The sequence below is a fragment of the Humulus lupulus genome, chromosome 4, assembly GCF_963169125.1.
Source record: "Humulus lupulus chromosome 4, drHumLupu1.1, whole genome shotgun sequence".
Classification (NCBI taxonomy): Eukaryota; Viridiplantae; Streptophyta; class Magnoliopsida; order Rosales; family Cannabaceae; genus Humulus; species Humulus lupulus.
This window is the reverse complement of record NC_084796.1, coordinates 35610030-35682118: the sequence shown is the minus strand read 5'-3', so window position 1 is coordinate 35682118 and position 72089 is coordinate 35610030. Positions and strand designations below refer to the sequence as shown.

At 37.7% G+C, this 72089-nt stretch overlaps 2 protein-coding genes across 2 annotated transcripts; both read left to right on the top strand.

The window, feature by feature from the left end:
* The first annotated feature begins 18474 nt into the window (after positions 1-18474).
* On the top strand, positions 18475-18948 carry LOC133832075 (uncharacterized). The gene has a single exon (XM_062262463.1). The coding sequence runs from the start codon at positions 18475-18477 to the stop codon at positions 18946-18948; it is 474 nt and encodes a 157-aa protein (XP_062118447.1).
* Positions 18949-36483: 17535 nt separating this feature from the next.
* LOC133828923 (uncharacterized) lies at positions 36484-38381 on the top strand. The gene is made up of 2 exons (XM_062258961.1): positions 36484-36903; positions 38312-38381. Exons 1-2 carry the CDS (start codon positions 36507-36509, stop codon positions 38338-38340), a joined length of 426 nt encoding a protein of 141 aa, XP_062114945.1. The 5' UTR covers positions 36484-36506; the 3' UTR covers positions 38341-38381.
* The last annotated feature ends 33708 nt before the right edge of the window (positions 38382-72089 follow it).

The window sequence follows — 72089 nt, the reverse complement described above, 5'->3', positions numbered from 1 at the left end:
AAATTGAGTTTTAATTAGGGCATAAAACCCCAACTAACTCCCACTTACACTAATTGAATCTAATGCCTTAATTTTACTAATTCCATTTTCTTGATATGCTTATCAAATGTAGCTTCTGGTAGTTTCTTTGTAAATGGATCTACAAGATTGCCTTCAAATGTAATCTTCATATAAATGACTTCGTCAAGCTTCCCATTAATAAAACCTGTCTTGACGTCCATTTTCCAGATCTCATAGTCGAGAGTGACTGCTATGGATAGGAGGATGAGAATAGACTTGGTCATGGCTACCAGATTAAAAGTTTCCTCATAGTCCACACCTTCTCTTTGGGTATAACCCTTTGCCACTAATCGAGCTTTATAAGTTTCAATCTTTCCACCAACACCTCATTTCTTCTTGTAGATCCACTTGCACCCAATGGCCCTAAAGTGACTAGGTGCTTCCACAAGATCCCAGACGGAATTTGAGTACATGGACACCATTTCCTGTTTCATGGCTTCGAGCCATAGTTCCTTTTAAGGGCTAGCCATTGCCTGTTTGAAAGACAACGGATCATCATCACCAGTGTCACCAAAAACCATCTTGGTTTCACCATCCAAACCATAGGGAACTGGGTTCTTAGAAAGCCTCCCACTATGACGAGGCTCTGTGACTTTTGGTCAGGAACAGTGGTATTTTCTTCATTAAAATCGACCTGCATCAGTTGGACATGAAGAGTGGGAATTTCATCATCAACTTTCATTGATGACGATAGAACATTGGTTGGAGTCAATTCTTCAACCATCTCCTCTAAAACTACTTTGTTGCACGATTTGAAGTTTTGGACATAGTCATTTTCCAGAAAAGCAGCATTCGTAGAAGTAAACACTTTCTTTTCTAAATGACTATACAAAAGTCCACCCCAAGTGCCTTTAGGATAGCCAACAAACATGCAAACTTTGGTTCGCAGTAATAGCTTTCCTTCCTTTTTCCTCATGACGTGGACGGAACACCCCCAAATTCTATAATGACGTAAACTAGGCTCATGACCATTCCAGCATTCCAAAGGTGTTTTGGAGATTGATTTGGACAGTACGACATTTATAATGAAGTTAGCAGAGTTGAGTAACTAAGCATGCATCTAACCATTTCCAATAAAGTTCTATTCCGGCGTTCCGCTACACCATTTTGTTGCGGAGTACCCGGGGCAGTAAGTTGTGATAAAATCCCAAGATCAGTTAAATGATCTTGGAACTGCATTTCCAAATATTCTCCACCCCTATCAGAATGCAAGATCTATAATGTTTTACCTAATTGGTTCTGAGCCATAGCTAGGAATTCTTTAAACTTTAAAAATGTTTATGATTTCCTATGCATTAGGTAAAGACATGAGTATCTAGAGTAATTGTTAATGAAAGTGACGAAATACTCAAAAACCACCCCTGGCTTGTACATTCAAAGGTCCACAAACATCTGAATGATCAAGTCCAAGTGGTTCTTTGGTCCTATCACCCTTTGCTGAGAATGGACACTTGGTCAGTTTGCCTTCTAAACAAGATTCACAATAGGTAATTCACCTAAGGTGAGTTCCCTTAAAGGCACGTCCTTTGTAAGTCTTTGAATTCTATCACAGCCAATATGACCTAGTCTCAAATTCCATAAATAAGTCATGTTATCATTATCTGTCTTTTTGACGTTCATTGGTCCTGTGTATACCTACTTTAAATAAATCATTATTAAGTGCGAGGGGTTCATTAGGTCACATAATATACAGCTCATTTTCCAAACATGCAATACACAATAGTGATCCATTGAAAGAAATAAATATATTAGAACTTTGTAAAAGTCATAACAAATTGTTCTAATTGCAACATGGAAACTGAAATTAAATTTCTACTAAAATTCAGAATAAAAAATACATCTTTCAAAATTAAATATTTATTTTCAAACTTTAGGCAAGCTCTTCCTCTAGCTTGGACTGCAACGAACACTCCATTCCCAACTCTAAGCTTTAAGCCGCCTTCGTCCACTTCCTCCCACGATTCAAGAAGTTGTAAAGAGTTATAAACATGGTTAGTAGATCAAGAATCAATAATCCAAACAGATTTATCATTCTCTAAGACACATGTTTCTAATAAATGAACTATTTACATTACCTTTTTTTTTTCGCTGCTAGAAACTTGGGGCAATCTTGTTTCCAATGCCCCTTCTCATTGCAATGAAAGCACTTACCTTTACCTTTCTTGTTTTTCTTTGTCTTCCCCTTAGGCATCTATGCACTTGGTTGTGCACTCGTCTTTGCTGCCTTTGCAAGCCTGGGGTTGGTGTTTTGTCCATCTTTCCTCTTGTTTCCAACTTTCGAAGATGAAGATAGGTTAGCTTCAGCCTTAGCTGGTCAGCAGCAACAATAGTAGTCTTCTTTTCTCCTCCCTTACTTGGTCCACCCATGCTTGACTCGAATGTCTGAAGCTCGTTCATGAGTTGCGTCGGACCATAGTTGAGTAGATCAGGAATGTGCGGAAACGGTGCCATCCAAGTATTGGCATATTTCTTGGTGGCTTCAAAATGAGTCTGCACAGACTTTGCCCCGAACATGTCTTGGAGCTGATCCATGATTTCGTAGGTGCTCTCGACATTCTCCATCTTTGGCTTGAGAGTGTGGACCATACTAGTCAACATGTAGTGTTGCCTTATTATTAGCCGCCTGCCAACGCTTATATTTGTCTCTTACATACTTGGTAGCTCCTTCAGATGGAACTTCTAGGGATTCCTCATTCTTGAAGAACTTGGAGTTGTCACCAATCAACACTATGTTGATATTCTGCTTCCACTTAAGGAAGTTTTCTCTAGTGAGTTTCTCCATCGAAATTTGAGAAAAGATGGGAGTAGACACATCCATAATTAAAACTACCAGTTATCAATAAAACAAATTCAATCACTTTTGCTCAATAAAACTTCTATTCACTCAAATTTCAAGAAATAGCACAACATATACAATAAATATGTAAGATATGGAAAAAATACCAAAATAATCATATGTCTATTTCTCTAGATTTTTAACTATTCTATGATATTGTTGTCCTGGTTGGCGAGAGTCAAAAAAATATCATTAGTTAAATAGAGTTGTAAACTCATTTAATAATAGATATCATTATTAACAACCTACTATTCGATCAAAATAAGAAAACAAAATTTCTTATTTTATGAGCTAGACCCACGATTTCGATAATCATAGATTTAGTCATAGTAGTCATTGTAGGGGCGAGTCTAGTAGAATTTGACCTATAATTATTTATCTTTTGAAATCTAACCTTGTCAAAATAACTAATGAACACCCACCGTAGGGACGGATCGAAGTGTCTCGAAGCCCCATTAAGCTATTGACCTTGTTAAACTAACGGTGGAGATCGAATATGATTATAAAAATAAGCTCATTATTTAATTAAAAAATAGTATTTTTATTATTAATTTTTCAAAAATTAATGACCATGGTTCTCCAAAAAATTATAAAATTAATTTTTTTAAAAAACCAAAGTCCTATAATTTTCTATAAATTCTAAAGTGTTACATTGAAACAAATTCAATTAACTTAGAATTAATTTGTTGCTAATCAATATTTAGGTGTAACTATTATAATGAACCTACACAATTAAGTCAAACTCAGGAAAATTAGCCTTAACATTTGGGCTTGTATGAATGAGGGTTATGTCCAGTATGTCGTTCCCACTACTAAGGCCCTCAAACTTTCATACAAGATCCAAAAGACAAGAATTTAAACCTTCGTTTTATTAATAGTTATTAATTGATTAGGCCCACTATAGTCATGCAAAGCAAAAGGGTCTTCACAAGTGGAACCACCCATAAAAGAGGAATTTAAAGTTTACATGTTCTAATGGGCTCAAATAAAACATATCATTTTATGAATGTTTTATTTAGCAAAATCCATATATTAACGAAACATATGGGCAACTATATGCATCTAAGCTCAATTGCAAAAATATCACATATAGTGCAAACAGACATTTATAATTGGATGGGTCTAATCATGTTACTATATGAGAAGGTCTATGAATTTATACAAAAATACCACAATTTATTTCATTTGCAAAAATACAACAATTAATTTCTAGAATTTATTCAAAATTCGAGTTAATTAAATTTTTGCAGAATTTAAGTCAATTTAAATTAAATTTACCAATAATTAACAAAATTTAATTTATCAACAATCAACTTAGTTGATGTCAATTTGAAAAATATTAATTTAATTTAAATATGATTTATCAACAATTAACAAAAAGTTAATTTAAATCCTATTTATTAAAAAAATATTTTATTAATTGGTTTGAAAATGTGATATTTTTAAAATTTAACCAATTTTAAATTTTAAAACAAATATTTTTAATTCTTTTTCAAAATATATCTAGTGTTGTTACAACTATAGCAAATACCTTAACCATTTATTAAAAATAAAAAAATGTATAAATAGTTATAACAAAACTAAAATATCTTGAAACAATTAAACAAGTTCAAATATCTTAAAATATCTAGTCAACAAATTTTCAAATTTCAAATAATTTAAATATTAAAATCCTTAGAATAATCAGAAATTAATAATTTCAAATAAAAGATATAAAAAATAACAAGTATTTAAAAAATATATCTTTAATAACTAATAACTTAATTATAATATTTTAATATATTAAAATATTAAAAATTAGTTAACCTATTTTTAAATTTGAATTAGAATCTTTGTAGAAAATATCTAATTTTTAAATATCAAACAACAAAAATATATTATTTTAACAAATATTTTTAAATGATAAAATAAATCTAATATTTTTTGGTTTGTTATAAAAAATCAATTTCAAATTTTTATTATCTTTAATTTTTTTTTAAAAATAAAAAAATAATATTTTTTTGATGAACAGTACCCTTGAGTGCAGCTGCTAGGGAGACGCGTGCGCAACTGCTAGAGTGACGCATGCAGGAGCGCACGGGGCAGGGGAGACGCGCGCAGAAGAGGAGACACGTGCAGGTGCGCACATCAGCCAAAAAATTTTCAATTTTTTTTGTGTAATTTTTTCAACCCAAAATGTTTTCTAAATAATTTTTACAATGTTTCACACCAAATAAAGCATTTATAAAAATTAATTGCATAGAAAACATAACAAAATAACCCAAATTTGCTAATAATCACATAAAAATCAATATGCTTCATAAAAAACATGAAATCCATCCAATTACTCAACACATCAAATAATTCAATTTTTACCATGTTCATGCATGAAAATAAAGATTATCAAACGCTCTAAGGCCAATTGTTGGGAATACTTTTACATGATCTTATTTATTTTCATGTAAATCATATATTAAATAAATTAATATAAGAAAACATAGAACATGTTTCTATAATTGAATTTAAACAGAGATAATGATAAGAACACTTACATTATGTGCAGCGGAATGAATAAGTCATTCCTTCAGTTTCTCTAACACTTGAATCCTTTCTGCCGCAGAGTATCACCAAGAAACTGAACCGATCTTCAAATTTCTTCACAGTCTTCCAAAGTATCCTTAGAATCACCTAGACTAGAGTGGGCAATTCTCAACACATGAGATAGATACAAAGAGAAGAAGAGAAGATAATATTGAGGCTTCGAAAATGACTTTTGTTGTAGAGAGAGTCTAAAACCATAAAGCATCAAAAATAGATCTTCTGATCATCTCCAGATCTTCACATTTCAACTCTCACTTAGCACTCCTTTTATAGGCTCAATCAGGTTACTTATTTAAATTAAAAAATCAATAAAATAATAGGTAATATTAGGCATTAGGTCGAAATTCTCATGGGCTAAAGGCCCATGAAATTTCTCATTTAATTATAAGCACATTAGACTTAAATTCAAGGTCCGTATTATTTTCTATTGATTAATTAATTAAATAAATATTTAAATCCATCATCAAATAAATTATTTATAATTTGAACCTTGATTTAAAATTATTTATTAATTTAGACACCAATTTGTCTTAATAAATCCGCCCTAAAATCTCTTTTGTTCTCTAAATTGCATAACTATGTGAAACTATCCAAAATTGACCTGGTCAACTTTGTTAATTCTAATTGATAATTAAATCAATTAATTAAGACTATCTAGATGATTTTATCCAAGGTATTGTGGGGACCATAGGCCTATGAAACCAAGCTCCAATAAGTTATCATAAATTTAATAAATAAATTTATTAACTTATTAATTTCTCGTGACTTCACTAAAGACTCAAAATTGCACTCTTGAATTCATAGAACACTCTATAAGCAATATAGATGCATTATTAGTTATCCATTGTTACAACCATAATTATCACTCAATCCTCTATAGACGGTCTACAATGAGATGAGACTAAAATATTATTTAACCCCTCATTGTATTTTATCCTTAAAACACTTAGTTCCTTGTAAATGATATTTGAGTAAACTAATATTAATTATTGAAATGAGATCTCTATCATTTAGTACCTTGAACCAAACTAAAAGGAAACTATCGTTTTACTTCTTCATCAAAAGCTATAGATGTTCATATCTATGATTAACAATCTCACTCCATTATACTACCGAGTTCCCAAGATGTAAGTATGGGCTAGTCCGTAGGGTAAGTTGGTAACGAACAAGTCAAAGAACTCAAATAATACAATAAGTTAGAATACTAACCACTCAGAATTGAGATTGAATTGACCAATGGTCAACTATATATTATGACTATAATAGATAATAACTGTATGTTTACTTATCCTATCTATTGTCAATATCGGTCCAGTCCGATGTAACAAATACATACGATCTTATCTACTTTGCTAATGTTCTAGAAAGAACATAACACTACAATGTGTAAATAGATTATATCGTAGATGGGCAAGTTAGTGTAAATTGTCTGTACTGAATAATCTTAGGAGTAACTTATTTTTTTAACATATAATCATATTTATATTCCATTATGATTACGTCATTATAAATATGATTAGTTATATGCTCAGAATTTAATAGAAGTTTATATTAAATAAATAATCATGAAAATAAAACATGTGATTAAAGTGATTGATCAAGTAAAAAATGATTTCTATTCTTTTATTCATAATAAAGTGAGATTACAAATAAATTGAGTTTTAATTAGGGCAGAAAACCCCAACAATGTGTTGATGTATAATGTGGCATATGCTTTTAGGAAATCCGAGTTCCACGCTTACTTCGACAAAATCAAATCAAAAGACGCAACTATTGCTCAATACTTAGAAGGCATTGATTTTGATAAGTTGTCCCAAGCATACTTTCTTGGAAATAGGTATATCATTGTGAATTGTAATTTAATGCATTAAATCTTTTAAATGTACATTATTGTTAATTGTTAATTTTCCTGAATACTAGGTACAATATAATGACAAGCAATTACGTCAAAAGTTTCAAAAACAAAATCCAGGATGTAATGACCCAACTACTCTAGACTTTGGACCATTAATGACTACTATACATAGACACTAATTTTTAATAAAACTTACAAGTGAAATAATCATAACTTCATTAAAACTTGAAAAAAAACAAGTGTTAAACTACATAAAATTTCAAGTAGGATATGGGATCCCATTGTTTTTAAAATGAAAAACATAACATAACTTTAAATAAATGGATTACAAAATAAAGTGCAGAAAATACATATGAAACATAATTTTTAAAAGACTAAAAAGCGACTTCATCCTCGAACCGAACACTCAATCCATCCATTTCCATTCTGCCTCAATACACAACCCCCAAGCTGCCAAGAACCCTTCCGCCACCATAGCTACTTTCCTGCACATATAAACATAAAGGAATGAGCCTAATGCCCAGCAAGGAAAATCTAACACATAGATCATATACATAAAATTAATATCAACATATACTAAAACATATCATAAACATATGTCACATATACTATAATGGCCATTATTACTTGGGGCTCGTAAACTAAACAAGTCATATGCCCATTAGATTTGCGGGGCTTGCTAGCTAAGCAAGTCATATGCCCATAAATTTATTGGGGCTTGTTAGTTATACAAGTCATATGCCCAAGTCTACAATCATACATATTATAACATATAACATAACACATAACACATAACACATAAATCATAAGATAACATTTAACATAACATAAAAATACTACAATTATTACTATTGCTACTACTATCTAACTAGCTAAGTAAAGTTCTTGGACTCTACAATTCTCCCCTACTAAAAAGAAATTTTTCCTCGAAATTTACTTACCAAATAACTCAGGATACCGGCCTTGCATGTCCTCCTCCAACTCCCACGTTGCCTCTCGTTCAGAACTATTACTCCATAGGACTTTGACTATAGGAATGCTCTTGGACCGTAACTGCTTCACCCCCTATCTAGGATGCTAACCGGTCGTTCCTCGTAACTCAAGTCTTTCTGGAGTGCTATCGTATCGTACTTGAGGATGTGAGATGGGTCTGACACATACTTGTGTAGCATCGAGATGTGGAACACGTTGTGACTATCTGCTAGTGCTGGCGGTAGGGCTAGTCTATACGCAATTGCTACCACTTTGTCCAATATCTCAAAAGGACCTATAAATCGGGGACTAAGCTTGCCTTTCTTTCCAAACCGCTTTACACCTTTCATAGGAGATATCTTCAAGAAGACTTGATCTCCGACTTTGAATTCCACATCGCGTCGCTTAGCATCCGCATAGCTTTTCTGACTGCTTTAAGCAGCAAGCATACGCTGTCTAATGACCACTACTGCTTCTTGAGCTTGTCTAACAGCTTCGGAACCTAGAAGCTGCCTTTCTCCTACCTCGTCCCAGTGCAACGGTGATCAGAACCTCCTTCCATATAGCAACTCATAAGGTGCCATCTCGATCGTTGATTGGTAGCTATTGTTATAGGAAAACTCTATCAGCGGCAAGTACTTATTCCATGATCCTCTGAAATCAAGTACACATGCGCGTAGCATATCTTCTAAAATCTGAATCGTACGCTCAGACTGCCCATCTGTCTGAGGATGAAAAGTTGTACTAAGACTTAACTTAGTACCCATAGCTTGTGGCAAACTCCCCCAAAATCTCGATGTAAACACCAATCCTCTACCCGACACTATTGTCTTGGGGATTCCATGCAACCGTACTATCTCTTGGACATAGATGTCTGCATATTGGTCTACCGTGAATGAAGTCTTAATAGGTAGGAAATGAGCCGACTTGGTTAGTCTATCTATTACTATCCAAGTGGAATCATGCTGCTTATTCGTTCTTGGCAAACCTGTCACGAAGCCCATAGCTATATCGTCCCACTTCCATTCTGGTATGCTAAGTGGCTGCAATAAGCCTACAGGCCGCTGATGTTCTGCTTTCACATGCTGGCATATAGGACACTTAGATACAAACTCTGCTATGTCCTTTTTCATCCCTGGCCACCAATAGATTGCCTTGATGTCATGAGTCACCTTGGTCGACCCTAGGTGAACTGAGTACATGGTACTGTGCGCTTCTTCTAGAATCGTCTTCTTAATCCTTTGATTATTTGGCACGCATACCTGATCCTTATATCTCAATAAACCTTGACTAGATATTGAGAAATTTGTGGTCTTGCCTTCTCGGACTGCATCCATAAGTGCTGCTAGTGTGCCGTCATGTCCCTGACCAATTCGTATGTCTTCTAGCAGATTCAATTGGATAGACAAGTTAGCTAGCTTACCGACAACTACTCTATTCCGGCACTGATCAGCTCCTGCTGTAGCGGCTTTTCTATTCCGGCTAAAGCTGCTAAACTTCCATAACTTTTCCTACTAAGCGCATCGGCAACTACGTTTGCTTTTCCTAGGTGGTATAGGATTTCGCAGTCATAATCCTTCACTAATTTTAACCACCTGCGCTGCCTCATGTTGAGCTCCTTCTGAGTAAAGAAGTACTTTAAACTTTTGTGGTCCGTATAAATCTCGCACCGTTCTCCGTAAAGATAATGGCGCTAGATTTTCAACGCAAAGACCACCGCTGCCAACTCCATATCGTGAGTTGGATAGCACTACTCGTACTCCTTCAACTGTTGTGAGGTGTAGGCTATCACCTTATCATTTTGCATCAGCACGCAACCCAACCCTTGCTTTGATGCATCGCAGTAGACTACAAACTTCTCGTTGGGTGTCAGTACACAGAGTACTGGTGCTGAGCAAAGCTTATCTTTAAGCAACTGGAAGCTTTCTTCACATCTATCATTCTAGTTGAATCTTTGTTGTTTCCGGGTCAGGTTGGTGAGCAGAGTGGCTATCTTAGAAAAGCCCTCTACGAACCTCCTATAATAACCTGCTAACCCTAGAAAGCTTCTTACTTCAGATGCGTTCTTTGGTCTTGGCCAATCCTTCACGGCCTCTACCTTTGATGGGTCTACTGCAACTCCGTCTTTTGATATAATGTGCCCGAGGAACGCCACTTTTAAAAGCCAAAATTCGCATTTCTTGAACTTGGCGTAGAGTTGATGCTCCTTCAGTCGTGAAAAAATCAACCTCAAATGTTCCTCGTGCTCTACTTCATCCTTAAAGTATACTAAGATGTCGTCGATGAACACTACGATGAATTTATCTAAGTAGTCCTTGAAGACCCTATTCATCAAGTCCATAAACGCGGCTAGTGCGTGTGTAAGACCAAAGAACATAACCAATAACTCGTAATGTCCATAACGAGTTCTAAAGGTTGTTTTAGAAATATCTTCTCCCTTTACCTTGAGCTGATGATATCCGGACCGTAAATCAATCTTCGAGAATACAGTCGTGCCTCGGAGTTGATCAAACAAGTCATCGATCTGGGGTAGCGGGTACTTGTTCTTAATCGTTACCTTGTTCAGCTCGCGATAGTCTATACACATCTGCATGCTTCCGTCCTTTTTCTTCATGAATAGCACCGGTGCTCCCCATAGTGAATGGCTTGGCCTAATAAAACCCAAGTCTAGGAGTTCTTGTAGCTGCGTCTTTAACTCCTTGAGTTACGTAGGTGCCATCCGGTATGGTGCCTTGGAAATAGGCTCGGTGCCCGGTACTAATTCTATCGTGAAGTCAATTTCCCGAGTCGGCGGCAATCCTGGCAAGTCATCAGGAAATACCTCTGGGAATTCTCTTACAATACGGACGTCTCCAACCTTGAGTGGTGTTTACTTTACCATATATGTGATGCTGGCTAAAAATGCTTGACATCCTTTTGCCATCATTCTTTGAGCTTTGAGAGATGATACTAACTGGGTGCGTAATCCTGAAGCTTGTCCCATAAAGCATAGTTTCTGGCCGTCAGGAGTCTCGAACATCACCTTCTTGCATTTGCAGTCGATGGTTGCGCCATGTCGTGCTAGCCAGTCTATGCCTAGTATTACGTCAAAGTCCTTGATCACCAGTTCTATCAGGTCTCTTTCTAGTTCTACGTCCTCAATCTTGATCGATACGCCTTGCACTATCCGTGATGATAGAACTACTTTGCCCGAAGGCAACTCGGTTACAAACCTAGTTCTAAATCTTTCACAAGGTTTGTCTAGTTTTTCTATCATTCCTAACGAGATATACGAATGAGTGGCTCCCAAATCAAATAATACAGAGCATATGTTATTGAGGATAGAAACCTGACCTGTGACCACCTTATTTCTAGCATCAGCCTCTCCTTGGGTTAAGGTAAAAACCCTAGCAGGAACCATCTTGTCGTCTTTCTTCCCTTCTGGCTTGAGCTGAGGACAATCTCTTTTCTCGTGTCCTTCCTGACCACTGTTAAAACATTCCTTGGTGTTTGTGCGGCATTCTCTAGGATGTTTCTTTTGACACTTAGCACATGGCGGGTATTCCACATAACCCGACCTATTTCCTCCATTATTTGTTTGTGCCCTCTTATCACTGTCAGATTGCTTGTTATCAGGATGCCTTCTCTTCTGACCGTTACTGTTGTTGTCGGACTGATGGTTGCTATTATGGTTGTTATTCCGACTGGTCTGAGGTTTACCTTGCTGTTTAGGTTCGGGTTTACTAGCCTCTTCTTTACTTACATTAGCTTGCAGTCTCTCTACTTCTATTGCCATCTCTAGAATGTCGGCATACGTAGTATTCCCTGGGTTTGCTATCTTAACCCCCAGCTCGATCTTTGGTCGAAGTCCTCTAACGAACTTGGACACCCTCAGATAGTCGGTTGGAACCATTTCTGTAACGACCCAAATTCGCTAATAAGGCTTAAGGACCTTGATTAGTGTGCCTGGAGGGCATAATGGGAATTATGTGTGGTTTTAATGATTAAGATGCATGATTATGATTTAAAGTATGTTATATGATTATTTGAATATTTGAGATGCATGAATATGTGTATTAGTATGCATGTAGGCCCTAATTAGGTTAGAAGGGCATAATCGTAATTTTGGCCACTATGGGCATAACTGTATTGATATACGTGATAATTGTTGAGACCACATTATTATGTGCATATATCTGTGATCTGTGACTCGAGACGATCCTAGTGAGCAAGGTAGCGAAAAAGTCATGGCGAGGATTTATACCCGGCTCGGGGAGAGCTCAGGGGTATAAACGGGAATTTAGTGAATATACTGGGGTCTATTTTGATATTGAGGAATATTGTTGGTGATTAGTTAGGTATCAGGGGTTAAGCGGGAAATATTAGAGACACTCAAGGAGTTAGTGGGAATTGGGTAAAATGACCAGAATGCCCTTAAGTGGATTAAAGGGTTTAGATTTAATAGGGAGGGCATAATAGTCATTTGGCTTACAGGAGTTAAGTATTACCAAGGCTTTATGTTAGTGGGAATTATAGAGAAGTGTAGAAGTCTGAAAAAGAAGGAAAAGAAAGGGAAAAGAAAGGGAGAAAACAGAGAGAGTTTTCTAAGTCGGTTTATATTTCCTTCATCTGTTTCTTGAGAATTTCTGGAGTAAAGCTCAGAGGAGAGCTGGGATAAACTAAGCATCAAGGATCCTAATCTAGGATTGAGAAATTGGCAGAGGTTTAGCAAGAGTTCATCAGCACTTGAGGTAAGACTTTAGAGTTCTTCAGTTTCTGTTTCTGGTTTTTGAGCTATGGTGTTTAAGTTGAATTGGATGGAACTTTAGGGAAATTCAGGCCTAAGGCTGAGGAGGAGCAAGCCAAGGAAGTCTAGAGGCACCTTGTGGTCGAAATTCCACCAGAGGTATAAATTCTAAACTCCAACTTTGTTGTTCAGCTGGTTTCTGCTAAGTTTTAGTGATTAGGAGTGGCTATGGTGGATTTTGAGTTTGGGGATGCATGTGCTTGAGTTCTAGGTATTTAGGGTGCTTGGGATGAGTGGATTATGGTCATAAGGTTGTTTTTGAGTTTGGTAAAGGTTTGGAAGAGTTTTGGTTGAGGTTGGTTCGAGGAAAACGCAGGAAGGGAAAACTGATGCTGGTCTGTCTGTGACTAGCGCTACAGCGCTAGCCTTTGGGCGCTATAGCGCTAGGCCAAGTTTGCTGATGGGGTTTTGCTTCTGTTTGTAGCGCTGTAGTGCCCTCCCATGAGCGTTGTAGCGCTACCCTGCCTTCTAAAGGGGATTTTAGGGTTATTTGCAAGGGCTTTTGACCTAGGGTCTGGGGTTTGATTCCACCACCTTGTTTGGTGGAACTAGAACTTTCGGGGGGCTCGAGATTGGCCTCGAGGCTAGGTTTTGAACTTGAGGATTGATAATGACTTTGGCCCATGATCGTGTTTAGGTGAGTGCTAGGGCTCGAGGGGGATCGTGCTCAAGGATTCGAGGGATCAAAGCTAGTAATTGAAAGGTAAGAGAACTGCACCCAGTTATATGTTTGTGATGGGACTAAGTGCTCCCAATACTTGCATCGTGTCAATGATGGTATCACGCCATGGGACATGTAAAATCGGCCTAAGAGTGCCGTACATTATATTCGCGCACAGGGCGCGGCTTGGCCACTGGTAGCCAAGGACAGCTTAATATTCACTGAGCTCGGTTTAAGCGGGCTGGAGTCAGTGGGATAATGGAGGGAGCAGCCTGAGAGCGCTAGCCCTAGTTATCATTTATGCAATGATGTATAATATGAATTGATATGAAATGATTATGCTGAATGACTATATGATTGAGATTATGTGATGCAATGTGAGATATTGATATGTCTGTTGATTGCTTATGCTCTGTTGTTGTGTTTTCTTGCTGGGCCTTGGCTCATGGGTGCTACGTGGTGCAGGTAAAGGCAAAGGCAGATTGGACCAAGCCTAAGATGGAGAGCTCCGAGGTGGAATGTACATAGCCAGCTGTTCGACCGCCATGGTCGAGGAGTGGGTCAGGACAGGGATTGCCTAACTGTCTGTTTTGCCTTAATATGGGCTAATATTGTATATAAACCTTGTGTCTTTTGTAATCGGTCTTTAAACTTAATATTTTTGGGATCCCATGTAAACAGATGATGCTTCTTAATGAAAATGTGGCTTTTGAAACCAAAGCACTTTTAACCCTAGTTCCTTTATAGTTTCTGTAACACGATTTTAATTAAATGACTTGATTAGCAAGTCTGACACTTTATAAACACACAGTGTAACGGTCTTGGCTATCCAGGGCATTACAATTTCTGGAGCGAACTTGGCTAGGCGGTCGAACTGTCGAGCATACTCTGCCACTAATAAACTACCTTTCTTCAAGTTTGCGAACTCCTCGACTCTCGAAAAGAGTACAGGCGAATTGTATTACTTCTTGTGGAACAACTCCACAAATCGAGTCCATGTCATGGTGGCAACATCATGCGATTGCTGGACCAAGTCCCACCATATCCTGGCATCCTTCTTGAGCAATGACGAGACACAGGATATACGGTCTGCATTACTGAGATTCATGTGCGTCAGAATTGGCTCCACATTCCTTAGCCACTCTTCTGCCTCAAAGGGGTCTGTAGTCCCTTCGAAGTTTGGAGCGTGCTTCTTGCGGAACCTCTCATAAACTGGCTCCATGTCTTGTACTGGATACGGCGCGTAGTTCTCCACTGGCCATCCCCCATATGGACCAACTTGTTGGGGTGCTGAGGCCATTTGCTGTGGTTGTGGCTGCGGTGGAGGCTGAGGCTGAGTCTGGGGCTGAGCCTGTTGTCGCTGTTGCTGCAAAAGTTCCTCGACTTGTTGTCGCAGTCTGGCAATCTTCGCAGTGTTGTTAGCTAGCGGTGCCGGCGCATTGCGGCTGGCAGTAGCACGCACTCCCCTTCTGCGAATTGGAGGGGCTTCATTGTTCACTGGAGCAGCGTTGGAGGTGTTTCAATTGGTGCGTGCAGATATTCGGAGCTACATTGCAGCAGAGTTCTAACAGTTGAAAGAAACATGTTAGAACTTTACCTAATAGGCTCTAAGGCAACACTTATTCTAAACAGACATAACTCAGACCTATTGATTATGACTTCTTATGAAAATTATATAAGTCTTCTTTATTTTTTTATTTTTTTTTAGAATGGGTTTCTATACTTAGAAAAACATGCCATCTTTATTATTTCTAAGTCTGTTTCTAATCATCCTATATGACTAAATTCTCAGGCTCGAAACTTATCTTTGTTCCAAAGTTAACCATATTGAGGGAGGGCTGGGATCAGTAAATCGTTCCCACTACTATGGCCCCCTAACTCTCAATATAGAAACTTGGTTCATTGATTTGTATCCACCCTCACCAAACTTAGTCATTATTAATTTTATTTATTATTTATTATGATTGCGAAAAAAATCAAACTCATACATGATAACAAAATAACATGATATTAATTTGGAAAAGAGTTTTCACTTATTACAACCATAAAACAAACAATGAAACTAACTATTCTAAAAATCAGGATCTTCTACATCCGATCCTTCATCTAGCATATCATCATCTAGCTCTTCATAATCTTCATTATCATGTGCCTCAAAATGTCCTCGCGGAAGGTTCGTAAAAATCCTATGTTTTTGCTCATTTGTAAACTGAAATACTGATTTTGAAGTGAACCTAATTAAGAGAAAGTAATATCTCATTGCTGCTGGCAGTTCATCTTCATCATCCATTGTTTCCCATATCTCCTCTAAGGCTGCAATTACGGGATGAAAATCTCTAAATAGTCTAATTACTAAAACGTATTGTTATGTTGCTCTCATCATGATTTGCTTAGACTCTTGAAGGTGACCTATTTCTCTGTGGAACAAAAGCAGTCTCCGAGTGATTTTCTCTAGTGTTCCTATGGTGTTTCTCGGTTCTCTTATTCTCTTTAAAGCCTTAATGGCTCGGATATCCTCATAGGTTAATGCTCCGTTCATACTTAACTGAAAACATAAATGATAAAATCGTTAGCTATACATATAAGCATAATAACTATAATTTAAATACTTACTTGGCAGTCAGATTCGGAGCTTTGAGTGTGTGTATCGAGGAGAACTTCATGCGGATGAACCGTTTGCTCTGATACCAACTGTAATGACCCAACTACTCTAGACTTTGGACCATTAATGACTACTATACATAGACACTAATTTTAATAAAACTTACATGTGAAATAATCATAACTTTATTAAAACTTGAAAAAAAAAAACAAGTGTTAAACTACATAAAATTTAAAGTAGGATATGGGATCCCATTGTTTTTAAAATGAAAAACATAACATAACTTTAAATAAATGGATTACAAAATAAAGTGCGGAAAATACATATAAAGCATAATTTTTAAAAGACTAAAAAGCGACTTGATCCTCGAACCAAACACTCAATCCATCCATTTCCATTTTGCCTCAATACACAACCCCCAAGCTGCCAAGAACCCTTCTGCCACCATAGCTACTTTCCTGCACATATAAACATAAAGGAATGAGCCTAATGCCCAGCAAGGAAACTCTAACACATAGATCATATACATAAAATTAATATCAATATATACTAAAACATATCATAAACATATGTCACATATACTATAATGGCCATTATTACTTGGGGCTCGTAAACTAAACAAGTCATATGCCCATAAATTTATTGGGGCTTGTTAGTTATACAAGTCATATGCCCAAGTCTACAATCATACATATTATAACATATAACATAACACATAACACATAAATCATAAGATACCATTTAACATAATATATAAAATCCTATCCTATTTTCCTTACTAAATATACTGGGATATGAGAACAGGTTTGGGACTTTGGAAACACTCCTAAAAACCATCAAAGGAAGGTGAGTATACTAAAGAAAAAGGGATGAAAATAATGAAAGAACTATACCATCGAAAATATACTTACCAAGAATCTTATGTTCAAGATCTTAGATTTCCTAACCAAGAATAAAGAATAAAGTTAGGATTTTGAGTAGAAAGCTATAAGAATAACACAGAAATGAACTGGAATAATGAATACCTCAAATGCTTCTATAATCGAACTACACCTCGAACCAAAAAATACTATGAACCTTACTTCCCGAGTGTTTATTAAGCTTATAAAGTTAAAGCTTATGTTCCCAACCCAAGTGTTTAAGCACACAAAAATAACCTAGCAGCTTGCAGCCTCTGAAATTAGCTTGATGAATGAATAAATGGCTTGGTATTGGTCCTATTGATAGAGTTCAAGAATGAAAAGATCTTCATTTAACTTTAATAAAATAATGGATTTTTAATTGAAAAATATTTGAATTATCGTTCGGCAGAGGCTGAAGACTCGGTCAGAAAGATGCTGGACTTATCAAGAGGTTAAAGATTAAATTAAGCTCGGTTTCAAAAACATTCAAAAATCATTCAAAGGAGTCGATATATCACCCCTAGTAGGCGATATATCGCCTGGGCTAATATGCCAGAGGCTCGTCGAGTTGGTCGTGCGAAGTTACGTGTTTTTCGTATCCCCGTATTGCGATATATCGCCCCCTATAGCTGCGATATATCGGCATACGCTGAATATTTAAACACGAAATTGCACATTTTCAGCCTAATTTAAATTGAGTAAACAGCCTTGACTAAGTCCTCTAACAATTTCAAAGCTGCTGGCAGACCCTAGGATATTCAAATATTAATCTTAATAAACTTATTCCTCAAAAATACTTAATTATCATTAAACATACATATGACAAGCGTTACTATCTTATTGGGTCTATCTAAACCTTATAATATAATAAATATCACCATCAATATCAGTCATATTAATCAACTTAGGTTAAAATTAATATTCTTAAACTATAGGTTAAACTTAGAAAATTTACAAGTGTTACTACGAGTGTCCAATTAAATCCCGGTCTGAACCAAAATCCACAGTCATAAAAATACTACAATTATTACTATTGCTACTACTATCTAACTAGCTAAGTAAAGTTCTTGGACTCTACACAGGATGCAAGGAGCTGTCTGATAACTACATTCGTCAAATATTCTCCCTTCACACTTCAGCCCTAGTTCTGTGATAGGAGAGGAATAAGCGAGAAGACTACTACAACTCTTGCACCAACATACGAGAGTGATTTGGTTGCTATGGTTGAGAAAGCTCAATTATTGATCCCTTATGCAATAGGGAGGCATGAGTTCCATGTGTTAGATGGTGAGTTAAATGGTGAAGTCGACCTCCTGAATAAGACATGCACATGTGGTCTGTTTCAGCTCATTGGCATTCCTTGTGTTCATGCACTTTCTAGATCCCTTAAAAGAGGGGTCACCTTTTATTTTCTGTGTTCAGATTACCATAAATTTGAGACATGGATGTCCTCTTATACAAAAACTATATACCCTTGTGGTAATGCGGAAGAGTGGATTGTTCCACATGACATCAAGACAATGAAAGTGAGAACACCTGCACACAAATATCTTGTTGGTCGTCCAAAGAAGAAACAAGGTAGGCCAAAGAAGAATCGTCTTCCTTCTAATGGAGAAAAACTGGTTGTAGAATGCAAATGCATCACATGTGGAGGTCGAGGCCATAATAGGGCAACTTGTAAAGTTCGAGTTTGAAATTTATGAGCATTTTGTTAGACTTTGAAATTTATGAGGACTTTGTTAGAATTTTATAAATTTAGATCCTTAACATGTATCGATTTACCATGGAAACTTCATCGAAATGACAACGAATTATTTTTTAAAATAGTGCTTAAGTGTTGTATCAAAATAAATGTTCTAAAAGTTAGAAAAAGTCAAGGCTACACATTCTCATAAAAAATATCTATGCATAATTTATCCCTAAAGTGCTGGATGTGGTCGTCAATCGCATATGACAGGGGAATGTCTCCAAGAATATACTCCAAGTGCTTGATGGAGAATACACCTCAATCTCCGCTGAAATCAATAGATTGCACTTATGAGTTTATTGAAAACTAAAGCAAAACAAGGTTATGAAACACTAAAGTTAGTACACCTAATACCTTGATCTAGACTGTGGGACATTATCCTTCGACAAGCGCCTTCGATTAAAGTCTTGAACGATAATCTTCGGTCTAGCTATTTTCAACTTAAGGCGTCGTTTAAACATTCCATAAGCATTGAGTAAAGATGGAAGCATCTTAACCCAAGGCTCCGTCAAACCATTCAACTGATCGTGGCTAACGTTTGAGTGGTCTAAGTCAAAAACAGTAATCATCCAATTGTCAAATTTATCTTACAAAGGATCCAATGACTCCCTTTAATGCACCAGTGGAAGTAGATCTCGTTGCATTCACCCCAAGGCTTCTTATATTTTTGCTTATCTCCTTTCGTGAATTGAAGGACGTCTTCATCCCATCAATATGTTTTGGAGCTCTTCTTGAATTCGACATATCTGGCAGGAATATACTGTGTAAATGATGAATCAATGATCGCGACATTCATAGGGCACATATTCGGCAACTCTATAAGACGTCTCTGTAGCAGATAATTTGTAGCGTCAAGGTGTTGCAAATAATAGATTATCGTTGAAATAGAGCTTTGTTAAAATGAGATGAATGTGTTAACAATGAATATAAAAGACTTACAGTTTCTGCCAACCATTCTTTTTCCACTCTCAACTTCAGAAACCAAACAGGGGTGCCCTCACAACATATCTTGATCCAACTCCTTTAAAGGATTGATCTCCACTGGGTACAATCTACTTCATTTTAAAAAAAATGTAACTCATAGATTAGTATTACCTAGGACTGTCTGCAATGGTTGATGAGGTGTGGCTTCTCCAACAAGAGGCTCATAACATGTGGGGAGGATGTCATATTCTACGTCCTCTGACCAAGTAGGTGCAGGATTAGGTATACCACCAAGTGTTGCCAGCTTCTCCAATATAACTTCCTAATTCTTAAGCACGGTACCTAGAGTGGCCTCAATCTCGTCCATTGCACCAAATAGTCTGGTCATCTAACCCAACATAGCCTCATAAGCCCCAGGAGAAGGAACAGAACTAGGTGCACTAGTATTAGGAGCAGCCTCCGTCGCAGCATCCTCCATAAATATGCCACTGCTATTTCAGCCACCGCAGTAGCCTCTACCTCATGATCGAAGGGTCTTCCTTCCTCAGGCATAGGCTGGATCATATCCTGTAGGATTGCATACCTAGGAGCATCCCCTTCTATCCTCACATATATAGTTGCGAAGAATTCTCGCTCGTCTAGAGGCTTGAGAATAAAAATGCATGATAATTGTAATGAAAACAAAACAAGAAAGTTAAAAACTCCTGAAGTTGATTGATATAAGGCAAAAAAAATTGGATTTTTTTATTTTAAAATAACTTACATGTTTCCTCGCAAGTATATCCTTCACTGCGTATGCTTCGGCTGGCCTGTGCTCTCCCATTGTAACATCCTAGGGAACTTGAATCCACGGGCTTGGTGTATTCCTTCTACAAATCGAGAATGGTATCGTAAGCTCAGTATTGCAAGGCTGGCAAATATCCCTTGGAGGTGTACTTTGGCTCCACCTAAACACCCTTAGAAGATTCCCCCTCAGTGGTCTTCTTCACCTTCTTGGCTGGTAATGTAGCACCAATTGCTTTCATTTCTCTACTGAATTGTTTCACAATTGTATCGAATGAAAGAGATCCCCATGGATACTTGTAAAAATACTCTAAATCCTCCACCATGAACAATGAATCTCGCCAAATAACATTATTGTACTCGACGACCAATAGTATCCCCAGCATAAAATAAACCAACTTGAACTTGAACAAATCATCAGGTACATCACACATGGTAAATTCTCCTTCCAACATAAAAAACCTAACGTCCTTCTCAGGTTCCACAACAAAATATGTATCGAGTAGGTGGGAGGACCTCAAGTGAGGTAGAATGTCAGGGGCAAGTTGTGGACAGGAGCAACTCAGCCCAGTCATAATGACAAACTCGTGCACCCCAACCTTACATAAGTTTGGGCTCATCAAGAAGTGTAACTCAACGTCATGTAGAGACTTGACCTTCCACAAAAGTATAGTGTGCACCATTGCCCCAAAGAACGAAAAGGCAGGGGCTGTGAACAATGTTCCAAAAACAGACTCCTTCACCCTCTCCAACAATCCATGCTCTGCAAACCTTTTCTTCAGTTTAGTTAGCCTCTCAGAACCCATGTAGGTGATACGACTGACATAACGATCCTCTATGGGGATCTCAAGAACCAGGATACATTTGGGTGGCATCTGCAAAATATCCAAAAAAAAAGAGAGAGAATTAAGTCAAATTACAAAAAAAACAACAATTCATCGATATTGCATCATTAGGCATCGATATAGCATATTAGCAATAAACAAATTTCAATATTTAAGCATTTGCATCGAAATACCATCGATTTGGCATCATTACTGATGTTACCAACTATCGATAGTCCGTCGAAATAACATCGATTAGGCATTGAATAGTATTTAAAAAGATAAAAAAATTGATGTCATCAAATCCGCATTGAAATGGCATCGATTTAGCATTGATACATCATCATCCAAACATATGGCATCGAACAAGCATTGCCATACAATGGAAATAGCATAGATTTTATTATATATAGCAAAAGAAAACTGAAACTAAGGAAACATCGATAAACCATCGAACTAGAATTGAATTGGCATCGAATAACATTTAAACAAATATAAATTTGATACCATCAATTCCACATCGAAATGGCATCTATTTAGCATCGATACATCATCATCCAAACATATGTCATCGAATAAGCATCGACATGGCATCCAAAGAACATCTAGTTTATTATATTGAGCAAAAGAAAATTGAAACTACGCATGTAACACCCTCACTTATTTTAGTTAATACTATATCTGAGGTGTTACTTTTTAAAACTATATCATAATTACTTTCAGCGAAAGTCTGGATATTTTTTTAGAAAACTTATTTCGCATTATTTACATTAAACACAAAGTGTGTCTCAAACATATTATACATAAGTATTAAATAACCCAATTTGTTTTCAAAACATAACTTCACACTTTATTACAAACATACACACTAATAAACTAAAATAACCCACAAAATTTCGATATGTTCATATGTACAAATCAGGGTGAGGACCATGGTTCAGTTCTCCTTTATCATTCACTCATTTCTTTCTCTACCTGCAACACAAGATAACTGTGAGCCTAAAGCTTAGTAAGTAAAGTAATGCATGCAATGCTAATGATTACCCAATGTCAATGGGCATACACAACTTCTTTTTAAATTTTGGGCCCCTTAATATTATGCACACTATTTGATTAGGCCAATGCCTGCAGGGCTTGTTACACATATAATATAAAAACCCATGGGTACTCCTCCGGCTAGCCATCACCATAGTAGAGCACATTAAAAACTTTATTCCATCGTTGCCCTGTCGGGCTCAAGAGTTAAGGCGGGCACACACTGTGGTGTCAATACATATAACAATAACTCATATGGAGGAGAAATAAAAACGGGAATATGGAAAACATTATAATTGGTTCACTAAAACCTAGCCCAAATTATTGGGCTGCCACTAACTATAGGCCTCCGTTTACACTTACTTACACTATCATTTTCATTTTCAAAACAGTGGCACTAAACTTAAACTTCTTATTACAACTTACTTTTATGTTGCATAAAAATTGCTAAAGCATCACATAATTAATCATCATAATATCAAGCATGGTCTTATATCATACAATAATTCACCATATCACTATTATGCCATGCATACAAATTTATGATGAAGTGCCAATGTATGTTAATACCACTTACTCACAAAATATTCATATAATGCATACTTTCACATAACATGTAATTCTTGTGTTGCAGTTGAGTACTTCACTTACCTTGTGTCCAAAATATATTTCACCGTGTAACAAGTGGTGTCTTAGGTGTTGATGTACTTATCATGACAATGGCATGAATTTTACATCACTTCAAACATATGATTTTTCTTAGGATCTCTAATGACATATATAAAAACTTAGCTCATTGTTTTAATCCTTTAGAAAAATCTCAAAATCCTCATAATATCATAATCATGACCATGATAAATTTTAACACTTAATTAGGTTACTATCATCCAATTTGTAGAAATCCAATTTCATACCATAATGATGGCAGCAAGACATTGAACTATCATTTAAAAATATCTGTAGAACATCATATCAAATTTCATATCCAAATCATGTCTAAAATGCATTAAACCACATAGATCGAGTGTTAGATTTATCTTAGACACATGGAGAAATTTTGACAGATCTTCCCCTTAATTTTACCTATCCCTAAATATCAAAATAAATCAGTAATCAACATCAACTAACCTGCCATAACCACATATCCCAAATACCAACATAATTCATCACAAAGTTATCATATACCGATTTTGATAAATTCTAATTTCCAAGATCATCACCCAAATTAAATGAGTCTCCACATCTATTCAAACATTTATAAACATATCTATCGTCTTATAAACTCAATCAAATAACCAAAAATCAGTTTGTACTCCAAGAACCACAAAAACCTCATAAAACACAAAATTTCACTTAACGATCAACTTTTCGGCAAAAACAAACTCTTCTAGCTTTTCTAAACCTCAAACAACTTCGAAACTCCCAAGAAATATCTTACAAAAAATAAAAACACCATAGATAAGCTCTCAGCAAAATTAAAAAACGTGGTTTAACTTCCAAGTACAATAATTTACCTTAAAAAGGCCAACACTAAGCTTAATCCACTTCTTTGGCTTTGATTTAACTTGAATCTCCTTAGAATCTCTTCAAGCCAGCCAAGAAATGTTTTTGATTTTCTTTTCTCTCTGGTTTTCAGAGTCTTGGTCATGGAAAGTGATAAGGTTGATGATAATCCTTTATTTTCAATGATTTGGCCTTATTGTATCAAAATTTGACACATTTCACCTTATCATTTCACTTTTTGACTTATGAAAACCTTATTTCTTAAATAATTTCGACTTAATCATCTGCTAGGCCTATTCTCCTTATGTGTCAAACACTCACACCAAACCTTAGGTCCATATAAGTTCATACCCAATAGTTATGCTTACCCGATTAAGCGTAGCGCACTTATCCTAAGCTCGTTTTGACTTTACGTCAACACCACTGATTATGTATGCCTCCCATAAAGACTTGATCCAATGGTTCTAAAACCATTTTTAATTCATCAATGAGACTTTAATCATACCTCAATTATATTTGGTAAATCTACTAGTACTCAATTTTACACCGAAATACTAGTAATCGGCATTGTACTATTTTTCACCGCTTAACATCTTTTGTCTTCTATGTCTCACTTTTCTCACTTGATTTCATGCCTTGTCCATATTTTTCATACTTTCTTATATCTTTAGCACATCAAACACCCATAAAAGGCAACTAAAACGCCACAAGGTTAATAATATTGAACATACACATAGACATCATATACACAACTTTTATACTTATACATAGAAACACTTATAAGAATATGCATATGCTCAAATTATACATAATGTATGATATGTAATGTAATGCAATCATGTGATTATTGGCTATATTATATCAAAATAATGTGGGTGCTACAAAGCAAGCATCGATAAACCATAATAGAATCGATTTGACATCGACCACATTTAGCAAATAACAAATGTTATCCCAAAAATTGACATATCGGGCGTGGCACTAAGCTTGGACACATGGAGAAGATTGGGCAGTCCCCCAATAGGTTGGTCGGTGTATACCTGCAGGTGCGCAAGGGCGCGACCTGGGCAGCAGCTCGGGCTCGGGTCGAGTTCGAGGTCGGGGTCGGGGTCGACGTCACAACATAATTTTATACCCATAATTTTTTTTTTTAAAAATTACAAAAATCTTATGCCCCAAATTGACTTACACATTTCATCTAGAAATTTTAAGAACAATTCCTAAACCCAAAAGCACCATAATAAACAACCCTTAAGAATCTATCATCGTGAAAATAAACATCCATCCATTCAAACATATATCGCATATAATATCAAACAACAATTAATAATATGTATAGATTAATGACCTGCTCTAGTACCAATTGTAGGAAAATCATTCAGAGCACACAGCGACATTGGCGTGGTGGGCCCGTTGTTGTTTATTGAACAACTGAACAACAACAATCAAGAATATTTCATTAATCATATAAACAATTTATATGACCAAGAAAATAATCAAGAAACATTATCATACAATACTATTAATCATGCAACAAATATGTATATAAATATACAATATATTTATATAGAATATATAAACACAAATAATCAAGAACATAAACTTTTACCTTTAGAAGCCTATCAAGTGTCCTTGAATCTTTTCGTATTTTTATCGATCTTCCTATCCAAAGGTTTGAGCACTCAAACCACAATCTTCCTGAGTGTGCTCTACATCTCAAGATGTGTGTGGGCAAATAGAGAACATGGGTTTGTATTTTAGGAATCACAAGTATTTCTCAACACATGAGAACTTAGATTATGGTCTCAGAATGGCTAGAATAAATAAGAAGAAGAAAAAGAGTTTTGTCTGACAAAAACTCTGAGAACTATTTTGAATTGTGTATTGTGTTGTATTGTTCAATCATTTTCTGTGTTTTTTCTCTTCTTCTTCTATATCAAATATATAGAGATTTATCTATCACCTTATTATTCAATAATAATAGTAATATATTAAAATATCATAATGATGACAGGATTTGATTTAGGTAAATATCTAACTTACCAAATTTGAAAAAAAATTATTTTCAAATTATTGAATAATCAAATAAATAAAATAAAAACTACACAGATACAATATCTGTATATGTGGTACACACATGGCAAAGTCCTTGGACTGTGTCAGACGTGTACTGCTATTCTCTTTTGCAGGAATTTTGTATTTTTCTTTTATTTAATTATTTAACTAAAATTAATCTTCCACAAAATAAGGTGTTAATCTTTTTAAGGAAAAGAGGACAATCATATTTCAAATTTTAAATTTTAAATTCAAAATTCAAATTGATGATCATCATTATCATCATCTTTTAAAATTAAATAAATAAAAAACTATTTTTGACTTACCAATTTTATTTTCTCCCACTCAAATAAAATAATTAATTTATATATATATGAAATTAAAAATTTACATATTTACATTAATAATATTTTCAAAAATTAGTAATTAATTTTAAATTAATTATTCAACCTCAATTATCATATAATAGTATACTTGACCCGAAGAATAAAATTATTCTCAAATTCCTGAATTACAGTTATACCCTTGTATCAACTCTTACATTGATATGGTGTTGATAGAGCCACCCTGAGGACCTATGGACCTATAATATCAAGCTCCAATAAATATTACATTATTAATCAAAGCTCTTTGATTAAATAATCATATATATTAATCTCATGATTACTGCACTAAAAATATGAGATTGAACTCTTGATAATTATAGACATATATTTACTGAGTTCTTTATTAAGAATAAATTGTCCATTGATATAATCATTACATACAACATTAATCCTCTATTAATGGTTTATAATTAAAAGGGAATAAAATTACTGTTTTACCCTTTTAGCTATATCTTGTTCCTAGAGTACCATTGGCTTTACTAATGAAGGTTGTGTCACAACAAGCTTGCGACGTGAGCGCACATAACCTTTTCAGTTCCAAAAGTCAACCCAATAAGGAACCATTATTCAATATATAAGAAGGTATAGATTCCATATCTGTTAAACTACGTCCCCAACCATATACATCATTGAGTCCCCAAAACAATTGTTCTTAGCCTGATCAAAACATGGGGCTACTACCTTAACAGGAGTTACTAATGCAGGAACTTCTGGTGGAGGTGTTGCAAGGGGCATCGACCAGCCAGGACCGAGGGCCAAAGGTCCTAGACGGTATGAACCCCACGTGGATATCGAAGGATCTGACCCTGAAATTGAGCAGATAAGGGAGGTCATGGGAGAGATGCAAGATCAGCTTGCCACCATGAACCTGTTAAGGTTTTACGCCCTAATTAAAACTCAATTTCTTTGTAATCTCATTTTATTATTATTAAAAGAATAGAAATATTTTTTGACTTGGTCAATCACTTTGCTCACATGTTATATTTTCATGATTATTTGTTTAATATAAACTTCTATTAAATCCCGAGCATATAGCTAATCATATTTATAGTGATGTAATCACAGTGGAATATAAATAGATACTCTACCTTGACCTGCTAACAAATCAGGCACTTTGCCACGTACTCAGGTACGTCCTTCTCCATCCCAGGCCACCAAAATAAAGCTTTCAGATCCTGGTACATCTTCATGGTGCCTGGATGAAGAGAATAAGGGGGTAGAATAAGATTCATCTGGAATCTCCTATTTAATCCTAGTGTCCATCGGAATACCAATCCGATCCTAATACCTCAATAAATTTATACTTGACACTATAATAGTCCTTAGCTAATCCAACGAAAACATTCCCCTCCAATCCTTCCCATCTGTGGGTCACTCAAATGTTTTCCTTTAATCCTCTCTAAAAGAGCAAACTCAAGCATAATGTTGGCCAACTAGCCCACCAGTAACTCTATTCTAGTTCTGGTCATATCTTTCAACTCACATGATGCATAGGCAATCACCTTATTTGTCAATGAGGTAACAATTCTTGAGAACTCTTCCACAAAACACATATAATACTCTGCTAATCCAAGGAAACTCCTGACCTCAGAGGTGTTCCTTGGCCTTGGCCAATCTCTAACTGAGAGTATACTCAATATCATCGTTAAAGACGATCACAAACCAATTCAAATAATCTTTGAACACATTTTTATCTATTTATAAATGCCACTGAGACATTAAACAATCTAGAAGACATGACTAAAACTCATAATACCCAAAACTGGTATGAAAAACAGTCTTCTGCATACCCTTCTCCTTGATGTAATAACCAGATCGAAGATCCATCTTGGAGAATATGGTCTTACTCAATAACTGAACCTTCAGTTCCTACAGCTCTACTGAAGTCGTTCAATGTCGTGCCCTAGACATTGATTCCGTCCCTGGCACCAACAAAATCACCAATCTATCTCTTGGTATAGAGGTAACCCTGAAAAACCCCTGGAAACACATCCAGAAACTCACAGACTAATCCAGTCTGTCCTGGTCCCACTGGCACGACCTAAGTGGTATCCACCACATTAGCTAAGAGTCCTATGCATCCTCCTGCAATAGGTCTCTAGCTCTAAGTACAAATGTCATAAGTATATAGGGTCCATGCACAGTGCCAACAAATAGAAGGGTTTCTCACCCTCAAGCCCAAGGGTTACCATCATTTCCTTACAATCTATCATTGCCCCATACTTGGCTAACCAATCCATATCCAAAATCATATCAAAGTCGTGTTGGGAAACTTTATATAGGATCTTTATTTGTTTTCATGTAGATCTAATATTAAACAAAATAATATGAGATAACCTAGAACATGTTTCTAAAATTGAATTCAAAGAGAAACAACAATAAGAATACTTACAATATACGCAACGAAATTATTGAGTCCTTCCTTCAGTTTCTCTAACCCTTGTATCTTATTTGTCACTGAGTATTATCAAGAAACTGAACTGATCTTCAATTTTCTTCACAGTCTTCCAAAGTATCCTTAGAATCACCTAGACTAGAGTGGGCAATTCTCTACACATGAGATAGATACAGAGAGAAGAAGAGAAAATAACAAAGAGGCTTAGAAAAGGACTTGTGTTTAGAGAGAATCTAAAACTATCAGAAAATCTTACTTCTGAACTTATGAACTTCTGAAACTTCTATTTTGATTTCTCTCTAAGCACTCCTTTTATAGACTCAATTAGGCCATTTAATTTATTTAAAAAATTAATAAAATAATAGCCAATTTGAAGCCCTAGGTTGAAATTATCATGGGCTGTAGGCCCGTGAAAATTCTCATTTGATTATAAGCCCATTGGACTTAAAATCAAGGCCTGTATTATTTTCTATTGATTTAATTAATTAAATAATTATTTAAATCCCTTATAAAATTAATTATTTATAATTTGAACCTTGATTTAAACTTATTTATTAATTTAGATACCAATTTATCTTAATTAATAAATATGCCCTAATTTATCTTTTCTTCTCAAAATTACATAACTCTGTGAAACTATCCAAAATTGACATGGTCAACTTTGATAAGTCTAATTGATAATTAAATCAATTAATTGAGACTATCTAGATGATTTTATCCAAGGTACAATGGGGACCATGGGCCTATGAAATCAAGCTCCAATAAGTTATCATAAATCTAACAAATAAATTTTCTAACTTATTAATTCCTCGTGACTCCACTATAGACTCAGAATTGCACTCTTGAATTCATAGAACGCTCTATAACAAATATAGATACGCTATAAATTATCCATTGTTACAACCACAATTGTCACTCAATCCTCTATAGATGGTCTACAATGAGATGGGACTAAAATACCGTTTTACCCCTGATTGTATTTTATCCTTAGAACACTTAGTTCCTTGTAAATGATATTTCAGTAAACTAATTTAATTACTGAAATGAGATCTCTATCATTTAACACCTTGAACTAAACTAAAAGGAAACCATCATTTCACTTCTTCATCAGAAGCTATAGATGTTCATATCTATGATTAACACTCCCACTCGATTATACTACCGAGTTCCCAAGATGTAAGTATGGGCTAGTCTGTAGGGTAAGCTGGTAACGAACAAGTCAAAGAACTCAAATAATACAATCAGTTAGAATACTAACCACTCAGAATTGAGATTGAATTGACCTATGATCAGCTATATGATATGACTAGAATAGATAATAATGGTATGTTTACTTATCTTATCAATTGTCAATATCGATCCTGTCTGATGTAACAAATACATCTGATCTTATCTACTTTGCTAACATTCTGGAAAGAACATAACACTACAATGTGTAAGTAGATCATATCGTAGATTGGCAAGTCAGTGTAAATCCTGTGCACTGACTAATCTTAGGACTAACTTATTTTGAACATATAATCATATTTATATTCCACTGTGATTACGTCACTGTAAATACGATTAGCTATATGCACGTGATTAAATAGAAGTTTATATTAAACAAATAATCATGAAAATAAAACATGTGAGTAAAGTGATTGACCAAGTCAAAAAAATGATTTCTATTATTTTATTTATAATAAATGAGATCACAAAAAAATTGGTTTTTAATTAGGGCATAAAACCCTAACAAGCCGGTGATAACAAACTCTATCAAGTCAACTGATGAGTCCCTTCCCACAATAATCTAACTCATCTGTTAAAATTACCAATAGGGTACCAAATTATCATCATATCATAACCACATAATATGCATATCAAATCTATGCCTCTCTAGATGCAACAATACAAGGAACATGGCACCAAAACCAATCAGCATAATACAAGGATCAAAACCAAGAAGTTGACCTACCACTAGTGAGGGACAAGCCTTAGTCTCAGTCTCTGACTCTGACTGTGTTAGAGCGAACACTCAAACTGAAGTCGAGCCTCCTTTGGTTCGTCCTTCCTCAGTCCTAGGCAATCCTCTTGAAGTGCCCAACCATCCAACATAAGAAACATGTCGTTGCTCGACAATCTCCCAAATGGTGCCTCCCACACTGAGTGCATTCCGGGTAGATTTTCCGATCCCCATCCTCGCCTTGATGACCTATCTGAACATTTCGGTACCCCTTTTTTATTCCAGGAGTACTGAAAATATTGTCAACTTCTCTTTTCTAATAACTAGGACCGCTACCCCTGCCTAATCCAATAAACGGAGGTATCCCTGCTTGAGCTCCATGCTCTCCTGCACGTTTCCTCCGTATCTCATTCCCCGTACCCTCTACAATAAGGGCCCTCTCTACCACCTGAGCATAAGTAGAGATCTCATGTCCTGGGGCAATTCTAAAGCCCTGAGCTTTCCCAGAATTCAATCCTTGGATAAATTGCTCCTTCCGAGCCATATCCGTGGGTATCATATCAAAGGCAAACTTGGCCAACCCATCGAATTCGGTAACATACTCTATTACTGTCATGTTTCCATGAACCAGATTCAAAAATTCATTTGTCTTAGCAGTCTTAACTGCACCATAGTAATATCTTTCATTAAACAAATGCCTAAATTCTTTCCAGTTCATTGCAGTTGTATCTCGTGTCTGGGATACCACTTCCCACCACGTCTGGGCATCTCCCTGCAACATATATGTAGCATAGATCACCCTATCGTGACCCACCACCCTCATACTATCGAGGATGGAACTGATCATGCCCATCCATTATTCAACTCTAATGGATCTAGGCCTCCCTAAAAAATGGGAGGGTAATATTCCTGAAATATTTCACATAGAAATTCTCATCTGTTCTCAACCTTAGGCTGAGCCATAACTGGTGCCACTCCTGGAATAGCAAAGGAAGAGGTGTTCCAGAACCTATTGTTTTAAACACCTAATCTCTTCCTCTTGCCTCTGCAATCTTAATTGCATATCTGTAAACATGTGTAGCCAATTCTGAGAGGCAGGCGGAGGGCTCAGGTCCTGGCTGTAATTCCCAGCCTCAATATAACCACCACTGGGTCCCATTAATTGCCTTGGGTACATAACCTTTGATTAGTCTATAGTTAATAACTTGACCCATTAAGCATGATGAGTACATCTAGGAACCTTCCCCATGGGAAAAAATCACACAGAACCACCTTCACATACCACTGTAGTGCTAATATACATGCCCATAAAATTCATGCATCAATCAATAAGCCCTTCTCTTGCCAACAAAATATCATGCTCTTTACTCTAGCATGCAAATAACACATTCATAAATCAACTAAGTAGGTAATCACATAATCATATCAATAGTCAAGGGCTAGGCCCTATCAGAATCTCATGCTTCCTAATAAGGCATGCAGGTAAAGCATTTATATCTTATTTAAGTAGTTAAACACATATCCACATAAATAGTCACCATACCCTGAGTGGAGCTTGTCTTTAGTGACGAGTGTACACGTAATGACCCAAATTTCCTAATAAGGCTTAGGGCCTTGATTAGGGGGCCAAGATGGCTAATTATGGAATTATATGATTATATGATATTTATGTGTATCATTATGTGATTATGTGAATAATATTATAATGTGACTTGATATGCATGTTTAGGTGTATTAAATATGCATGTGGACCCATTTCTGTTTAATTGGATAATTTTCATAATTTGGCCCGTTATGGGTATATTTGGCGTATATGTGGTATGTGTGTGGTACTTCATTATTATTTGATTATGCTAGGGTTACTTAGCACGAGACGATCCTAGGAGGCAAGCCAACGGGAAAGTCAAAACGGGATTCATACTTGACTCGGAGTGAGTCAAGGGATATTTAGCACATTACCAGGATATTGGGTAATGGGAATAATTATTTGATGATAAATTGGGACTTAGTGAGATCATGGGGAAATTATGGGAATTTTGACTGTTTTACCCCGGGGACGTTTTTGGGACCCCGAGCATTAGGATTTGCTCGAGGTTACTTAAGCTTGAAGTAACCTGTCAGAATAATAAAAGAACATTCAGAACGTTCTCTCATCCTCTCGTTCTCGTTTCGACATCCGATCACATTTTCAAAGGAAACTCGAGTTTTAGGACTCGGATTCAAGCAACGATTCAGGCATAACGATTCTACGCAGGCGCCGAATACGTGGAACATCGTGGTTGGTGACGGTACGTCTTCCGATAACCGCATTTAATGGCCTAGCCTATGTCCAGCTGTCGTTTCATCTTTCGAGTGGAGGGCCTTGGATCCCACATCAGGGCAATCCAACGGCCCTCTTCACGTGACCCTTCACGCATATAAAAGGGGTGACCACCTTACGCATGGGCCACCCATTCATTTGAAATTTCGCAGAAATTTTCCTCTTCTTCTTGCTCTCAAAAATCCCCCCTTTTTTCTCTTTCCAATTACCATCTTCGGCGTTCCAGAAACTCAGGCGCAAGGGCTCCTTCGAAGCTTTGGAATCACCCATTCCGACGAAGCCCCAACCCAGGCAATTCCTTCATCCACTTCTCAGCCAAACACTCTGTAAGTCTCTTGACTGTGCATGTTTTGAAATTATTTTTCACTGTAGCTTAGGTAAATATTTACTGTAGCCGCATGCAAGGGTTTGCTGGGTTTTGTGGGAATGAAGGGTGAAAGCCTTTTAGGTTAGGGTATTGTTTGTAGTAGAAAACTGTTTAGGAGCATGGTTTACAGGATGCATTTTCTGGGGAAAATTTCTGGGTAGGATTTTTGGGATATTAGTTCAAAATATCCAGTATTTTGGGTGCAAAATCGAGTAGCTTAGGGGACACGCTTCACAGGCGGTTTTTCCTTTAGTGCCTATTGGAACTTTCCCTCCAAGGAAAAATTCTAACCTGACCCTCTTGACACGCGAATTCTGAGTAATCGGGGATCTGTTGGGAGCACAGGCACGTGTTCATAGAACCGCGTGGTCTCACTCTCCACGAGTTGGGCTTACCTCAGCTCGTGTCAAGGAAACAGATTGTTCTCCATTTTTAAGTCGCCTTCCTCTAAAATTTCTTCTTTTTGTTCACTAGGCGACCAGATAGGACCCAAGAAGAATTCTCCCAAGAAGCCTGTAGGCAGCTCGTCCTCCCGACAAGACAAAGAAAAGGAGGTGATGGCCGAATCCCCGATCCCCAACTTCGAGCCAGCAGTGGAACAGGAGCTCGAGGTGGCTCCCAACACGTTCTTTGAGGCGGAGAGGATTGTTTCAAAGATCACTGACCAGGAGAGGGTCAACAAAATATTCCTCTCCCATAACATCGGGCTGGGGAGAGGATCCGTGATTGCCCGACCTCCCGCAGAGGGCGAGCGGAGCTGCGCGCCGCTTGACGAGGCATTCTCGACCTGGAGCGACGAGCATTTTAAGGCGGGGGCCTTCCTCCCGCTGGATCAGTATTTCACTGACTTCCTCAATTATGTGAGGTTGGCCCCATTCCAGCTCCCCCCCAACTCTTACCGCTTGTTGGCGGGGTTAAGATATTTATTCTTGAAACAGGATAAGGAGGTCCCCACTCCTGCAGACATTTTGTACTTTTTCTGCCTCAAGGCTAGCCCGGAGCAGCGGGGGCGAGGCGATGGGTTTTATTACTTAACCCGGTTCCCCAACACGGCTGCAATCATTGAGCTGCCCAGCCACCCCAACGACTTCAAAGATCAATTCTTTATGTCGACGGGGTTCTGAAACTGCGAGCTCCACTACTTCAATCGTCCTCGTAAGTGTTTTTCAACCTTAGCTCATAGGTTAAGTATCATTTAGCTCCCCTTTTATCCGCTTCTGACTTAGGATAATTCTGCAGCTATATTCGCGAGGACAGAGAAATCTGTGACCCTCGGGGCCCAGTATGAGACACTGGCGGGCTTGCCCCCCAGTGAAAAGGATTACTGTGTGCTCGTGACAGACGAGACGATGGTGGCCTGTAAGCTGATCTTCCCAAATCAGACTCTCAACCTGAGGAGGACCCGGACGCTTCCCCCAGCTCGCGATACTAGGCCTACCATCGTGGAGAGGGTCGCGGGGGACAAAGATGAGGAGGACGAGGTTCCCCTCGTGAGGAACAGGAAGCGAGCGTTGGAGGTCGCCCAGAGAACGGACGAGGAGAGGATCCGGTCTGGAGCAGCTGCGGGTCCTTCTAGCCAAGGTAACCCTTACATGTTTAGGAATTTAGATAGGGCCATTGCCGATCCCCGGCTATCTAGGTTCAATCCCAGACAGCTCGTCCAACGTCACCGAAGTGATCCGAACCTGGATACAACCCTGCTTCACTGTGTCGACCAACTCGTGCTGGATTACCAAGATAGCCGCCCTAGGGGTACCGTAGTCGTAGATAACACCCTAGCCTTTAGGTCGATCCTATTTGAGGAGTATGGAACCAACCTTCAGTCATGGCCATCACTCCGGAGGGGTGCCGTAGCTCTGGGACTTAGGCAATATGTAGAAGAATCTAGCCCGGAACCAGTGTCGGATCTAGAACTTGCACCAGCCCAGGAAATAATCGACTTAGATTCTCCCGCAGGAGCTCCGGGGCCGATGGTTGTAACCATAGGTTCTTCTTCTAGCTCGGGGGGTAGGATCCCTTTTAGTATATATATATACTTGAATTTCTCATTTCCCCCTTTGTTTTTGTCTTTGAATGGCTGCTAACTTATGTACTAACCGTATCTTTGTTTTGACAGAGGAGATGTCTCAGCCCGTGGGGAGTCTGCGAGCTGCGTTCGCCGGGGGGAATCCCTCAACCGAGGCCTCTGGGCCCAAAATGAAGAAGCTTCGGACTTCAAAGAAAACCGCCTGGACCCCAACCAAGTCTCCCGCAAAGGAGAAAGAGCAGACCCCAGCCGCCCAAATCGTGGAAACTGTTCCTTCTGCTGCAGGGGGAAGCAGCATGCCCCCACCCCCTCCACGAGCTCCGGCCTTCTTCCGGGACACAGGGGCGGAGCTCGGGACTTCAGCAATCTCAACCTCCGAGGTGCGCATCCCGGTTGAACCCCAGGACCTGGAGAAGATTCCAGAGGCCGTCCGGGGGATGGTGTATGAGTCGGCGAACTACGCCGTTAGCCACATCTACAAATTCAACGAGAAGAAGCTCAAGGCCATCAAAACCAGGAGCCCGGTGGGCGTGCTAGAGTCTTCATTGGGCATGGTCCTAATGGTAAGTTGAACCCACCCTTTTATGGTTTTTGATTATCATGCCTTGCCCTGTTTTTCCTTTCTCCCCCTCTTTTTTTTTTCTAAGGCATGTGCCTCTCCGTTTTCGCAGAGCGTCGTTGCCCTTCATCGGAGCATAGCCAGGACCAAGGCCCAGCTCGAGGAGATGAGGAGCGAGCACCAGGCGGTTGTGGCCAACCACCAGACCTCCTTGCAGACGGCTAAGGATGCCCTGGCGGCCGCGCAGGCCGAGCTGAAAGAGGCCTGTCCCAAGCTACAAGAGTTCGAGACCACCAAAGTCGCCATCGCCGCTTCGCGGATAGAGACTACAACAATTTTGAGTATATATTACATTAAAAAATAACTTATATTGAAAAGTGCTATTAATGGTGGGTGATAAAAACACACGGAATGTATTATTTTGGCGCCATATGAAAAAACCTCAGGCGCCAAATGAAAATTTCTTTTTTGGTCTCATCTGCCAAATTTTAATGCCTAAGTTACCCAAAAAAATTTCTCTCAGCCTCCATCTCTCACTCTCGTCTCGTCTCTCCGCCTCACGAAGTCTTCTCAACTCATCTCTGCCTCACGAAGACACGCTCCAGAGTGGAGCTCTTTCTCCACCTCACGAAGTCACGCTCCAGAGTGGAGCTTCTCTGCCTCACGAAGTCACGCTCCAGAGTGGAGCTCTTTCTCTGATTGGGTGTTGCTGTGAAGGAGATGAGAGGTTACTCGTGGCTGAGTTTATGCCCCATGAAACTCTCGCTAAGCATCTTTTTCACTGTAAGTTACTTTATTTCTTTATATATATATATTTATATGTATATGTTTGTACATACTTCCTTTTCGTTTCCAACTGATGAGTGTTGGGAATTTTTAATTTATTAAATAAAGCTAAAATAACTGATGGGTTTATACATACTTCCTTTTCGTTTCCTTTTTATGGGTGATGGCTTCTATGGGTGTATTTGGTTATTGTTTGGCTGAACCTATTTGGCTTCAATCTTCCTTTCCTTTCCATGTATCTTAAACCTTAGCTTTCTACTCTAATGGGTTTCTTCCTATTGTCTTTGATTATTCGTTTTCGATTGCAACGACTAAGCTTCGAGGTCAAACTGTCCTGGGTTTGATTTTTTTTTTAGGGGGGGGGGGATGGGATACCCGGATTCTGATATGGTGGCTAAGAGAAATTTGGGTTTTGGGTGCTTTTCCAAGAGGAGATTAGGTTTATTGAATTGGGTTGTCTTTGGATTTTGGCTTGCATTACTGCTTTTGCAGCCGGTGGCTAGTGTCAGACCCTTGCGAGAGAGAGCTCGTTCTTGGGGCGATGAGGTTGGTATTGAGATTATTGCCTTAATTTTATTTTAAAAAAAAGTTTATGAATAGTTTGATCAGCTATAAAGATTACAATTTGAATTGGGTAGTGGCTATTAGTTTTGTTCAATGTTTCTCTTAGTCAGTGTACACACTAAGAGATTAGAGATTATATTTCAGTGAAATTATTTATACGTTTTAGAAAGTTATGACTGGGGGCAATCTGTATTTGTTTTTACTCCAAAGTTGCTTTAGCTTTTTATTAAGTTATAACTCTGCTGCAATGAGGAGAGTAGGAGGAGAATGAGATATTATTGAAATACAAATTGCAAGAACTCTGAGGTGCTAGAGTATTTTACTAAAAGCTATAAGTTTTATCAGAAAAATTAGTTAATAACATACTCATCTCTGTTGCACAAAACCGTAGAAGAAAGAGGAGGTTCATTAGCTTTGTCATTGATGTGTTTTTCTGGCTTTGCCATGTAGTCTTATTGAAAGTAGCTCGTATTTATTCACATTGAGTTTTGTTCTTGGTACATAAATTGGAGTAGACAATACAGAAGTTAATAAATTGAACCTTTCATTTTATGCAAGAAGACAACTAAAAGCAATATTTTTTTTAAGAAATGTATCTGTCATGTGAAAGCCAGTTTTAATTTAATGAACTTCCTTTTAGAAATTTAGCTGCTCTCATTTCCCTTTCCCTTTCCTTTTGGTAAGTATGCAAATGTAAAATTTCCTTTGAAATAGTTTCTGGCAGGAAAAGGAGGGAGAAAATTCCTTTCTTTCTTTCTTTTTTTTTTTCAGAAATATGCGTTTAAAATATGGATGGAAATTTGAGTGAATTTGCTGAATTCACCTTATTTGCCTCTTGCAGTGGTTATTCAGAGGAAAAAAAGAAAGTGACTTGGGTCCATTTTCTGCATGGAATATAATTGGAACATATAGAGGTTAGTAAATTGCATTGCACACACATTTAATTGTTATCTTGTAAATTCTAGCTACAGCTCTTTACATGAAATTGATAGAGAACTGGATCAATTTCAAATTAATTAATAATTTCTTGAATTATTTTGGGTGAACATGAGGATTAGTTGTATCCACATTTTGCAGTATGTGTGATGTGTGTGTGGCATGGGGGTGGGGGTGGGGGTGGGGGTGGGTAATACTATGTGATTGTCTTATTTTATGCCACTTACTATCTATTCATTGTGATTTGGTGAGCTTTCTCTTCTTGATTTGGATGATGGGCGTGAAAGGGAACTAACTGATTCTGTTGAATTATTTTGGGTTACTTGGAGTTGATCAGAGGACAAAACTAATTTAATTGAGGAAGTATCTTGGTTTGATTATGGACATAGAGGGATGCAGGTAATGAGTCATCAAGTTCAATATCTTATCTCTGATATTTTGCAAAATCTTTTTTGCTTAATGAGTTTCTGCTTTAATTCTGTTTCTTTTACTTGTCTGATATTTATTCTGGTTGGAAGTTTATTTTTACAGGTTTGGTATCCTTCTTTGGGTGCTGACCCTTTTAATCAGGAGGATTTCTTACAGGTACGTATTCTTTGGTGCTAGAAGCCACATGTTTTGCATATAATAAAAGCTTATCTTCTTTGTTAGCATTTTTTTTCCTTATTTTTCAATTTCCCCCTTCCCTTAGTGTGCAATTTTAGTTCCTTTCAAGGTGAGGTCACTAGCTACTAAATTGTTGGCTTCTGTATTCATTCAAGTATTATTTTATTTTATTTTTAATGGAAAATCATTTTTCTTTTTAAAAAGAAACATAATAAGGTTTTGTAAGTTATGAAATTATTTTTATTGCCTTTTAAGGCATCTTCTTCAGGTACTATTTTCTCTTTCCTTTATATGAAAGTGAAGGTCCAATGTTTCTTTTACTGTCCAATTAGGGAATTCTCTTGTACTATATATAATATTGTTAACCTTCTATTGAAATTTGAAAAGAAGATGTCAGCTCGTGCGCTTAAATACTAGCCCACAAGGTTGGAATATGACTTGAAGCCCTTTGTTAGATTAGGTTCAAGCATATGTGTTTAGTTTGGGGCGTTATTGCATAAGTGTCTATGAATTGCCTCTGGTTACCAAAATTATATTATGTTGGCTTTGCAGCTTTTTAATTTTGTTTGTTGTTATTCCTGATCTTTCTTGAAGATATTGTACTTAATTCTGATTTTGTATTCAGAGGGACAAACGCGAAGAAGCTTCGAGGCTGGCTCCGTTATCAACAGAGAAGCCTCATTTTTCTCACTGTTTGGAGTGGCTTCTCTTTAGGGTGTTTGATGCAGAAATATCCAGGTACATTCAATGAGAATAAAATTACCTCAAAAGTACAATGGTTCTGTTTTTGGCCATTATCTAAATGGAGTAATGTTTATAGTAGTTTTGTTAAGCAAAACATTACTGGGTCTTTTTGCTAACTTGGTTACCCTAGTTCTCTATCTTTGTCAGTGTTGCTATGTAATGTTTCATAGTTGAAGTCTAGAACCTCTTCTATTTGTTAGGCCTCTTTTAACCCTAGTTAAGGTATGAAGTGATCCAAGGAGCAGGTTTTAAGGTATTGTCAAATGCGCAGGTGATATTTCTGCAGTTAGTTAAAATAGTTAAAATGTATGAGAATCAATTATTATTTGATGAAAATTAATTTGGCTGCAAAACATGTCCAGAGGAAGTAGCTTTGAGGTATCTTGTTGTATATCATGTACATGCATAGAAAGTTTGGTTTGACTTTAACAAAAAAAAGGTTCCATATTGGAAAAGAAAAGGGTTTATTCTGTATAGCAATTAACTTAGAAAAACACACATCCCACGAGCTTGTTAGTGTTTGATTCATTGTTGTGTGCCATTACATATTTGATTGAATGAATTTATCATCATCAAATTGATTTTAGTAACTTTGAAGCTATAATATTTCACTGCTTTATCTTTATTTATCTTTAGCTTGTCTTTTTCTTAGTGTCTTATCCTTTTAAGAAACTTCTGTCGCATCTATTCGATTTGGTTGTTCGCTGTCGTGATTCGAATCCCCATCTATGTTTTCATAAACACTATTTTCAAAGAGACCCATCTTAGAGTCGGACACAGTATGACCTATTGAATCATAATAATCATGTGTATAAATATCTAATGTATATGCTTGGAACTCTTTTCAGCCATTCATTTACTTGATTATAAGTTGGAATAGAATTTCAATTGATTGAGACCTACACCTAGTGTGTAGTATCGATTCTATTAAATAAATTTTCATCTTCTCTTCTCTTAACCAAAACCCAAAGGTTTCATATTTAGATAATCCCCACTTCAAATTATAGCTGCAGCAACATTTTTAGGGCAAGTTAGCATAATTGGAGAGCAGTTCCATTTCCACATATTTAAAGTTAGTTTTTTTCTTCATGTGATTCATTTGTACTAAATATGAGTTTTATAATAGTAAATTTTTAGGTAAAGATAAATATAATTATAAGTATCGTTTTTTAGATGTCACATAGTAAAATGATGTTATTTTTATAATTACTATGTGGCATATATAATTTGGTACTTTGTTGGATTATTACTTTGTAAAAAATTACTAAGAGTGTTGTTTTAGATTTAAGAATATCTATTTTTACCCTACTGAAAATTAACATTTTGGTGTGACGAGGGGGACTTCATCTAGGTGCTTGTGGTGTCGCGGGGAAGGACAACACTAGTTTGCTCTTGGGTTTGTGTGCATATAAATTGTAGAAGTTTGGCATAATTATTGTGCACTATGAAATGTATAATCAAAGCTATTGTAATTTTCTTCTTAGTTACTTGTATGGTTTGAAATTTGGTTAATTGATATTACTTGATTTTGTTTTATAGGTTGTTACTGGCCTTTTTTTTTTATTTTAGCAATACTTTTGTTTTTTTAATAGGGTTTAGTGATGGATAACTTTAGAATTATGGCTGTTTTAAGTGTTGTTTTCCTTTAGTCTCTTTTTTTTTCTGGAATGGTTATTAGGGTTATCCTTTTCTCCCCTGCTTTTGTAGGGATAAGATACTTTCTTAGTTTGATGGAAATTTTTGTCTGTTCTCTCTCTTTATTCATAAACAAGTGTTGGTGACTGTGCAAAGGCTCCATGGATCTTAATGTGATTGCAGGCGTTTCTTCTTCTCATGATTAAATTAGCTTATGATTCCCAAATATCTTGGCTGATTTGAGACGATTTCAATATTTCTAAGTGAGAATTATAAGTGAGATTAAATTTTAGAATGTCAATGGTTGTTTTTAACATTGTCTCATCCTTTTTTGCTGCTAATAAATACAAGGAACGAACCTAAGCAATGAGAAAGTTAGATTAATGGGTTTTTGGAAATAGGGGTATTTGTTTGGAGTTTCTTTTTATTAAGTTAAATGTTATAATGTTTTTATTTATAATGAAAGGAAACTTTTTGATATGATTTTTGGATTGTTAGATATGATTATTATAATATGATTTGGACTAGTAGCTCTTTTTTTGTCTTTTAAACTTTAGATTATGTATCAAGCTCTTATTTTTGTTCCTTTTTTGAGGATATGTTCTTGCTGCTCTTCTCTTGTTACTTTGTGTGTGTTTCAATCATAAAAATATTGTTTTGTCTTTGAAAAAACTAGTAGAAATGAAAGGAGACAAAAACGAAGTTGTTTGAAATTTCTTTTTGTTTGAGAATTTTTTTATCAACCATAAAAGTGTTCTAATTTGAATCATGTCTCATTAAATTTTCATTATGTATCCTTATTATTTAGTTTAAGGTTTATACTTAATCAAAAGCCTATTCATTTAGGTTCAATTGCATTCAAACTACTAGCTTAGTCATATCAAAGCAAAGATCTAAATTAATTAGGATAATAATATTATAAGAAAGATATATGATTAAGAATCATGTCTTTACTACATTGGCACATGAGAGGCATGCAATAACATCTTCACTCATGTTTTACCTTCTGATTTTTGACATTGTCCCTATTGTAAGTATAACTTTACTTCTTTGGTACATAGTGACATTGTAAAGGAACTTGACCTCCAATGCTTTATATTGTTGAGCTACCGTATTATTTTTTAAAGTTCAAACGACTACCTCTGTGAGCAAACTGGACTATTAATTTGTTATTTATCATCAGTGAAGAAGCTTTAAATATCTTGGTCTGTCTTCTGTTCTGGTACTTCTGTTTCACAAGCTCAAGAAATTTTCTTGCTCCTTTTAGTAAAATTTGTGTGTTTCATGGTTCCATTGTATGCCTGAATTCTTATTTATAGTAAATGATTTAGGTTGGGGTGCCAAGGGCCATTTGTAATTTATTTATTTATTGCTGAGTTATGAATAACCTATGCACTGTATTAGTGTGTTGGTATTATGCACAGTCTTCTGGAAGGATGTCAAAACTATTGCTTATGATTGCTAGTAACATACATATACTTGAATCAGTGAGGCAGCAGTATAAAAAAAACTCATGACTTGTTGTCTTCTCAGTATTCTTATGAGCTTCTTCTGCAATTTCTGCATAAGTCTCAATCTACCACTGTACTTGGTATTATCAATGAGCATATCAACTTTCAAGGTACACGTTTCTTCTTTTACTGCTTATGTAAAAATGCTTCCTTTATTTTGATATGATGTGTAATGTATGCATGTGTACTGGTTTGCAGTTTCTCCTGGACAACCCAACTCAATTTCTGATGATGCGGAGGCTGTTACATTGACTGGCAGTAGCCAGGATGAGGAAATACATTGGGGGGTGAGTCAACAAAGTTATCTTGTTTCAATCGGGTTTGCTTTTTTCTGTTACCCCCTCTTTGTGCTCTGAGTATTACACTTATGATCCATTGATTCATGTTGTTATGTTGAAGTTAAAATGGAATCTAAATGTCTTTTATTCATTCCTGTTTCATTTGTCTTATGATCTCAGTATTTATCACATGTTTTTCCCTTTTTTCATTTTCATTCAAAATTATTTAGGAATGATAAGCATCATTCTTCTTTTCTAAATTAATTATTTAAAACTTGGTCAACCTACAGAGAGTTATTTAGTAGTCTAAAAGAGGTTTTTTTTTCTTTCTATATGACAGTTTCCCATATATGTTTGTTAGTAATAGGAAATTTAAGTAGTTTCCATATTTTTATAGTTGCTGGAAGACTCTTTGGAAGAACGCTTGGAAAAGACTGGGGGTTTGCTATCTGATTCTGAAAAGGCAGAAGGAGAAACTAAAGAGTCGGAGTGGGAGGAAAATAAGGTACAAAAATGTTTGGTTATTTCTTTTACTATCCATATCTGTGTAACCTCTGTTTAGACTGTGTTTATGACTGTTTAGTTAGAGGATATTTATCTGGCATCCACTCTTGTGATGCTTAATATTAACTCGTATGTTCAGAAAAGATCCGCAGAAGGAGGAAATCAGGGCTCATCAGTTAAAAAGCTGAAAAAAGACAAGGCAACGGGAGCAACAGGGAAAGCCACTCGTCCTGAGACAAACATTGTAACTATGGCACCAAGAGTCAAACCAGAGCTTCCTTTGCCTACAATGTATTCTCTCGCTTTCTCCCTCTTTCTCTTATGTAATTTATACATCTTTCTATCTATGTATTTTTGACCTAGGATGTGCCTATTATTAGAAATTCCACATACTTAATTAGGGGTAATGTAGCATAGAATCCATGCAGGGCTTCAAATTATTTTGATGAGTAAATGTTTGGAGAAACTGAGATAAATTAAACATGTGATGTTGACATAATGATGTGGACACTAAAATTACTTTTTGGTACGATAGGATTCTGGTGTTTGAGTGTAATTTTTTCAACCTGTAAGATATGAGGACGAATATTTTTAGCTTTTGTATAGCTTGAGGAACATAGTTTATGTATATTGGTTTTGTGTGAATGTGACTATTCTCGATAGTTTAAATAGATCTTTTTATGATGGAATATGTTGTTTCCAGTTGTAATTCTCTCTGCCAATCGAAGTCTTTCAGAGGGATTTAGTCTTAGTGTTTGCATACCTATGATGTTTATTCTAGCAAAAAAAGGGAAATCTACCATTGTTTTGTAATGTTAACTTTTGATATAGGTTATTTGATTAATCTTTTATTTTGTTGCTTCAGTTTAATCGAGGTTGAGCAGTCTATACTTGATCACAGTAGATTTTGTAACAAGAAAACAGGTTGATGATATTTAACTTTCATCATCAAGTTCTGAGGTTTGTGTTTTTCTCCAATTAATTATTCTTTTAGATTGAACATGTGTATACTCGTCACATGCTCAGAGACATATCTTGCCATGAAAAGAATCTAGACTTGAGGCTGGATCTGTGCACCAAAAGAACTGTAACTACTTTTACTGTTAAGTTTTCTTTGTTTAATTACAGATGCACCTATATCTATAGAATTTATAAAATTTAAATTCTTTTCTTTCTTTGTTTAAGATATATTTATTGTTAAATCTTATTTGTGTATATTCTAAACTAAAAAGTAAACAAAGGAACAAAATAGATCTAAACTTGTCTAGAAATATCTGGTTTATCACTTCATAATGATGCTGATTTCGGCTAAATTCTTCATGCTATTACAGGATGATGACTTGGAAAGCCTTAAATTTTTGATAAATTCTACTAGATGTTAGGCATCCAATAAAAGGTCAAAAAAATGAATAAATGAAGTTGTGGGTAGTGTAAAAGATTTTCTTGAAGGTGAGTTATATTTTGTGGTTAAAGAGTGTCAGTGGTCTCTTGAATACGCCATTAATCTTTTTGTGGGTCTTTGTATTGCTGATGCACACTAGTATGTTGAATAACTAGAATGAATATTTATTGATACCAAAACCAGATTACAAGGGGTTCCAAGACTTATTGACCTTGGATTATATTTCTTATGAGAATAGTTTCATTCTTGTTAGCGTGCAATTTTATATTTGCTGCTTATCTTTCTCTATTTATTTTTCAGAGAGTTTGAACAAGTTCCCTCGAACAACTAGTACACCATCTGGGGTTCACAGTCAAGCACAACAAGCTGAAGAACAGCTACAACATCTGCAACAACAGCAGCAACAATAGCATCATCCAAACTATAGTTTGAAGTAAAAAATGTTCAAGATTATAAAACTTTATTATGTTAAGCTTTCAAATTTAAGTTAGAACTAAGATCTCATGAAGTAGACACATTCATGGTTTGAATTAGTTATTGTTTAATGTAATACTTATGGTTTATCAATCTATTGAGAATTACATTTTATGATTAATTTTGATTTTGTTTATCAAAATACAATAATGAAAATCTTTTAATTAAAAAAAACCATATAAGTATACTTATCAAAAAATAATTTAAAATATATTATCCACACTAAAGTAACAATTTTATTACTATATGTTATGATTTAAAAACATATTATAAGAGTAAAAAATCGTTATAGTTTATATAATATAACAAACTAAAAATGTTATCAAAATAATCAAATGTAACAGTTGAAAAGTGTTATGAAAAAAGTATAAGATTAAACTTCAAATTTATAACCAAAAACTCTATCTAAATGTTATTATTTGAATATTATAGCAACTAAAAATGTGTTATTGAATAGTTTAAGATAACACCGAACATAACATTCAAATACTATTATAGAAAAGACTAGACTTTTAATAACAGGGGCTATGTTAGCATTTTCAGAAGCCTTATCAATAGTCCCGGTTAGCAGTTTTTAAGTGTTATGAATATTGTTTTTTCTTATAGTGAGACCTGGATACTGCGAAGGCTGAGGCCAAGGCCGCCCTGGAGGCCGAGCAGGCAACTTCAGGCACCGCCATGGAGGACATGTTCTACCATTACTGGGCCTATAATCAGGACGCCGACTTCTCCTTCCTGGCAGCGGACGTCTGGGAGCCCTTGCTGGAGAAGTTCAAAGCTCGCCTCGAGAAAGAAGCCCCTTCCGAGGCCGGGGAAGTCTCTGTTGCAGCTGAGCAGGGCGAGATGGCGACCTCCAAGGGGCCAACCGGTGGAACCTAGGGCCTTTCCATTCTGCCCCCACTCTTTCATTCTTATTATTATTTTTTTGTTGTAACTTTTGCATGAGGTGTTCCCACCTCGAGAAAATTAATTTTTACCTTTAATTTGGTTAACTCCCTTTTGCCTCTACGCATTTCAATTACAAAAAAAAATTCAAAATCTTAGTTCGCGTTAACTTCTATCAATATCTCGTGCTCTTTAGGAAGAACAACAATCAATCGATTTAAATTAACTTCCAAGTTTTATGACCTGGTTGTATCCAGGAACTTAATTTGAAAACTTAGTTCGTGTTAACTTTTATCAATATCTCGTGCTCTTTAAGAAAAGCAACAATCAATCGATTTAAGTCAACTTCTAAGTTTTATGACTTGGTTGTATCCAGGAACTTAATTTGAAAACTTAGTTCGTGTTAACTTTTATCAATATCTCGTGCTCTTTAAGAAAAGCAACAATCAATCAATTTAAGTCAACTTCTAAGTTTTATGACCTGGTTGTATCCAGGAACTTAATTTGCAAACTTAGTTCGTGTTAACTTTTATCAATATCTCGTGGTTTTTAAGAAAAGCAACAATCAATTGATTTAAGTCAACTTCTAAGTTTATGACCTGGTTGTATCTAGGAACTTAATTTGAAAACTTAGTTCGTGTTAACTTTTATCAATATCTCGTGCTCTTTAAGAAAAGCAACAATCAATCGATTTAAGTCAACTTCTAAGTTTTATGACCTGGTTGTATCCAGGAACTTAATTTGAAAACTTAGTTCGTGTTAACTTTTATCAATATCTCGTGCTCTTTAAGAAAAGCAACAATCAATCGATTTAAGTCAACTTCTAAGTTTTATGACCTGGTTGTTTCCAGGAACTTAATTTGAAAACTTAGTTCGCGTTAACTTTTATCAATATCTCGTGTTTTTTAAGATGAGCAACAATCAATCGATTTAAGTCAACTTCTAAGTTTTATGACCTGGTTGTATCCAGGAACTTAATTTGAAAACTTAGTTCGTGTTAACTTTTATCAATATCTCGTGCTTTTTAAGAAAAGCAACAATCAATCGATTTAAGTCTACTTCTAAGTTTTATGAGGCGACCTGGTTAAATCCAGGATAGGACTTAGTTCGCGTTAATCCTTATCAATATCTCGCGTTTTTTAAGAAAAACAACGATCAATCGATATGAATCAACTTCTAAGTCATTAAGGCGACCTAGTTATATCCAGGTACCATATGCCCCCCAAGTAACTGGGAAAGGGTCTTTCGTGGTTACTTTAGATTACACTTGAAAACATGTACAAATATAAAAAAAAAAAAAAAAAAAAAAGTTAATTCTCATTGCTTAATACATAAAAAAATGGCCTTTTAGGCCTTACAAGTGAATCATTGATAATATCTCTTCAAATGGATGGCGTTCCAGGTCCGTGGGACTACCCCTCCATCAAGACGAGCTAACTTATAAGTTCCCTCCTTAATGACCTCGATGACTTGATAAGGCCCTTCCCAGTTCAGTCCCAAGACTCTATCCTTGGGATCCTTACTGGCCAAGAAAACTCTCCTGGGACCAGGTCGCCAACGCTAAAGGCGCGCTTCTTGACTTTTGAGTTGAAATAGCGAGTGATCTTCTGCTGATAATGAGCGAGCTGGAGTTGCGAATCTTCTCGTCTTTCATCAATCAAGTCTAAGGAAGTGCAAAGTAGCTCGTGGTTGCGATCCTGGTCGTATGACTGGAACCTATGCGAAAGTACCTTAATCTCCACAGGGAGGACTGCCTCACTCCCGAAGGTCAAGCAAAAAGGAGTATGACCCGTAGGAGTCCGATGCGAGGTCCGGTATGCCCAAAGAACCTGGGGGAGCTAATCCAGCCAGACCCCCTTCGCTTCGTCTAGTCTCTTCTTGAGGCTCGCCTTTAGAGTCTTGTTGATAGCCTCGACCTGGTCGTTCGCCTGAGGATAGGCCACGGAGGAGAAAATTTTCACAATTCCGTACCTTTCGCAAAATTCGGTGAACAAGTCGCTGTCGAACTGAGTCCCATTGTCGGAAACAATCTTCTTGGGCAGCCCGAACCAACAGATAATGTTCTTAACCACGAAGTCAAGGACTTTTTTGGAAGTTATTGTTGCCAAAGGTTATGCCTCATCCCACTTCGTAAATCATTCGATGGCCACCACGGCGTAACGGACCCCGCCTTTTCCAGTAGGGAGGGCGCCAACCAAGTCGATCCCCCAAACTGCAAACGGGCATGGGGACAAGATCATCTTCAGCTCGACTGGGGGAGCTCGGGCAACTGTGGCGAATCGTTGGCACTTGTCGCACTTCTTCACGTATGAGACCGAGTCCTTGGACAGAGTAGGCCGGTAATATCCTTGCCTCAGGACCTTCAAGGCCAAGCTTTGCCCCCCAGTGTGATCTCCGCAAAAACCCTCATGCACTTCCTACAGGATGGCCTTTGCTTCGTCTGGAAGAACACATCGTAGGAAAGGTAGGGAGTGCCCACGTCGATATAACACCCCATCTACTATAGTATACCTGGGAACTTGATACAGAACTCACCGCGCATCATTACACCCTTCAGGTAGTTTTCCCTCGACGAGATACTCAAGGATGGGGGTCATCCAGGTCGGCCTGGCGTCGATCATCTCGACCTCCGTCCTGGCTTCTTCTATACTTGGTTTTTCCAAGAATTCTATTGGCACTAACCCCAAGGTCTCCGTTTCCTAGGAGGTGGCGAGCTTGGCAAGAGCAATTGCATTGGCGTTCTGCTCCCGAGGTATCTGCTCGATCGAGCCTCGCAAGAACGCAGACATCTCAACCTTTACCTTTGCTAGGTAGGCAGCCATCTTGGGCCCTCGTGCTTGATATTCACCCAGAACCTGGTTTACCATGAGCTGGGAGTCACTGAAGCACTGGACGGAGCTCGCTTTCAACTCCTGGGCTATCCTTAGCCCGGCCAGCAAAGCTTCGTATTCGGCCTCGTTGTTGGAGGCCTTGTGTAACGACCCACATTCGCTAATAAGGCTTAAGGGCCTTGATTAGTGTGCCAGGAGGGCAGGTTGGGATTTATGTGTGATTTTATGAATTAAATGCATGATTATGATTTAAAGCATGTTATTTGGCTATTTGTTTAAACTGAGATGCATGGCTATGTTTACTAGTATGCATATAGGCCCGGATCGTGTTAGAAGGGCATAATTGTAATTCTGGCCATGATGGGCATAACTGTATTGATATGTGATAATTGTATTCTATGAATTGTACCGCGTGTGTGTGGTTTTATTATTGTGATGCACGTGCCGAGACGGTCCTAGAGAGCTAGTTAACTTAGATGTCACAACGGGATTTTGTACCCGGCTCGGGAGGAGCCTAGGGGTATCTCGGGAATTTTATGGCTAAGTTGAGATTTAGCGGGTAATGGTTATTGGAGATTTAGTAACCTGGGTAACCATTAGTCACTGCTGTGGGTAACAAGTTTTAAGGTAAAAAGTGGTAGAAATGAAATAGAAATGAAAAGACTTAAGTGTCCTTTGAGGTTTAGCTAAGGAGGATTAGTAGGAAAGGGTAAAATGGTCATTTGGCAAGGGTTATAGGCAATTCTCAGCTGGGTTTTTAGTGGGTCACGGTTTGGGCATTTGGGATATATGTTGGCTTTGCTAAAATGAAGAGGAGGAGAGTTAGGGCAAGGAAGAGAAGAAGAAGAAGAGGAAAATGGGCTGAAGTGGGAGCTTAGGAGGTGAATCAAGGGAGCTTGTTGGGTGGATTCTCCACTTGAGGTATGGATTTTATGAGCATTTAAGTTTGATTTCTGTTTTGAATTGTGAAATCTAGAGCTTGAGTTAGTGTGTTTGAGTTTTTGGTTTGAGATGCTGAAATTAGGAATCAAGGGGTGGATTCTTGAGTGTGTTGATGTTTTGATCTTGTATCTAGTGCCTATAGGTTGTTAAGTTGTTCATATGAAGCTTGGAATTGGTTTTAGGGGTTTGGGTATTGGTTTTGTATGATTTGGGATGGTCTAAGCTCGGAGAAAACGCAGGTGAAAACCCAGAATTCTGGGTCTGCGATGGCGTGCCGCGACACAGGTTTTTCGTGCCGCGGCAAGGGAGCCCCTGACTGATGGGTGCCGCGGCACAAGAAAGTTGTGCCGCGGCACAAGGCAAATTTCAGGATGGCATTTTTAGGCAATTTTAGGCCTTTGCTCCGGGAGTTCGGGGGATGTCTCCGGGGTGTTGTTTTAAGGTTTTAGAGGTCCCGAGAGTGCGGGATTGGTCCCGGGAAGTGGTTTTGGGTTGATTAGTATTGAGGGATGTTTCTTGTGTGTTGTGACTAGGTTGTTGGTGAGGCTCGTGCTTGAGGACCGTGCTCGCGGCTTTAGTGCATCAGGAGGCTCGGAATTCAGGTAAGAAAACTATAACACCCGTAGGATAGGGCATGGGCCCATAGTATGATTGCGGGGCGTGGCCCTATATTGCATCACATGTTAGGGTGCAGACTTAAATGAATTAATATTTGATTGCATGTTGTTGTGTTATATTATATGTGTGATTATGATGAAATGAACGGCAAAGGCCGAGTACGGCGTAGGCCGAGGCGGCCGTGGGCCGAGTACGGCGTAGGCCGAGGCGGCCGTGGGCCGAGTACGGCGTAGGCCGGGGCGGCCATGGGGCGAAAGTAACACCTAGCACATGGGATGCTATATTCAGGGTGGGACCCAAGGGATACATGAGTTATCCTCGCGGTGAGAATCGATACCCAGGGCTTTGGTAAGGGTCCTGGGGCGGCATGGCCGTGTTTGCTTAGTCTAATGATTGACTTGTTTATTTGTGGATTATCTGTTATGGTAAACTGTATACATTGCATATGTTATGTTCTGCATGAGTTTTCTTCCTGGGCTTCGGCTCACGGGTGCTCTGTGTTGCAGGTAAGGGCAATGACTGAATCAACCAACCATGAGTACGGAGAGCGTGAAGCGGCGCGTACATGTTTGGCCTGCCCGACTGCTTTGGTTGGGGGTTTATTTGAAAATGGCTGTAATAATCTACGATTTTATGATTTATCAACTGTGAACTTATTTCAAGATGTAAATAGTTTTCAAACCTTATTTTGGGATCCCAAATGTTTAATAATAGAAGTTTTAATGAAATGACGCATTTTCAAATATTACAGCCTTAACTTTTAATTAGTCACACTTTTGTTTCAAAACCTCGGTTAGCGAGTCCATTGCACACTGTTTTGTCTTAAAAACTCACTTAGTAACGGCTCTAAGGAAGTAGGGCTCTACACCTTGAATCTGAACCTCAGCGCCGAGTGGAATCTATGTCCCTCATGGGATAACAAAATGATTCCAGCTCCGGAGCTGTTCTCGTTGGATGAACCATCTACGAAGATCCTTCACGACGCCTGGGACGAGATGACTTGGGGTGAGTCTTCTGCAGGATCCTCCCAGAATCCTGTGCACTCTGCTACAAAATCGGCCAGGGCCTGACTTTTTATAGCAGTTCGCGGAGTGTACAAAATTTCGAACTGACTGAGTTCGATTGCCCACTTTAACAAGCGTCCCGATGCTTTAGGTTTTTGCAAAACCTGCCTTAAAGGCTAATCGGTCATGACGTGTACTGAGTGGGACTGGAAGTATGGCCTGAGCTTTCGCGTGGCCGTGATAAGGCAGAACGCCAATTTCTCCATCAACGGGTACCGGGATTCAGCTCCGAGAAGTCTCTTGCTGATGTAATAGACTGGCTTCTGAATCCGGTCTTCTTCCCAGACTAATACGGCACTAGCTGCATCCTCTGTGACAGCTAGATAGAGAAAAAGAGGCTCTCCTGCTTTTGGTTTGGATAGTACGGGTGGCTCGGCCAGATGTGCCTTCAGATCGAGGAAAGCGCTTTCGCACTCTTCTGTCCATTTGAACTTCTTATTTCCTCGGAGCAGGTTGTAGAATGGCAAGCACTTATCGGTGGACTTCGAATTAAACCGGTTGAGGGCTGCCACCCTTCCTGTCAGGCCTTGGACATCTTTGCGCGACCTGGGTGAGGGAAGCTCGAGCAATGATCTGATCTTGTCAGGGTTTGCCTCGATTCCTCGGGTATTGACGATGAAACCCAGGAATTTTCCCAATGCGACCCCGAAAGTGCACTTCTGGGGATTAAGCCTCATTCCATACTCCCGTAGTATCTTGAAGCATTCCTCCAGGTCGGAAACATGGTTATCGGCAGTCTTTGACTTGACTAGCATGTCATCAACGTACACTTCCATGTTTTTTCCGATCTGGTCTGCAAACATTCTGTTTACTAACCTTTGATACGTAGCACCGGCATTCTTTAGCCCGAAGGGCATGACCTTGTAACAATAAACGTTAGTCGGGGTCATGAAACTAGTGTGCTCCTGGTCTGCCAGATTCATGGCAATCTGATTGTAGCCTGAGTACGCGTCCATAAAGGACATGAGCTCGTGCCCCGCCGTGGCATCCACCAACTGGTCAATCCTTGGCAATGGAAAACAATCCTTGGGGCAGAATTTATTCAGGTCAGAGAAGTCGATGCAGGTCTGCCATTTCCCATTAGGTTTCGGGACCAGCACGGGGTTGGCGACCCAAATCGGAAACTTGGCTTCACGGATAAAGTCGCATTTCTTGAGCCGGGCTACTTCTTCCTCTAAGGCTTCAGCCCGGGTTGTTGCTAGGCGTCTCTGCTTCTGGGACTTTGCAGGAATGCTTTTATCCAGATGAAGTGTGTGCATGATGACACTTGGGCTGATTCCCACCATGTCCTCGTGTGACCACGCAAACACATCCAGGTTATCCCGCAGAAATATGATCAGCTCCGCTTTCCTCTCGCTACAGAAGTTTTTCCCGAGCTTGACCATCCGTGATGGGTTCTGTGCATCGATGCTTACTTCTTCGAGCTCCTCAATAGCCTGGAGCTCAGACCTGTCCTCGCCTATTCAAGGGTCGATATCCTCACTTAAGACGATATTTTCCCCTTCGGCGCTTTGAGGTTTTTCAATCTCAGGATCAACTAAGGGTTCCTGAGATTCCTCTTCACCACCTTGGATGGCCATCGCCAGCTGCCCAGGTTTAGATTTTCCCTTCATGGAAATGCTGTAGCATTCCCTGGCAGCGAGCTGATCGCCATGGACAGTGCATATTCTCGTGGAAGTAGGGAATTTCATCGCGAGGTGGCGGATGGAAGTGACGGCCTCAAAAGCTATGAGCGTAGGTCGTCCCAAGATTGCGTTGTATGCAGCGGAGCAGTCGATGACCACGAACTCGAGGAGTTTGGAGACTGTCCGAGGTCCTTCTCCTAGGGTGATCACCAGCTCGATCGCCCCTATGGCCGCCAATCCTTCTCCCGAAAAACCATACAGCATCATGGAGGTCGCCTTCAACTCAGCGACAGTCAAACCCATCTTCTCTAATGTGGACCGGAATAGGAGGTTCACCGAGCTCCCATTTTCGATCAGTACCCTCCTAACTCTCCGATTAGCGAGTTGAACTGCTACGACCAGAGGGTCATTGTGCGAGACCTGGACATGATTCGCATCTTCTTCTGTAAAAATGATCGATTGCTTCTCCAATCGCTGCTGCTTTGGCAGGCGCTGCTCCGGGATGAATTCTACTCCATTATGCGCCTTGAGTTCGTTCACATACCTCTTCTGGGCACCCCTGCTCATGCCAGCCATATGCAGACCTCCAGAGATGGTGGATATCTCCCCTCCTATCACGGGAGGAGGGACGTCCTGATCTACCCGAGACCCGAGCTGACGGACCAGGACTTCTGGAGCAGGTCGACTTGCTGGGACCCTATTCCATGCGTACTGAGCCAAGGGGCCGGCTCATATGAGATTCTCGATCTCATCTTTTAAATGCCTACAATCGTCGGTATTGTGGCCAACATCGTTGTGAAAACGGCAAAACTTGGAGGTGTCTCTCTTCCCCTTTTGGTGCTTCAATGGCTCCGGCCTCTTCCAGGGGAGGCGAGTAGAGTTGGCTAGGAAGATATTCTCCCTAGACTGGGTGAGCTCTGTATAAGTTGCGTAGACGGGCTTAAACTTGTCTATAGACTTATTCTTCTTTTGGCCGTGCTGGCCGCCCTCGCCATTCTCCTTTCTTTTGCCTCCACCGAGCTGGTTGTTCTGTGTGACATTTTGGGTCGCTGCCATGACCTCCGACCCCACTCCAGCGGGCTGATCAGGGACCTGGCTGGTTCCTGCAGCTGAGGCTTCGGCTTCCTCCAAGTTGATCCATTCCTGGGCCCTGTTGAGGAATTCATTAACCGAGCTAACTCCCTTTCTTTGTATATCTTTCCAGAGCTCCCCTCCGACAAGGATTCCAGTTCTCATGGCCATGAGCTTGGAACTATCTTCCGCATCTCTGGCTCGAGCAGCGACGTTCGCAAATCTGCTCAGGTAGGCCTTCAGAGTTTCGCCGGGCTGCTGCCTCACGTTAGCCAGAGAGTCGACCTGAACGCGGGCACCCTGGGAGGCTCGGAATGCCCTTTTGAAATCAGCCGAGAAAGTTTTCCAGGAGCTGATTGACTGTCTTTTTCCTTGCTTGAACCACTGCCTGGATGGTCCAGTCAGTGTGGAAGGAAAGATTAAACACCTCAGCTCGGGGCCAATGTTGTGGGCCATCATCAGGGTGTTTAACTTCCCCAGATGATCTGACGGATCTCCGTCTCCATTGAACTTAGACAGGTGCGGCATACGGAAACCAGGTGGGTAAGCCGTTGCTGCTATGCTGGGGGTGAAGAGCTCAATCTCGTCCCCCGAATCGTACTCATCTTTCTCTTTCTCCGACAGGAGCTTCCTCATCAGCTCCTCCATCTGGGCCAGGCGCTCGAGGGTTTGGTCCTGATGTCCTTAGTTATTCTGAGACTGTTCAACAGCTCTGGATCCATTGTACATATTTGGTGGGTTATTGCCCCTCCTATCTTGAGATAGGTTATTTGGGGCATTCCTGTCGTTACGTACTTCAGACAGGGCTCCCCCTGAGCGAGCATGGCTGTCTCCTTCTGCTGGCTCTCCTCTATGAGAGTTAAGGCGATCTTGCAGGTCGCCCCCTTGGGTGGCTTATGGACTTTGTGTCAAACTTAGATGCTGACGCAGGTCTCCGCCAGAGAGGTTGCTCCGGCGACTGCCGATCCAGTAGCTCCTATTAGATAGGCTCAGAGTCTGCCTTTGGTGGTGAGGATCTGGGCCTTCCCTCGACACCCTGCTATGTCGGGGAGGTCCAGCTGATGGCGGGTTTCTCCTGCCACTTCCATAGGCTGGAATATCTCGAACGGGCCAAGGAGGAGATGGATATCTGATCGGAGATGGAGGATTCCTGACCGGAGAGGCAATCCTGGTTCCGTCAGGACGGATGAGGTTAGGCGGGGGCCTTTCGGCCCTGCCAACCTGCGGGTCCCGCGCCTAGTGATCTGGACGAGGCGCAGGACGGCTATTGGGGACGGGCTGATGCTACGAGCCCTCCCCGGACCTCCTTCTGGAATTTCCTTGAAATCTCCTGGGCGCGCTCGAGGCTGGTTGGGAGCTAGGAGTTGAAGTTCTGACCGAACGGCTGTACTGCTGTTGTTCGGCTCTAGGCACTTCTCCGAAGTTTGCCTCTCGACGGTGTGATGAAGGAGTGGAGTTGGTTGTCGGAAGTCTGTCCGAGCGCCTATGCCTGGGCCGATTACCCCGGCGAGACTTAGGAGCCTCACCTTGCCTCTCTCCGACGTTAGCGTCGGTTGTAAGAGGGGGTAGTTGGGCCAGCACACCCTTGATCTGCTGGTTCGCTATTGCTAGCTGGCTCCTCAGCTGAGCATTCTCCATCTCCACCGCAGTGTAATAACATGGGTTCAAAGTAGGTGGCCGGGGCACCGAATTTCCAGTGTCATCTTGGCCCGCCGGCTGTTTTCTTGGCCGCTGTTGGACTTCAGGAATTTGTTTGTCAGAGATGGCGACATGATGAGCCTCCTGCCCATCATGTGGTTCCACCTCGTTACCGTGCCTGGATCGAGTAGTCACCATAGTTGGATGTTTGCGGCAGCACTAATCTGACTTGCTCTCAATGAAAGCACCAAACTGTTGGCGCGGTTCTTCGCCAACAGGTAATTAAGAAAAGAAGAGAAAGGGATTAGTGCTTATGTTGAACCGAAATAGATAAATGATCTTAGAAATGAAATGGTAACTCAAAATACGTTTTTTAAGTGGTTCAAAGCTTAAAATCCTTCTACTCCACTAGTCAGTATTATTGCTATATACTGGGTATTCTTTTATAGGGTATTTTTACAATAGAGAATCCAACCCCTATTAACTCCCAAGGTCTCCATATTTATAGGAGAAGGCACCTGGGAGTTGGTAAGAAGGTCATCCCGTGACCTTCTTACCTATCATGTCAACTCTGTGACATTCATGATTAATTCCTAAACCTGACACATTAGTGTGGTCAAATCAATAGGTAAGGGGATAATGGGCCGCACGGCCCAACCCAGTCGTGGGTGTCTGAATACGCACGTTCCTGCTGCGTGTCCGAGAAGTCAGGGATATATCAGACACGTGATGTCTGATATATGCACGTTTACCTTGCGTGGTTGACTTTATAAAAGGTCACAGCCTCCAACTCAAGCTCGCACCACGAGCTGGATGCTTCCCTTGACCTGTGGTCTTCAGAGTCCAGACTCAGTCCTTAAGCAATCTTGGCGAACCCTTGGGTTACCTCGAGCTAAGGAGGTAGGATCTTATGACGGCAGCTCCGATCTTGGGGATGTCCACGTGGTAGTTATGATTAGGTCGTATCTCAGCTCATTAATCAGCCCGTGGGAAAATCAGGGAGTACACTCTTGAAAAACCCAAAATGGAAGAGAGAATGGTAGAGAGAAAATGGGAGAAAAGAATATGGTAACCAAAAATTAAGCACCCTAAAATGGTCTTGAAATTCCATATTTATAGCCAAAATGAGATTATTAAAATAATCAATTTAAATTAATTAAATTGATTAGATTAATTAAATAAAATAAATATGGTATGTAGAGGTAAATTATAGGGTGTAATGATGATGTGGTGAAAATGTGAAGAAAATGGGTAAAAAGTTGGCATTTTGGACATAGGGAGCAAATGGTACACTTGGGCAATTTATGGGCTCAAGAAGGGAAATGGCAGCAATGTGGTGGCTGAGTGTGTGGTGATGTGCTGAAGGCTGCTTTGAAGTGTTGGGCCTCGTGTGGTTGGGCCCAGATTGTGGAGATAAGCTGCTGGAAGTGTGTTGGCTGAAGCAATGGTTGGTGAGGAAGCTTCAGGAGCCAGGCGACTGTTGGAGCTTGGCTAGGCAGGGGCGTTGGGAAGCTGCTGGTGAAGTGGTTTGGGTGGGCAGCTGATTGGGAGGTGAGGAGGCCGGAATGGCTGTGGCTGGGGAAGGCTGAACGTGTGGGCCTTGGTGGTGGGCCTTTTCCAAGGCTCAAAAATGCCATTATTTGTTTTTCTTTCCTTGAAAATGCCACCTTTTCTTCATTTTTCTTTCTTTTCAAGAGCAAAAATGCCATAAATTCCCTACAAAATAAATCATAATAAAATATTTTCAATTATAAAATAAATCAATTTAATTCTTTGAAAATATTAATTATAACTTAATTTAATTTAACATTTAGTTTCAATAAAACACACATTTTTTACTTCTAACTAAACACAATAATTCAAATAACATTTTACAACAAAATAACTATAAAAACACACAAAAGTATATAAAATCATGATAAGACTAATAAATTCAAAATTACTTTAAAACTTAATAAATTAATTAAAAACTCAATAATTAAGCAACAATTAGCACTTAAAAAGTGGTAAACTAACTCTATTTTGTAGAGTTATCACACCTCCAAACTTAAAGTTTTGCTAGTCATCAAGCAAAAGAAAAATTAAAACACACATTTTTTTATTGGTGATATAAAAAGGATTTTCTCAAAAATTGCACAATGAAAATAAATCTAAAAAATTATTATGAATAAAAGTTAAGCTTATGTAGTTAATTACATTGTCAATTTCGCTTTTGAAAAGAGGTTTTTATTAAAATTATTTTTCACTTAAACTTATAGGAAATAAGAGTGTTCTTGTTATGAAAATTTTATTTTTTGTTATAAGCAAAATTGACCCTATAATTAAAATCAAAGCTTAAGAATTATTCATATTTTTAAGAGAACTAAACTCAAACTCAATCAAGATTTTTATCATTGAAAATGAAAAATATCACCAAAAAAAAAAATTTAATTTTTTTTTATCATTGAAAATGAAAATTAAAAAGGATTTTAAAATTTTTTTATTTTTTTTTTTAAAAAAAAAATTGTTTTTTTTTTAACAAGACAACAATATATATACTTTTACAAAACAACACACAAATTAATAAAGTTTTTTTTTCAAACAAACATAAATAAAAACAAAAATTAACACAAAACATAAAAATTAAAAACAACATAAAACAAAAACACAATAAATCATACTCTCCTTAATGAAAATACCCATATAAACTCGATACCCCCAAACTTAATTTAAACATTGTCTTCAATGTATCAAAATATAAATATAAATTAAAATTTGACAAGAGTTTAGAGTTTATAATGGTCGTACTTCGATATGGTGCATCGGTAGGAGAGTAAAAGATACAACAAACAAAAATTAAATCACACATAAAACAAGCAAAACAAATAGAACACAAGTTATCAAGATCAATAGGAATCAAAGAGCTTGGTAAACAGGGTCCTCAAGGAGGATCTCATTCACTTCATCAGTTTTTAATTCTAAAAATGGTTTTAATTTTTGTCCATTAACTTTAAATATATCACCATTTTTAGGATTTTCAATTTCAATAGCTCCATGTGGAAAAACAATACGAACAATGTAAGGACCGGACCACCTAGAGCGTAACTTTCCCGGGAATAAATGCAAACGAGAGTTGTATAAAAGGACTTTCTGACCTGGAGAAAAATCTTTTCTCAAAATATTTTTGTCATGGTAAAATTTCATGCGATCCTTATACTTTTTTGAATAGTCATATGCATCATTCCTAATTTCGTCTAGTTCATTTAGTTGAAGCTTTCGTTTCTCACCTGCCTTGTCTAAAGAAAAGTTTAACTGCTTCATTGCCCAAAAGCCTCTATGTTCTAATTCAACAGGTAAATGGCACGCCTTCCCATACGCAAGTCTGTAGGGTGACATGCTAATGGGTGTTTTGTACGCGGTACGATACGTCCATAATGCATCAGTGAGTCTTAAGGACCAATCTTTCCTAGTTGGATTCACAGTTTTTTCTAAAATGTGCTTAACTTCCCTATTAGACACTTCAACTTGACCACTAGTTTGTGGGTGATATGGTGTTGAGACTTTATGTGTAATGCCATATTGTTTCATAAAATGTTCAAATGGCTTATTACAAAAGTGTGTAACGTTATCACTAATGATAGCACGTGGTGAACCAAAACGGGAAAATATATTTTCTTTTAAAAACCGAAGCACAACTTTGTGGTCATTAGTGTGGCATGCAATAGCCTCAACCCATTTAGACACATAATCAACTCCAACAAGAATATAAAAATTACCAAAAGAGTTAGGAAATGGTCCCATAAAATCAATGCCCCAAACATCAAATATGTCAATAATAAGAATAGGATTTAAAGGCATCGTGTTTCTTTTAGTTAAACTTCCTAACTTTTGGCAACGTTCACAAGCTTTACAATAAACATATGTATCATGAAAGATAGTAGGCCAATAAAAACCACATTGTAAAACTTTAGCAGTTGTTTTCTTACCACTAAAATGTCCTCCACATGCATGATCGTGACAAAAAGATATGATTTTAGATTGGTCACAATTTGGAATGCATCTTCTAATTATTTGATCAGGGCAGTATTTAAACAAGTAAGGATCATCCCAAATAAAAAATTTCACCTCAGAATAAAATTTAGATTTATCATGCTTAGACCAATGAGATGGTATTTCTTTAGTGACCAAATAATTAACAATATCAGCATACCAAGGCAAGGAAGAAACATGCATCAATTTTTCATCAGGAAAAGTTTCAGTGATAGGAGTGGAGTCATGTATAGTTTCAACAACTAGTCTAGATAAATGATCAGCAACAACATTTTCAGATCCTTTTTTATCACGTATTTCTAAGTCGAATTCTTGTAAAAGCAGGATCCAACGGATCAAACGAGACTTAGCATCTTTTTTTGACAAGAGATATTTTAATGCAGCATGATCATAATAGACAATAATTTTAGACCCTAACAAATAAGATCTAAATTTCTCCAATGCAAAAACAACAGCAAGCAATTCTTTCTCGGTTGTGGAATAATTTAATTGAGCGTCATTTAAAGTTTTGCTAGCATAGTAAATTACATGAGGTATTTTTTCAAGTCTTTGTCCTAAGACAGCACCTATGGCATAATCAGAAGCATCACACATTATTTCAAAAGGTATTTTCCAATCAGGAGGTCGAATAATGGGTGCAGTAGTCAACAAATTTTTTAATTTTTCAAAGGCAACATGGCAATTATTATCAAAGACAAAAGCATTTTCTTTCCAAGTAAATGGCATAAAGGCCAAGAAATTTTGCTAAAGTCTTTTATAAATCTTCTATAAAAATCAGCATGGCCTAAGAATGATCTAATTTCTTTCACAGTTTTAGGTGGGGGAAGTTTTGAAATAAGATCAACTTTTGCTTTATCAACTTCTATTCCCTCAGATGAGATTACATGACCTAAAACAATTCCTTTTCTAACCATAAAATGACATTTTTCCCAGTTAAGCACAAGTTTTTTCTCTTTACAACGAATCAAAACAAGTGAAAGATGGTGCAAACATTCATCAAAGGAGGACCCAAACACAGAAAAATCATCCATAAACACTTCAAGAAATCTTTCAACCATGTCAAAAAAAATTGAAATCATACATCTTTGAAAAGTCGCAAGTGCATTGCATAATCCAAAGGGCATGCGACGATATGCAAAAGTTCCGAAAGGGCATGTAAATGTAGTCTTTTCTTGATCTTCTGGGGCAATGGGGATTTGGTTATATCCCGAATACCCATCAAGAAAGCAATAATATGCATGGCCAGCTAATCGTTCAAGCATTTGATCAATAAAAGGTAATGGAAAATGGTCTTTTCTAGTAACATTATTCAGCTTTCTATAGTCTATGCACACTCTCCACCCCGTTTGTACTTTAGTAAGGATTAATTCCTTTTTTTCATTTTCAACAACTGTGATCCCAGACTTCTTAGGTACAACTTGAACTGGACTAACCCATTGCTATCAGAAATAGGGTAAATGATACCTACGTCTAATAATTTTATGACCTCTTCTCTAACCACTTCTTTCATATTTAGATTTAACCTTCTTTGACATTCCCGAGAGGTTTTAGCATTCTCTTCTAGATGGATTCTATGCATACATATGGATGGGCTAATTCCTTCAATGTCTCCAATGGTCCAACCTATGGCTTCTTTATGTTTTCTAAGGACATCTAACAATTTATCTTCTTGTTCTTTATCTAAGGTGGATGCTATGATAACAGGCAAGGTTTCAGACTCTCCTAGAAAAGCATATTTTAAATTTTCTGGCAAAGGTTTAAGGTCTAACTTTGGAGACTCAAAAATTGATTGAACATGATCTAAGGGTGAAAAATGTTCAACTTTGGTTTCATTTAAGGATATAGGCTCTAGCAAAGAATTCGCATCATCATTAGTGTCATCAACATGCAAGTCCATACCAAAGTATTTTTCACAAAAGTCAAGTAAGTCATTTCCATCATCTTCACAAATACTATCTATCATGTTAACTTCATGCACTTCCTCAAACTCAACAGATTTAACAACATTAAATACATTCAATTCAACAGTCATATTTCCAAAAGATAATTTTAAAACACCATTACAACAATTTATGATTGCATTAGAGGTAGATAAGAATCGTCTACCTAAAATGATAGGAATTTGAGCATGCACATTTATCACAGGTTGAGTATCAAGAACAATGAAGTCAACAGGAACATAACATTTATCAACTTTTATCAAAACATCCTCTATAATGCCTCTAGGAATTTTCACAGAACGATCAGCTAATTGAAGAGTTATAGAGGTAGGTTTTAGTTCACCAAGACCAAGTTGCTTATAAACAGAATAAGGCAATAAATTTACACTAGCACCCAAATCAAGTAAAGCTTTGTTAATAAAATGATCACCAATAATGCATGAAATTGTGGGACACCCAGGATCTTTATATTTAACAAGACTCTTATATTGAATAATATAACTAGCTTGTTCAGTTAAAAATGTTTTTTTAGGAATATTAGTGTTTCTTTTAACAGTACAAAGATCCTTTAAAAGTTTAGAGTAGGCATGCATTTGTTTAATGGCATCTAAGAAAGGGATATTGATACTAACTTGTTTAAAAACTTCTAAGATGTCATTATATTGGCCGCCTTTTTTAATTGGAAGTAATCTTTGTGGGAATGAGGCTTTTGGACTGAAAGGATGGATTGGAGTTTCCTTGTTTGAAGAGTCATTGGCATTAGAACTAGAAGGCTGACTCTTTTCTTTTTCAACCTCGGGTATGTAATTGGGTTTGACAATGTTCTTTCCTGTAGAGTCCAAGAACTTTACTTAGCTAGTTAGATAGTAGTAGCAATAGTAATAGTTGTAGTATTTTTATGACTGTGGATTTTGGTTCAAACCAGGATTTAGTTGGACACTCGTAGTAACACTTGTAGATTTTCTAAGTTTAACCTATAGTTTAAGAATATTAATTTTAACCTAAGGTTTGATTAATATAACTGATATTGATGGTGATATTTATTATATTATAAGGTTTAGATAGACCCAATAAGATAGTAACACTTGTCTTGTGTATGTTTAATGATAATTAAGTATTTTTGAGGAATAAGTTTATTAAGATCAATATTTGAATATCCTAGGGTCTCCCAGCAGCTTTGAAATCGTTAGAGGACTTAGTCAAGGTTGTTTACTCAATTCAAATTAGGCTGAAAAAGTGTAATTACGTGTTTAACATTTCAGCGTATGCCAATATATCGCAGCTATATGGGGCGATATATCACCATACGGGGATACAAAAAACACGTAACTTCACACGACCACCTCGACAAGCCTCGGGCATATTAGCCCAGGCGATAAATCGCCTACTACGGGCGATATATCGACTCATGTACCATATTTTTAAATGTTTTTGAAACCGAGCTTAATTTATTCTTTAACCTCTTGATAAGTCCAGCATCTTTCTGACCGAGTCTTCAGCCTCTGCTGAACGATAATTCAAATATTTTTCAATTAAAAGCCATTATTGTATTCAAGTTAAATGAAGATCTTTTCATTCTTGAACTCTATAAATAGGACCTAGTACCCAGCCATTTGGTCATTCATCAAGCTAAGTTCAGAGTCTGTAAGCTGCTAGGTAATTTTAAGAGTGATAAACACTTGGGTTGGGGTTATAAGCCTTATCCTTATAAGCTTAATAGACACTCGGGAAGTAAGGTTTATAGTATATTTCGGGTTTGAGGAATAGTTCGGTCATAGAAGCATTAAAGGTATTCCAAATTCTAGTTCATTTATGTATTGTTTCCTTAAGTTCTTATAGTTTTCTACTCAAAATCCTAACTCTATTCTTTATTCTTGGTTAGGAAATCTAAGATCTTGAACGTAAGGTTCTTGGTAAGTATCTTTTCGATGGTATATTTCTTTCATTCTTTTCATCCCTTTTTCTTTAGTATACTCACCTTTCTTTGATGATTTTTAGGAGTGTTGCAAAGTCCCAATCCTGTTCTCATATCCCAGTATTTTTGGTAAGGAAAATAGGATAGGATTCTATATATTATATGTTACCTTATGATTTATGTGTTATGAAATGTTATATTATGTATGTTTGTAGGCTTGGGCATATGACTTGTATAGCTAACAAGCCCCAATAAATTTATGGGCATATGACTTGCTTAGCTAGCAAGCCCCACAAATCTAATGGGCATATGACTTGTTTAGTTTACAAGCCCCAAGAAGTAATGGCCATTATAAGCATATATGACATATGATTATGATACGCTTATGGTATATGTTTATGGTATATTTTTAGCATATAATATGAATTTTATGAATATGATTTATGTTGTTAGATTTTCCTTGTTGGGCATTAGGCTCATTCCTTTATGTTTATATGTGCAGGAAAATAGCTATGGTGGCAGAAAGGTTCTTGGTAGCCTGGGGGTTGTGTATTGAGGTAGAATGGAAATGGATGGATTGAGCGTTCGGTTCGAGGATGAAGTCGCTTCTTAGTCTTTTAAAAATTATGATTTATATGTATTTTTCGCACGTTATTTTGTAATCCATTTATTTAAAGTCATGTTATGTTTTTATTTTAAAAACAATTGGATCCCATACCCTACTTTAAATTTTATGTAGTTAACGTTTGTCTTACAAGTTTTAATGAAGTTATGATTGGTGAGTTTTATTAAAGATTAGTGTCTATGTATAAGTAGTCATTAATGGTCCAAAGTCTAGAGTAGTTGGGTCATTACATTTCCGGACCTAAGAGTTGAAATTGATTTGACTTCTCCATTATGACTAGACTTTCCTATCTCATATTGACCTTTTGGATTAGGGATAGGTTGACTAGGGAATGTTCCTTTTTCTCTATCAGCTAAAGCAGTGGCGAGTTGTCCTACTTGTGTCTCGAGTTTGGTAATTGATTGAGATTGATTTTGTAGGATTTGTTGAGTGGAATGCATAAATTGTTGTAAAGTATCTTCTAAGGAAGGTTTTCTTTGTTGCGGATATGGTTGATTTTGTGGGGCATGAGATTGGTTTTGTGTGTTGTATTGGTGCCCTTGATTCATTTGGGGTTGGTTTTGTCTCCATGAAAAGTTCGGATGGTTTCTCCAATTTGGATTGTAGGTTAATTAGTAGAGGCGGATTGGGAATTTTGTTCAAATTTCATTTAAGCAAAAATTGCTTATGGTGACAGGACAAGATTTAGGTTTCACTCTCTTTTTTTTTTTCAAGTATGTTTTCACAATTACACTAAAATATGATAAAAGACAAAAAAAAAAAAATAAGGCAAAAATTAAATAAGACTAAAATTTAGGCAAGAGTAGGGAAGCATAGCATGCCATCAACCATAACAAAATTAAGGTAAAAATTAGGAGGCACAAATGCCATCAACTAAAACATAAGATAAAGGACTAGGAGACAAAATTGCCATCAACTAGCTAGGAGGCAAAATTGCCATCAACTAGTAACTTGCAAAAATAAAATAAAATAAACTACAACAAAATAAATAAAGGGGATTAAGGTAAAGGTTAGGAGGCACAAGTGCAGTCAACTAACACAGATATAAAAGAAATAAAATTATAACAAAATTAGAAGGCACAAATGTCGTCAACTAAAAAAATAATAAATATAAATATATATAAGTAAGTTTTTTTATGGGTAGTAGAACCGTCCCAAATTTTTTTTTATCTCTTTTTTTTTAGTTTTTAGAGATATATTTTTGTATATATAGTTTTTTTTAAGTGCAAAAATTAAAATAACTAGTAGAAGAATTTACTAACCTTGAGATAAATTTTATTTCTTTTCTCTTGCAACTCCCCGGCAACGGCGCCAAAAACTTGATGGACCCAAAACGGGTATGTTTTAAAAATTTATACTCGCAAGCGCACGAATCGTATATGGAATATAGTGTTTGTGTAAGCACGAGATCGAACCCAAAGGAGTTGTCTAAATTCAAAAAGAAAATTATTTTAAATCAAAAGTTATAAATTCTAACCTAGCTCCAAAAATTGATGAGTTTTAATGTTATGAACATAAAATAAAAGATTGAAAAATAAAGCTATTTAAGATAATAAAAATAAACCAATAATGATTTGGAAATAAGTGTTAAAAGAAAAGATTATTAAGATACTAGAATCCACAAAATGTAAGTTTAATAATATTTATTAGTATATTGATTCCCAAGTTTTAGTGATAGTTAAAATAATTCAAACTATCATTTTCCAAATATATTTATAATTTTAAGCACAAATTACTTCCAAAAGGATAGGATTTTTCTTCACTTTTCATGAATTATAATTTCAAAGTATTTAATGTGAATCAACCTAATGAAACAACAAAAAATCAAATAACATTATTTATAAGGAAAAACATAATATTTTTGTTCTAAGCATGGATGTGTACAATTTAATGGCACATCTTACACAAAGAATATTATGTTTTTGCAAAATGAAGAACAAAGTGCATATTATCTAATAATAAAAAATATGAGATGTTAAAGATGAAAGACATATATGAAGAAGAAAAACCCATAAACTTTGTTGCATTACAAAGGAAATCAACATACAACATAAATATTACTTAGTTATAAGTTACTTCATCATGATATTAATAATCTTATGAAAAAGATTAGAAGCACATAACTAGAGTAGAAATTACAAAATAAATGACAAACACACTTGCAAATGCTCTTGAAAAACCCAAAATGGAAGAGAGAATGGTAGAGAGAAAATGGGAAAAAAGAATATGGTAACCAAAAATTATGCACCCTAAAATGGTCTTGAAATTCCATATTTATAGCCAAAATGAGATTATTAAAATAATCAATTTAAATTAATTAAATTGATTAGATTAATTAAATAAAATAAATATGGTATGTAGAAATCAATTATAGGGTGTAATGATGATGTTGTGGTGAAAATGTGTAGAAAAATGGGTAAAAAGTTTGCATTTTGGACATAGGAGACAAATGGTACACTTGGGCAATTTATGGGCTCAAGAAGGGAAATGGCAGCAATGTGGTGGCTGGGCGTGTGGTGATGTGTTGAAGGTTGCTTTGAAGTGCTGGGCCTCGTGTGGTTGGGCCCAGATTGTGGAGATAAGTTGCTGGAAGTGTGTTGGCTGAAGCAATGGTTGGTGAGGAAGCTTCAGGAGCCAGGCGGCTGTTGGAGCTTGGCTAGGCAGGGGCGTTGGGAAGCTGCTGGTGAAGTGGTTTGGCTGGGCAGCTGATTGGGAGGTGAGGAGGCCCGAATGGCTGTGGCTGGGGAAGGCTGAACGTGTGGGCCTTGGTGGTGGGCCTTTTCCAAGGCTCAAAAATGCCATTATTTGTTTTTCTTTCCTTGAAAATGCCACATTTTCTTCATTTTTCTTTCTTTTCAAGAGCAAAAATGCCATAAACTCCCTACAAAATAAATCATAATAAAATATTTTCAATTATAAAATAAATCAATTTAATTCTTTGAAAATATTAATTATAACTTAATTTAATTTAACATTTAGTTTCAATAAAACACACATTTTTTTACTTCTAACTAAACACAATAATTCAAATAACATTTTACAACAAAATAACTATAAAAACACACAAAAGTATATAAAATCATGATAAGACTAATAAATTCAAAATTACTTTAAAACTTAATAAATTAATTAAAAACTCAAGAATTAAGCAACAATTTGCACATAAAAAGTGGTAAAATAACTCTATTTTGTAGAGTTATCAATCCCCATATATGGACTCATTAGCCATCTATTTAGGGAGCGAATCCCCAAAGATGGACTCATTAGCCATCTATTCAGGGAGCGGATCCCCAGAGACAGACTCATTAGCCATCTATTCAGGGAGCGGATCCTCAAAGATGGACACATTAGCCATCTATTCAGGGAGCAGATCCATAGAGATAAACTCGTTAGTCATCTATTCAGGGAGCAAATCCCCAGGTTGACTTGACAGTCATCTATATAGGGGGCAGGACCCATAATCATTTATTTGGACTTGCATGCATGCATGAATAGCGCTATTACTACTAGGCATGCTTATTATGATTTAATGACATGTTATTACCTGTTCATGAGCATGTTTAAGTTTTCTTGCTGAGCTTCGGCTCGCGGGTGCTATGTGGTGCAGATAAAGGCAAAAGAAACCTGGACCATCCTTGAGTTGGAGAGCTTAGGTGACGATGTGTACATATGTGGCTACTCGACCACCACGACTGAGGGTTTAAAGAGTAACTAGGGTTAAACCTTATTTTGCCGCTTAGGTCGACTGGTTGTAAATATTTTATTGTAATTAACCTTTAAAATATATTTTGGGGTCCCAATGTATACAATAAACGTTTTAGTGAAATCTTGTATCTTTAACCAAAAAATTTATCCCTAACCTGTTAATCACATTTAGTTACACGATTATGGCCAAATGACTCGGTTAACGAGTCAGCACTGTTTAAAATACACAACGTAACGGTCCCTGGGTAGTAGGGCGTTACAATACATGCCCAACTTGTCTTCAGGAACCCTTAACCTTGGCACGCTCTGATACCAAGTTGTAATGCCCTACTATTCAGGGACTGTTACACTGTGTATTTTAAATAGTGCTAAACTCGCTAAATGAGTCATTTGGTCATAACCGTGTAACTAAACATGATTAACGGTTTAGGGTTAAAAAATTTGGCCAAAGATACAAACTTTACTATATACATGGGATCCTAAAATACATTTAAAAGGTTAATTACAATAAAAAGTTACCACCTGCTGACCTAAGCGACAAAATAGGGTTTGACCCTAGTTTCTTTTAAAACACTTGACCATGGTGGTCGATCAGTCGCATATGTACACATCGTCACCTAAGCCCTTCAACTCAAGGATGGTCCAACTTTCTTTTCCCTTTACTTGCACCATGTAGCACCCGTGAGCCAATGCTCAGCAAGAAAACTTAAACATGCTCATAAGTAGTTCATAACATATTACCAAATCATAATAAGCATGCCTAGTAGTAATAACCCTACTCATGCATGCATACCATTCATATAAATGACTACAGTGTCATATGGGGCCAATTGCCCTAGATAATGATCAATGCATCATACCGAGGTCCAATGCCCAAACTACATGATTGTGGAATCATACTGGGGCTCAGCGCCCAACCACATCATTAATAAATCATACTAGCTCAATGTCCTAGGATATGGGACTAATGAGTCACCCCATGGTCCTTTGCCTTGTCCTCTATATAACTAGCCTTGGAGCTAGCCCAGCGTACCTGGCGCTTTAGTTTTCTTCGATCAATAGGTCGATCAAGCGTATAATGCGCTCCCAGCTAAACTAAACCATATGGACCAGCACTCAATGTGCTATTACCATCCTTGACTAATAAGTCAATGCTTTACAACCAGCACTCCGCGTGCTAATGCCGTCCTTGACTAATAACTCAATGCTTTATGACCAACACTTACCATGCTAATGATTTCATTGACTAATAAGTTAATGCTTTACAACCAGCGCTCAGCTCTATTATCGTCCTTGACTAATAAGTCAATGCTTTACGACCAGCGCTTAGCACTATTGTCATCCTTGACTAATAAGTCAATGCCTTACGACCAGCACTCACCGTGCCAATGCTGCCCTTAACTAATAATTCAATGTTGGGGCCTAGCCCTAGGATATGGGACTAATAAGTCACCATGAGGCCCATTGCCCTATCCTCCGTATAACCAGCCTTGGAGTTGGCTCAGCGTACCTGGCGCTTTAGTTTTCTCACGACCAATAGGTCAGTCAAGCGTGTAATGTGCTCCTAGTTAAGCATAACCATCTCGACCAGCACTCAGTGCGATATTGCCGCCCTTGACTAATAAGTTAATGCTTCACAACCAGCGCTCAGCGATATTGCCATCCTTTACTGACAAGTCAAGCCTTTCTCAATAAGATAATGCAAACAGGCATATATCATATGTCAAATATCCAGATACAAAGCATTCAACATGCTTAATCAACAATCACAAGCATAATCATAATCATGCACATACTCGAGCATTCATGCCCTATTCATGTTCCTGTTCAATAATTCAGGAATCACAAGCATAATCATAATCATGCATATTTACAGAGACCCAACCTCTGATCAATTCTATATTCAACATTTAGGCCAAGCCATAATCATTTATCACATACTGGGTGCAATTTTCTTACCTTTGATCAAAGTACAGGTTACTAATGAACGACCCTCGAGCACGTTCCTGTTTCCGAGCCCCTAGCGATAACTTAATCACAACCATAATATAGAATCTCGTCAATAACGAGTAAATAAAGGCTTTCGGACTGAGTCCTAGCCTCCGGGACGTCGAATCCCACTAAATCGGGTAGTAGAATCGATCCCGAGCCCTTACATTTAAGTTCCCATCACTAAAAACTCATTTTGTCCATTTTCCCCATTTTGAGTCCCAGCCCATAACACCCAAGCCGTGGCCCGCTCAAGTCAAGGGCTAAAACCCCTTCTCTGTCTGTGCCTCGCGCTACAATGCACCTACCAGGTGTCACGACCCTAATTTCCCAACAGCTAACTTCATCACCTTCGTCAAGCTTGAGCCGCGGCGCCCAAGAACAAGGTCGCGGCCCGACCTAGAACCTAGCCATAAACCTCCATTTTTCTCATTTCAAAACCCTCCATAAACCTATCCAAACATATCCAAATCCCAAAAACAAAGTTCTCAATCATCTCAATGGCCCAAAACCATCAAAACCCAAGCTTCAAGCAACTCAAAAACTCATCAAAACATAGAATCCAAATTCAAACTTATGAAACTTTAGGAAATGGAAACTCAAAAATTCAAAGTTTAAATTACCTTTGAGTATGTCGTTTCTCGCTAAATCCTCTAGCTAACAAGCTTCTAATCTTCCATAGAATCATTATGACTCTAACCTTTCTTGAATCCGAGTCCTAAAACTCGAGTTTCCTTCGAAAATGCTAATGGGCATCAAAGAGAGAACAGGAGAGAGAGAGAGAGAACGTGACTGAACGTTCTTTTTATTTCTGACAAGTTACTTCGAGCTTAAGTAACGTCAAGCAAATCCAAATGCTCGGGATACCCTAAAAACGTCCCCAGGGGCCAAATAGTCAAAATCCCCAGAATCCCCTCTTGATCTCACTAACTCCCAATATATCATCAAATAATCATTCCCATTACCCAATAATTCGGTAATGTACTAAATGTCCAATATACCCCGTGACTCACACTGAGTCAAGTATGGGTCATGTTGAAGGTGAAATCTCGTCAACGATATAAGGTTAGAAAATTGAGACTATATTGCGACAGATATCTTAGAAGGAGATGGAGAGAACTTGAAAGAGTAAATATGCATAACTACAATGGAGTAAAAATTATATATTGCTTAATAGCCTCAGCATACAATCAATTTTCCAACCCCTTTTCTGGAGGGGTGATGATCTATTTATACTGAAGCTCTAATGGCTCCTCATACATGGTGGTCCCAGGGGACAAGATTGTACATAGGTACATTGACAGGGTAGTGGCACAGGTCGTGGTGGAGCAGAAGGTTATGGTGTTGGCCTGGTACATAGTAAGAGGTATGCATGTAGTGCTTCCACTCTCTGTACAAATCCGTACATCCACTACTTGTAGGACACAGATGTCAGAGTCATGCCTTTGCCCTTTTTCAGTGTTGTACATCCCGTGCTTGTACATTTATCTCATGCCTAGTGGTCCCCCTTACCTAAATATCTTCTCTAGGTTTCTTTATATTTTAGTAAGTGTCAGTCCATACTTCTTTTATCCCGGCCCTACCTCCAAGTACGAGGCCTGGAAATAGGCATGTATGAGGCTTGGGGATGGGTCTCGCAAGGTGAGACCCTT

What these genes read in the sequence shown, in the direction of transcription:
- LOC133832075 (XM_062262463.1), top strand. Translation starts at nt 18,475, where the DNA reads ATGGTTGAGAAAGCTCAATTATTGATCCCTTATGCAATAGGGAGGCAT.
- LOC133828923 (XM_062258961.1), top strand. Translation starts at nt 36,507, where the DNA reads ATGGTGGGTGATAAAAACACACGGAATGTATTATTTTGGCGCCATATG. An exon ending in CGCTAAGCATCTTTTTCACT is followed by an intron (nt 36,904 to 38,311) that starts GTAAGTTACTTT and finishes TGCCTCTTGCAG; the next exon opens with TGGTTATTCAGAGGAAAAAA.